At 36.1% G+C, this 72089-nt stretch overlaps 6 protein-coding genes and 1 pseudogene across 6 annotated transcripts; 3 read left to right on the top strand and 4 right to left on the bottom strand.

Moving 5' to 3' along the window:
• Positions 1-78: 78 nt before the first annotated feature.
• On the top strand, positions 79-4588 carry LOC124842771 (AP2-like ethylene-responsive transcription factor TOE3). Its single transcript, XM_088097493.1, has 9 exons — positions 79-295; positions 494-1135; positions 1622-1647; positions 1766-1796; positions 1890-1977; positions 2059-2207; positions 2970-3073; positions 3172-3302; positions 4166-4588. The coding sequence occupies exons 2-9, from the start codon at positions 624-626 to the stop codon at positions 4364-4366; spliced, it is 1242 nt and encodes a 413-aa protein (XP_087953619.1). The 5' UTR covers positions 79-295; positions 494-623; the 3' UTR covers positions 4367-4588.
• A 4946-nt stretch (positions 4589-9534) lies between these two features.
• Positions 9535-10944, top strand: LOC124842778 (akuammiline synthase 1-like). Its single transcript, XM_047319341.2, has one exon. It carries the CDS (start codon positions 9572-9574, stop codon positions 10877-10879), a length of 1308 nt encoding a protein of 435 aa, XP_047175297.1. The 5' UTR covers positions 9535-9571; the 3' UTR covers positions 10880-10944.
• A 15732-nt stretch (positions 10945-26676) lies between these two features.
• Positions 26677-37111, top strand: LOC124842772 (sporulation RMD1-like protein, putative (DUF155)). Its single transcript, XM_047319333.2, has 7 exons — positions 26677-27068; positions 28247-28355; positions 29028-29187; positions 31112-31260; positions 31359-31510; positions 36518-36632; positions 36751-37111. Exons 1-7 carry the CDS (start codon positions 26716-26718, stop codon positions 36886-36888), a joined length of 1176 nt encoding a protein of 391 aa, XP_047175289.1. The 5' UTR covers positions 26677-26715; the 3' UTR covers positions 36889-37111.
• Positions 37112-40502: 3391 nt separating this feature from the next.
• LOC124842767 (uncharacterized) lies at positions 40503-49523 on the bottom strand. Its single transcript, XM_047319329.2, has 2 exons — positions 48809-49523; positions 40503-40797 (listed from the first exon to the last, which is right to left on the bottom strand). The coding sequence occupies exons 1-2, from the start codon at positions 49471-49473 to the stop codon at positions 40533-40535; spliced, it is 930 nt and encodes a 309-aa protein (XP_047175285.2). The 5' UTR covers positions 49474-49523; the 3' UTR covers positions 40503-40532.
• Positions 49524-54699: 5176 nt separating this feature from the next.
• LOC124842765 (GCN5-related N-acetyltransferase 8 pseudogene) lies at positions 54700-55659 on the bottom strand (annotated as a pseudogene).
• An 8477-nt stretch (positions 55660-64136) lies between these two features.
• LOC124842769 (uncharacterized) lies at positions 64137-64871 on the bottom strand. Its single transcript, XM_047319331.1, has one exon. The coding sequence runs from the start codon at positions 64869-64871 to the stop codon at positions 64137-64139; it is 735 nt and encodes a 244-aa protein (XP_047175287.1).
• Positions 64872-65997: 1126 nt separating this feature from the next.
• LOC124842774 (lectin DB58-like) lies at positions 65998-67013 on the bottom strand. The gene has a single exon (XM_047319336.2). The coding sequence runs from the start codon at positions 66974-66976 to the stop codon at positions 66134-66136; it is 843 nt and encodes a 280-aa protein (XP_047175292.1). The 5' UTR covers positions 66977-67013; the 3' UTR covers positions 65998-66133.
• Positions 67014-72089: the final 5076 nt, after the last annotated feature.

The following is a 72089-nucleotide window of genomic DNA, read 5'->3' as shown; positions in this document are numbered from 1 at the left end:
CTATTTTATATGCTCTAGAGTTATTCTATATTTAGTATTATTATGTCTTTCCCCTCCTCCTAAGCCCTTTTAGCTCTTTTCAAATCTTATCTTCTTGTCTTTAAGCTGGTTCAAAGCATATTTTTAGCATTTTTTTTTATGTATGGGTAAAACCTTAAATTGAAAGTTAAATATATTCAATATCTTAAATGTAAACAAAAAGCTAATGTTGTGTCTGCTGAGTCTGCCCAAAAGATAAGAGCATGTGCCTCAGTTCTCACAGTTAGCATTTCTTTTCAATATCTTTGCATTTCAGGTAAATCACATCTCTGAGTCAGTCTCGACCGGTTCTTGTGCTTTATTTCCTTTTATGTTGGAACAAGCTCTTGTTCTTTATCCAATCTTCTCTCTCGTATCTTCCAGTAACCTTAATTTCAGTCTTTCTGTTGTTCTGTCAGATACTTTTTTCTACGCTCACCAATTCACTCTTCTATATTCTTCTTTTCCTTTAAAGGGTCCTCTCTCTCGTACCCAGTTTGAGTTTCGTTGTTTGATTTCACTGCACTGGGAAGTACATGAGACTCTTCCAGAAGTGTGAGATTTGAAGACCAGAATCTGGTGAAAGAAGAGAGCTTTTCCGAGACATGGCTATGTTTGATCTCAATGTTGACATCAACCATGCTGATGCAGATTCTGGCTCAAGCTGTGCTCAAAAGGAGGCGAAACTGCAGAGTTTTCCGACTGAAATCTCAGATTCCAGAACCTCCAACTCCTCTGTGTGGAATCCTGCAGATGAAGATTCCTCAAACAATTCCTCTCCCCTGATTTTTGACATACTGAAGAAAGAGAGGGGTGGCTCAGAGTTCAACATGGAGCAAAACATGGCACAGAAGGGAGAGATGGCGACAAGGACCCTTTTCCCCGTGACTTCTTCTGATAAAGGAGGAAGAGTTCCTGATTTCAAATCTGGGTTGTGGGGTAATACTCAATTGTTGAAACCGTCCTTTCCTGAATCTGATGAACAGAATGAACTGAGAACCTTACAGCAGAAGCTACCACATGTGAGGAAAAACAGGAGAGGACCAAGGTCTCGCAGTTCTCAATACCGAGGTGTCACCTTCTACCGCAGGACTGGTAGATGGGAGTCACATATTTGGTATGGTTTATGATGTTGAATTTCTACTCCAAGATGTTACAGTTTCAATATATTTTCCTGATAGATCACAAAAACTGATATGCAGCTATTGGTGGATGTAGTTAAGGTTTTTAAGTTATAATCTATAATTACCAAGGTTTTGAATTGTTGTCACGATTACGATTTTGATCCGATCCATAACATAGTAGAAAGTTGTGAACAATTATTTTTGTTATTGCAGTTATAATTGTGGTAACTGTGTGGTGGCAGAGACCAAAAAAAGCCTTGACATTGCGGCTCCAATTGGTTGTAGAAAGTTGCTTAAAAATTTGTGTGATTATAGTTGATGACATGGTTTCATAAATGTAGTTGCATTTGCCTATAATTTTGTAGCTACCATTGATCGACAACTTAAACCATGAAAGCAGTAATCTTAAATATTGTCCCTGCTGTCATGAACTGTTTGGTGGTCTGGACTAACATAATTGAATATTTGCTCGACTGCAGGGATTGTGGGAAGCAGGTCTATCTGGGTAAGTGGATGTTTGATTTGGTTGATGTTTTTCCTTAGTTGGAAGCTATTTCTGTGGTGATTTATTTTCAAGTATGAGTATTTGGTTCACTGAATTGGCCTAATTTGATGTTTGTTAGGTGGATTTGACACTGCTCAAGCTGCTGCAAGGTAAGAACTGCCCTTTGACCGAGCCAAAACCACTTTTTATGGTTTAGTTATCTGTAACACTTGTTGACAAAATTGATATTGTTATCTGCACAGAGCGTACGATAGGGCTGCTATTAAGTTTCGTGGAATGGATGCTGATATAAACTTTAGTCTGAGAGATTATGAGGAGGATTTGAAGCAGGTATTGAACGAAAAGCATGGTAGGCCATCAGTTTTATTTGAGTTTTCTGTCAGTTTAATTCATGATTTGATTGAGTTGCAGATGAGAGGTTTGAGTAAGGAAGAGTTTGTGCTTGTTCTTCGTCGACAAATCAATGGAATCTCGAGGAGAAACGCAACTTACAAAAGTGCATTAGCTCTTCACAAAGGTGGTCAAGGAGAGCCAAGTATGGGACCATTTCTTAGCAAGACGTGAGAACTTCTATTTCAACCATTATTATAACTTATTCTAATTTTACTCATCTTTTAAACAATGTTTCATGTATCCTTGTTGTTATTTAATTAAAGGCTTAATATATTTATTCATACAAATTTTGAATACAGACACTTAAAAACATATTTAAACTTTAGTTGATTATATTGTTAGTTTCTCATCTTAGTTAATGAAGTTTTATATACAAAATATGTGGAAATTATCAAACACTATTATCCAAAAGTTGTTGTTATATAAAAATGAAGTACAGCTACAATTACTTATTTTATATCCTACCATGATAAGGTTTCATGAATTTGTGTGCCGCTGACAAGGTTATCAAAAAGGAAAGTCTGCAATAGTCGGTTATTGGGATACTGAATTTATTGTCCTTGTATGAATGAAATTGTGTATATTAGTCCTGTTCTCTTGAGTGGATTTGAGGGAATGGATTTGAGGGGATTTGAGAGGATTTGAAAATAATTTTTTTTATCGTTTTTAAGAGCGAATTTGGAGGTAAATAAGAGTGAATTTGAAAATAAAATTTGTGAGAATTAGTATAGAATTGTATTGACATGACATATTAAAAAAAATTATTTTTAAATTCACTCTCATTTACCTCCAAATTTGCTCAAAAAAACGATAAAAAAATTATCTTCAAATCCTCTCAAATCCCCTCAAATCCATTCCCTCAAATCCACTCAAGAGAACAGGAAGAGTTTAATCGAAAAGGGTTCTTCATTTTGTATTGTTTTGTGCAGATTTTATCCCGAGTCTTCCATCAAGTATGATGAAGAAAAAGTGGAGAGCAGTTTTAGAGCTTTTTCCTATAAGGAAAAAATAATTGGAAATTCCAGTATAGCAGGTTTTATATGATGTGTTTAATTTATTTTTCTGCTCTGTTTCTTTTCTATGTGTTCTTGAGAACATTGACTGATGAAACTTGACTTTTAATTTAAGCAGGCACTTGCCATGATCTTGATTTGAGGCTGGGGATTTCTCCATGTTCTAAAAAGTTGAAGAATTGTGATTATGGTGGAGACTATTCCTTTGGATGTGTGGCTTGTAAGATACCCCAGGAGATAGGAACAATGGTACTTCTATTTGCTTTCCTTCTTCTTGCATTATTTTTTTTTAGCAGAAATGATATTTTGAGAAACATACATTCATTTTACACTATCATTCTTTATTTTTATTTATTTTTTTCTTCTAAAATACAAAAGTTTCTTCTTTAATGATTATTTTACTTTTTTAATAAGTATTAAATGAATATAAAATGTTTTATAAAGAGTGTCAAATGAATATAATAAATTTGTACATTTTTAGTGTGTTATACTCACTTGAAAATCAACAATGTATTTGCTATTAATATCTTTTTAAATGTATGTGTTGGGATTAATCAATTTTATGGTGAAATAAATTTTGTTAGTTAAGTACAATACTTAAATTTTAAGTATTTCTAATACAATCTTTATTAAGATATTTTGTTTTATCGAGTATTGAATTTTTTTCTTAAGTTTTTTAAATTTGTTATCTTATTTACCATCTTATTTAATAATTTTATGATTAATATAAAATAATATCATAGTTAATATCAAATTATTAATATGATAATCCATTATTATCTAACACGTTTTTAATAAAAATAATAAAAATAATAAAAATTACTTATCCTTTTGTTTTAGTTTTAATATTATTTTACATTAACCCAAAATCTTTCATTTTTTATCATTAAATAAGTATCATTTGTTAAAAGAAAAATTAAATGAAAAAAGAAACACTCAAGAGTCAATTAAAAATGGTCAATTTTGTAAAATACTTAAAAGATTTAGACATTTCTTTGATTGAAGAATTAGATTGAAAGTTGAAGTTATATTTGATTTGCTATAAGTTTAAAAAGTCTTAGTAAGTGTAGCAAGTAGAATGGGATTTGTAACAGTGATAAATGATGTGTTAGTGTGAGGAGAAGAGCATGGTGGAGAGAATGAGAAGTGTTCCTCTGCAAAAGTTTTGCAGCAATGGCAGCATTGGCTCAAGGGCTTTGCAATCAAATGCAGCATCATCAGGATTCGTCACATATCAATTGTGCCAACACAACTCATCATTAACTCTCCAAGGTTGTGGTGTCACACTAGTAGATCAAATCAAACCACTATAATATCTACCATTTCCTTCTTTCTGCAACATTTTATCAAACAGCATTAATGCATCATAACCACACTCTGTAATATTATATTGCTTTCCTCATATATCATTGTGTTTAATAATGTTGCCAAGCATTCATTGCAATGCAAACCAGTAACTTGTATTCATCATTGTGATTTAGTACACTCTCTTGAACTATGTAAATATTTCTTTATAAAATGCAACTGCTTTGTCACTTCTGCCTTGTTAAGATTATGAGCAATGTCACGTACGTACAATTTTATTATTATAATATGATCGAATGAAATATGTGTATGACTATCCTAAATTCTAGAGAACTAGTTTAGGTCATATACCTTCGTATAGTCCAAGAACCATTCTTCTAATTTAGCTTGTATATGAGATCCTCCTTTTTACTTTTTCATGTAACAATGTTACTTTTTATAAATGTGAAGTATTTAAAGGTTAATTTTATATTATCAAGAGCACCTATTTAATCTATATCAATATATATCATCGCATTTTTGGAATTGGAGTTTATCTTGAACAAAACTCTTTTATAAAAACATCTTTTATGTATTTAAAATTAACCACACCAATAGCATATACAACTATATTTGGTTGGTGTGCGAGAGATACATTAATTTTAGACTTAGGAAAAATATATCAAGGTCTCGTAAAAAATTACATTTATAGTAATAAACATGTGTTTAGTTTATATATTATAGCACTTATATCTGTTTTGGTGATCAACGTAGTAAGGAAACACTCATATTTTAGTTTTAGGACACAACTTATTTCTTTGATGTTTGTGTAAGTGAACATACACACAATCAAAAACTTTGCTTGTTAGTTTACCAATTTTAGGACTTACCACTGCATCATTGAGTGATTTAAGAGGTGTTTTATACTTAAGAGACCTAAACAGTGTTCGCTTGATAAAGTATAATATTTATGTGAGAGCTTCTCCCTAATATATTGTTGGCATGTCACTCTAATTAGTCTAACTTAGATTACCTTTAATAAATGTCAGTTCTTTTGTTTTGTCTAGAGATAAAAAAATATTTGTGCACGTATATTATCTTTAATTTATATTTTATTAAGTTAAATTTAATTAAAATTAAAATTAACTTATATTTTATTATATTTGATTTAATTAAAATTAAAATTTAATTTATATTTTATATTTATTTTGTAATTTTATTTTAAAAATTTATAAAATATCTTTTTTAAAGATTTTAAAATATTTGTGGATATTTTTTAAATGTGTATTGAGTCCGTAACAAGTGAATTTTTTTGTTACAAATCGAATAGCATGTAGATAACCTAATTTATTATCATCTCTAGTTTTTTCACCCATTCTGTTGTGGAGTATTTGGACAAGATTTTTGATGAAAATTTTCTTATATAGTAAAAGGGATTGAAATTTTGATTACAGATATTCTCCTTTTAGGTTTGAAGCATTTTTCAAATATTTTGAAATAGTATTTTATTTTCACTTTTCAACTTCATCAAAGGTACCAAGTCATTCAAGTATAGTTAATAATAAATGTTATAGACTATATTAATCACCTAATATTTTAAACTTAAATGGTCTCCATACATTAAAGTGATAAAGAACTTTTATTTTAAATTAAAAGAAAATAAGGTATTTGACTCTCAAATATCACAATTTAAATTTGAAGTATCAATTTGATTAAATACATTTAAAAATAATTTCTTTATGTAATTAAAAACATATAAACCTTTATATTTTTTATGCCATAACCAAATATCTTATCTTTTTCTCACTTATTAAGATCCTTTTTTGTTGTTAACGCTTGATCAATTTTCTTTGAATATTTTTTAATCAATATTCACAATCCAAACATCTTTCTTGTTTGAATGTCGTTAAAAACATAATAGTCACAGCCAAAAAATTACAACACATAAGATAATTTTGGTTATTTGAGAAACTAGCAATAAGTAATACTTTAGAAAAATTACAACAAGGATATTGTCAAGATTTAGATTGTTTGAAATAGAGACAGTTCATTCTCCAATGTAGTGGATTTACTACGATTAGTGCGAAACTGTTTTTTGTGAGGAATATTTAGGATTTTAATTTATCTAACAACAAAATTCACATTATCAAAACACACCGAGGCAATTGTCCATACATTATTCAAAACAATGAACGTGCTTATTAAAGCCTTACCTTTTGAATCATCACTACCTAGACTTATACCAAATATCATGCTTTTATATCGTCTTACTCATTTTGTAATTATTGGAATAGATGAATTTTTTTTAATTCTTTTTTGATGCCAAACCACTAAGGGTATCCTATGATTTCATAACATCATCCATTGATGTGCCCATCCATATTATTAGCTTCTTGTCATAATAGATGTGGAATCACAAATCATATTTTCTATTTTCGAAGTTGTTGGCGAGACTATCTCTTTCTATATCAAAGCATACCATTATTCTAAATAAGGTGTCACATTGTTTCTCAAGATTTTTCCACGAAGTTGCTCAAAATCCAATCTAGTCAAAAAAATATTTGCAGCCTTAATATTTCAAATGGCTTTTGACATTTGAATAAAAATCTTTCAAAATAAAGATCTTTCATGGTGATGATAAAAATCTCGATCGACTTTTGTTGATAGGGGAGCAATATGAGTGTTGAACCCACTTTCTGATGTGTTTGTTTTTTATGATGACAACACATTGACGGTAACAACACAGATGTTGTCATGCCACTACAGAAATATGTTCTCTGTGATGAAATACATATGTGAATATGAAAATGCTTATTGCTGACAAATGCATATGTTGAAATATTGTTGGTTTTGCATACTACTGCTTATGATGTGTTCATATCTTTGTATGCATACTGTATGTTATGTGTAATGAAAACCACAAGCGCAAAAGCATATCTGCATGACATAATCGATTACAGTTTTGTTGTAATCAGTTAAGGCCATCAGACAACTTATGTTTTGCACTGTGGCAAAACAACAAGTTATGAATCAATTACATTAGTCATTAAATCGATTAAAACTCGTATATTTGCAAATATCGTTTTCAAATGTGCTGTGATGAGTTTTTGAAGAGAAAAAGTTTTCAAATTCTGTTTAAGTGTTAAGCTAAATCGATTACACATTTTATGTAATCAATTAAGTCTCTTATCTTGTGAAAACTGTTTTCAACTTAGTCATAACTGCTATAACGGTCATATTTTTAAATATTTTTGACTAGCATTAAATGCAAATCAATTACATTAATTGTGCACTTGGGTTTTATGTAACCGATTACATTACTAACATAATCAATTACTTTGCATCTGATATGATGAAAATTATAAATTGACGCATTGCTTGTAAATGAAAAAAGACTTTTGATCAATTTTACACTTTGATATCTGATAGTTTTGATATGAGAAAGATTTACAGATTACATAAACGCTCCAAGAATCAAGAAGCGAAGATCTTGAAGAAACTTGAAGGATTCTTGAGAGTAAATTTGAGAGCTTGACTAGTTGATCTTATTCACACTACTGAGATGTATTTGCTGTGATCAGAAAAGGTTTTTGCACTTGTTGATTGTGTTGTGTCCCTGGTCGTGTGCGACAGGAAGAAGAGTGAGAAGCTCTTGGACTTTGAGTGCGGTATCTCAAAGGGTTTCTGCAGTAAGAACGTGTGATTTTGTGTGCGCAGGTGTTTTCGTTTCTATATTTCATTGTGAGTGGGAAAAATGTTTACATTGTGAGAGTGTGTTCACTGTAAAACCTTTGGTGTAATTCTCAAATCATTATACTGAAATATCCTTCAATCTATGGTTGATTGGAAGGGTGACTGGATGTAGACATTAAGACCAAACCAGGATAAAAACCTTGTGTTTGTTCTTCTTTCCCTATCTCTTTTACTTTAAATCTGTATATGCGTTTACTTACATCACAAGAAAGTTTAAAGATCATTCTAACTTTGCAAAAAGATTTGAAAAACATTCATTTTTATATATCACCAATTCACCCCAACTCTTGGTGTTGAGAAACAAGGCTCTTCATTTCTAACAATTAGCACCAGAACTGATTTTCAAAAGTTATTTGAAAAACAAATCGATTACCCTTTTTGTGAAATCGATTATTTGATCCCGTAATGACTTTTTTTTCTCAAACCTTTGGTGAAGGTGCATCTACAAACAAACCACATCTGTTTGCTAGTGAAAACTACCTTTTAGAAAATTAGAATGAGGATCTTTCTTATGCTCGTTTGCTCTTATGTTAATTTGTTGACAACAAGTCTTTCTAGATAAATATTCTTTAGTATTATGATTTGTTGGATCTTTGAGTAATACATGTACTATTTATATGCCCTTTATCTTGTCCTTGAACCACATACATTTAATACATCTATTATCAAAATACAATTAATACAACTATCCAACTATAACAAAGTATGATCTAGTCTTAAACGCATTTAACTATTATCAAAATACAATTTAATAAACTCCATAATTATTACTAAACATCAATCTTATATTTTGCATTTTCCAAACTAACCTAGTTTAAGTTTACCTAAAGATCATGAACACCGAAGATTATTTTCAAAACTCACAATATTACACGAAAAAGAAAGCACTAACTTTTATAATCTTAAACCGAGCCACGTTTTCTTACTTGGCTTACATATATTTGTCTCTGTCATAACAGTCACCTAGCTAATTTACCATAAATTCAGTACATTCAGTACACATAGGTTCTCAAAGTAATCAGAATACAAAAAATAAAGATGTTAGAGAAAGGGACAAACAAACATATCTCTATCAATATCAATACCAATTAATGTGGATTTGCATTGGGTTTGGTACGAAACTTTAAGCGGTCAACGAATTAGGTGAAACCTAAGCTAAGTATGACAAAAAATAGTGAAATGAAAGCTGGCACACAGAGTAATACCATTCAAAAGACTAGAATTAAACCAAAGAGGTCTCACATGTATCATTTATCAACGTGATAGATCTTTTGGCAAAAATTATCCTAACCAGATATAAATGGAATATATGCAACTATTGATCAAAATCATAGGTACTAAGTTTATTAATAAATTAAAATGGTAGCTGCTATGTCAAATACGATGTTCCTTACAAAAATAGACATGGAAATAAAGTTTGTGATATAAAAGGGCCTAACCTAACATGAAAAATGGAATGAAAGAAGAAGAAGAAGAAGAAAATGAGTGGGGAGATGAAGTTTGAGGAGGAGCAGAGAAGATACATAAAACCCTCCATAGCCACACCACCACACCTTCAAACCTTCAAACTCTCTTTACTTGACCAGCTTTTCCCAAACATCCATGGCAACATCACCTTCTTTTACCCTCACACCACCACCCACACACTTCCACACTTCTCCACCAAATCCCAACTCCTTCAAACCTCACTCTCCCAAACCTTGACCCGCTTCTATCCTCTCGCCGGAAACCTCCATGACGCCACCACCCTCCACTGCAACGACGCCGGTGCCCTCTTCATCCAATCCCAGACCAATGTCTCTCTCTCCGACATCCTCAAAGCTCCGAGCTTTAACACCCTCCAATGTCTCATCCCCTCCACCGATAACCAAACCTCAACAAACGCGGCCATGCTCCTCGTACGCTTCACTTCCTTTAGCTGCGGCGGCACCGCCGTAACCATTTCTCTCTCCCACAAAATCGCCGACATTGCAGCCGTCATCGCACTCCTCAAAACCTGGACCGCTGCCTGCGCCGGAGAAACCCCCACGAGGGACCCCGAACTCGCCGCCGGCGCCGCGCTCTTCCCTCCGAGAGAGCTTCCCGCAGTGACGGCATCCGTAAACACCGTGTCGTCGGAGAACTTCACGTCGAGAAGGTTCGTTTTCGAAGCGTCCAAGGTGAAAGCGCTAAAGAAGAGAATAGGAGAAGGTTGCGCGTTCGAACCTTCGAGGGTGGAGGTGGTGTTGGCTCTCATATGGAAATGCGCTCTCTCGGCTTCTCGCCCGGAAACGGCGTCGTTCAAGCATTCGGTTTTGTTCCAAGCGGTGAACCTCCGTCCCCGGATGGAGCCGGCGGTGGCGGACGGAGCCTTGGGGAACTTTGTATGGCCATTCGCGGTGACGGTGGAGGAGGAGGAGCAGTTGGAGTTGCAGTTGATGGTGAAGAGGATGAGGGAGAGTATGAAGGAGTTTGTGGAAAGTAAGGCAAAGAGGTTGAAAGAGGATGGTGGTTTTGGAGTGTTTATGGAGAGTCTGAAGGAGAGAGGTGAAGTTTTGAAGCAGAACAGCGTTGTTTATAAGTGTTCGAGTTGGTGCAAGTTTCCACTGGCTGAGGTTGATTTTGGTTGGGGCGAAGCAGTGTGGGCATGCAGTGTGAATAAGATTGCTAGTAACACCATTGCTTTGATGGATACAAGGGACGGTGGTGTTGAAGCTTTCGTCACTCTCGATCACCAACACATGCTTCTCTTTCAACAACATCACCTTCTTCTACACTACGCTTTGCTTAATCCCTCTGTTATGCTCTGACCTTCTCCATCCATATGTAATATTCTATTTCTCGCTTCAAAATCACAACCTTACATTACCTACAACTTTCGATACTGCATGGCTTTTTGTTTTCAACTAAACCATGAAGATATTTTGTCCCCAAGGATAAGCAACCACTAAAATATTCTCTATTACCGTAAGTTTCACTGCATATTATTAAAATGATTTAGGTAGGAAAACAAAATTTTTCTCACAAGGAAAAAAAATCACTGGATCATGAATTCGTCTCTAGTCTTGTGTGACGTGATGGTCAAAAGGTGGTGTAATTAAGGATGACAACCCACAAAATCATGTGGTTTTCATTTATTTATTTTTAACTTAACGTGGGTTTTATGTTTTTTTATAAAATTCAATTTAATTATGAAACTTTAATTATATTACGGGAAAATTAATTTATATATAATAGTTGGGCTAAAGTGCTTGCAAATTTATACGCATTATCATAGTCATTTTCACAAGAAAAAAACACGTGCATTTATAAGAGAAACAACAACGGTTATTTTTGTCTATAGTCATCAGTTTCTGAACCAAGACATATACGGGTGAGGTAAAAAGGGGTACGATTTTGCTTCGATTCAAACGTAACCGAAGTAGTAGGGTTTTTGCTTTTTTTTTTTTTTTGAATGACCTTTCGCCTCAGTTCCCCTGAACCGAGGCAGTATCTCAGACTCCACTGTCTTGGTTGGGACTTGAACCGAGGCAGTAGAGTGTTTTTTTTTGCTTTTTCGCTAGTCTTTCTGCCTCGGTTGTGACCTTCACCGATGCCATATGGGGGCTTTCTGCCTCGATTATAGTCACAACTGAGGCGTATTCCCCTGTTTTTCTTAAGAATAGATTTGTTTCTGCAACATTCCCAACTACAGAAATAGACCTGTATATATTTAACAACCAGAACAGTCCAGAACAATATAGAACAATCCAGAAGCATATATTTTCAATAAAACTTATATTAAAACATAAATCCATTCAATGTTATCATAAATCTCCTCTCTAATCATTTGTTCAAAAAATCTAGAGATAATAAATAATTTTTGTATTGAATCTCAAACGGGAAACTAAGACTAACTCACAACAACAATATATTCAAGCAAACAAATAACTACATATGCAACATACAATATATTCAACCAAACAATATATTGAAGCAAACAATATATTCAAACAAACAAATAATTACATGTTCATATTAAAAGGAAAAAAATTAAGAATAGGAACTTGGGAGTGTGAAAGCCGGTCAACAATGAAGAATGTCCCTCACCACAAAAATACAATATCTAGACAAAAACAAACAACACATTAATTAGTCTTATGATTCCTAACCTCCTTAAAGTTTATTTTGTCACCATATCAACCAATGCAATACAAACAATTCAAAATATTATTCTCTAATTTTCATATCTTTAATTAAAAAATATAAACCAAAAGTATATTCCCCTAATTCCATATCCCTAATTTCTATATCCCTAATTCAAAAATATCCCTATCTTCAAAATTCTATTCACCTAATTTTAATATCCTTAATTCATATGGCTAAACCATCTATCTCCCCTTGCATGAATTATCATCAACAAACCCTACCATTGTTATTTCCATCAATCTGAAAAGGAACAACAAAAAAACGTGAAGAGAGAAGAACTGTGGTTGCCACAACAAAAGTTGTCGGCCACGTTGACGGATGCCAGAAAACGGTGGAGGTAGCGAAGGGAGGCGCGACGACGGAGGCGACGACGCGAGGGAGGCGAAGGTGTTGCAAGGGAGGCAGAGGCGGAAGCGCAAGCACTGGGACGAAGATCTTGGCAGTAGAGGCACAATGGTGAGGCGCGAGAAAGGGAGGCAGAGGCGCGACGTGAGACGACGAAGGAGAAGACAAAGCACTACGGAGGTGTTCTGGAGAGGAAGCAGAGTTCGCATGAAGAGGAAGAAGAAAGAAAACTGTTCGCGTTTTTAAACATTAGAAAACCATATTACCTTAGTTCATTGTTATCTCTTCGGCAAGTTTACCGTATCATATCAAGTAATAATAAAATGGTAAGACCAAGTATCGTTTTCCAAAGGACTCACGACCTAGACAGTTATGTGATTTCTTGATTAAATTAGACTTGTAAACAAAATAATTGTGTTTGAATTACGGAAAATAAACATGAATGCAAGTTTTGATCAATTGGATGAAAGAAGCCAAAGAGATTGATGTAAAATATGGAATGATGATGTTGTTGGAGTTTTCGACTTATCCTATCCATTCTCATGTATTCATGAATTCATCTTTCTTCATTAATGTTAATGTCACTTTCTAATTTACCTTAAACCCGTGTCTCGGTGAAGAAAGCCTACTCCTAATCACTAGTTTACAATGTCTTGTCTCCCTAGCAATTATTCATGCATTACATTCGCACAGAAGCTTAAAGGCAACCGATCCTCCTATTCCTATGTCTAGGTAATATTGCTTCCGGGAGAATTTCCCCAGTTTTAGATTTACCTATATGTGTCCATATAGATAACATCAATGATCATGCAATTGAATGAGTTAAACAAAGCATGCATATAGTAAAGAGGAAAAACCCTAACAATTAATGAAGGAAAGCATATATAATCAAGAATCAATTCAATACATGAGAGTTTCAAAGGATTACATCGGTTTCCCAACAACAATGGAGGTTTAGTTCACCACAGACATGGTGAAACTAGATGAAAAACAATGAAAGAATGAAAGATAGAACCCTGGAATTTGAAGAAAAGAGCTTCCGCATCCAAAATCTGCCTCCAAGGGGTGAAGGAAGTGTGATTTCGCCTCTTTTTGTCCAAAGATACCAACCCTAGGTTGACTAAACTCTTATATAGTTTATTAAAAATTACAGAAAATAGGCCCAAGCCCAATTAAATAGCGCTCAACGACACTTTTTCCGCTCAGCGGTAAGTACGGCTCTTCAAGATGATGCTCAACTGCAGTTTTAGCCCTCAGTGGTGACTGTGGTGCTTCAGAACGCCGCTTAGCAGTAAAAGTTGCGCTGAGCTGTGAATGCGTATCTTCTTTTGTGCACTTTTACTTCCTTTCCTAAGTCCAGCTCCTTACTACTTCAAATTCTTTCATCTAATTCATCTTAATTTCTGCCAAAACAAGGAAAACCAAGCATAAAACCCACCCAACTCTCTTATTTCCAAAACTTAAGTAAAAACATGATTCCAAGCTAGTTTCTAAGTCTTAAAGGTTGTTTTTTAATACCAAAATTAAGTATAAAAATAATGGTTTTCCAACCGTTATCATTCATCTACTTACCCGAAGCAATAACTCACTATACGCCTCGATTCGCATATAAACCGAGGCATAAGCACCAGCATTGATTCCCACACAACCGATGCAATACCAACTCAGATTAATGAATTTGAACATCCAATTTTTTTGCAAAGGGATTTGGTAGCCTATTTTGACTCGGTTCTCTAACGAATCGAGGAAGTATTAGTTGACAAAACGTATTTAGAACGTTCAAGTGCTGAGGTTGCAGATCTGGTAGAGGCTATTGCCTTGGTTCTCTGACAAACCGAAGCATAGCCCTTTTTAAAAAGGTTTGTCAGATAAAAAGTCTGACTTGCAGAAGAGAGAGGGGATCTAACACCAGCCTAATCTCGAAGAGAATCAATACACGAAACTACATATCCGATGATCTATATGCCCAGACGTGAACGACAACTTTCAGTGAGTGTTATATGCCTCTGTTGCCCCCACAACCGAAGCAATACCCTATTTTCAAAAGTTTGTCAGGTTAAAAGTCTGACTTGGGGAAGAGAGAGGAGATTTCTGTAGAGTTATATGTCTCGCTTCTCCCTACAACCGAGGTAGTATCATCCTTACACTTCAGTTTCCTTTCAACCGAGACATATAAGTTCGCAATAATTACGAATGTGCCACAATGTTTTGATATGCTTGGGTTTTACTGAAACTGAAGCATATAAGGCGCATTAAAATCCCAATTTTTTACTAGTGAGAAATGGAACTTTGGAAAAAATTTGATATTGATGGAAGTGATTTTGATAATTTTATTCGCCGTTGTAATTTGAATAACACTATAATTTTGAGTCCTGTTAGCATTATACAGGCAGGTTTGGTAAACCGAAGAATAAATGAAACCATTCCCATACAACAACTTTTGAATGACATAGCCAAAACAAGTTTTGATCATGACTTCACATCCAGTGCTTGGTTATGGGTAAAAAAAATTCATTAACATCTATGGTAAGTACACTACTTTGAAATTCGTCTATATATGCATGCAAAATACATGATTTGGGAAATATTATTGAAATACTACTTTCATTTCCAGGATTGTTGGTTAAACATGAGATTGAGCATATCTCAACCCTTGATTCGTTGAAAGGAACATATGTAGTGACGTAGTTTCGATGTGTTGTTAAAGCTTGTGAACATAACGGACGAACTAGGTGACATGAAAATAACATAACCCTTGATTCGTTGATGTATATTGTTAATGGGTTTATGGAAATGTTAAGTTACTTTGACTAAGAATTTTAACTCATTTTATGGAAAATGTATCTCTTTACAGATCCAACAAGGACTATAAAATCAAGTGTTCACTACAAGGCCATTGATCAGCCTCAAATAGCTCCAAACTTGAAAGTTGGAGCTATGATAATCCTAAAAGATGTAACATTTTTTTTTAAAAAAAGTTACTTGTCCACGTTATATTCCCACATAAGTATATCATATAAAGCATTAATGTGTGAACAAGTTGTAAATTTTGCACCAAAAAGCGGAACATACTACCTAAACATAACACTTAACAAGGTTGTTAAGGTAAAATTTACAACTATTATGAATTGTGGTTTTTTACTTTTTTCTTAACTTTTTTTGAACACTTTCAGTGATAGTTTAGGTATGTGTAGGTGTTTGGAACTGATATTAGTTGCACAACTGATGACCTAGTACGTCTATCACTGTCACTTGTTACTAACAAGCCTCTAACACGTACCGTTGATGACATCCTTAGAAAATTCATTCCACTGGTTGACAACAATGACAAATCTAAAGGTAGTGGATCAAACAAGAACATTGATTATGGAAAATTTTGAGGACTTTGAAAATTTTCTGTTTTCTATTTAAGATTTATGATTATTGTTAGTGTGGAATATTATTCATCTTTACATAGATGTGTTTTGTAGTTTCATTGTTAAGTACTAAAGTTAGCTTCATGGATCTGTTGTTGTATTAACTAGTTATGTATTGTATGTTATGTTGTATGTTCTATATCATGTTGTTTTGATATAAAAAAACTTGAAAATATGGTGTAGTAATTGGTTATACCTTCAACATTGTGTGGTTAGTTATTAAACTTGTTCTGTACAACTCACGAAATGCTTAATATGGATATAAGGGGTCATCCAATCTTGCACTTCAATAAGACTTAAACCATATCACAGCCAAGTACAATGACTAAAGCAATTAATTATTAGCAACCTGCACATATCAAACACATATTAAACTGAAAATCACCAGAACTAGCTAGCATTATCACATGAAGATAGATTTCCAAGCAATTATTGGTGTAATAATTGGTTATGTAGTCAGTGTTATTTGGTTATTTGTTCATTTAGTTATGTACAATTGACAAAATGCTTAAGATGAATATCAATGGTCAGATTAGTTAGTGCTGTAAGTGGTTATTTGACGGAGGTCATACCCAAATTCAATTAATGTGCAATTAGAAATACAGTTCTCAACACCCAATTTTGTCTAGGTAAGTAAATGAATTAAAAATAAAGAATAAGAGAATAATAATTAATGGTGGGTAAAGAAAAAGGGAAGAAGAGAATAATAAAATAATTTTCCTTAAAAAAATGTAACTTAAATGCACGACACATAACTAGAAAATATTTTTGAAATATTAGTTTAATATGGTAATAATTTGAATCAATATTATGCCAATAATTATAAGCAATAATTAAAATAATATATTGATATAATTTGCTGCGTCAGTTTCTTTTAAAGAGAAAAATATGATTTTAAAAATTGACAAAATTTTCTTACAATAATTATATCCAATATCTTGAATATTATTTGATTTGTTTTTCATAGAACCAAGACAACTTCTTTCCCTATTTTGTTAATTGTCAATTAATTCAAAATTAAGATAAGATTACCATAATATTACAATGTGTGTATATAAATACGCACCTTGTCATAGAGAAGGGGACGAAAAAAAATAGAGAGATGCATAAATAATACAAATAGAAAGAGAGAAATAGAGTATAGAGGAAAATAGGTTCTCACACATAAGGGTTCTGTCAACGGCAACCACCAAAAAGAACTAGGAGAGTACCAAAAGCTAAAAAGGTATGTCGCCACTACACCATTATTTTTCTCCTTTTATTGTACTTTGAAGATTTTCTAAAAGGTATTAGTGTTTACTAGACAAATAACATTTTTTTTTTAAAAATCATAAAATAAAGGGTACGGGTCGGCCTATGGCCGGTTTCTTTCTTTTTCCCACCATTCTTAAAATAAAAAAACTAAAAATATTTAAAACCAAAAAATGTCAATTTTGTCAAACTAAACCTTTTTGTACTAGGACTACGTGATCCATGATTTTCCATCATGAATGAAGATACGTAGGAGTAAGGTCAATCCTTGTCGGGTTCACTTTTCAAAAATCTAAAATAATCCATAATAATTTTCAAACAAGCTCACAAACCTTTTTCTAGATAAAGAACTACGTGATCCCTGATTTTCCATTATAAATGGATATACGTAGGAGCAAGATCAATCCTTGTCGGGTTCATAAAACAAAATATTTTTTTGTTTCTTAATAGTTTCTTTATATTATTATTTTTTAGGGAAAATTAAATATTTTGAAAAACCACGTCAACTTTATACATTTAGTTAAAGGTACTACTTTCGGGTAGGCGCGGTAGGGTGTTAATACTTCCTTACGCATAATCGATTCCCGAACTTAAAATCTAGTTTTTGTAGACCACGCTTTTATTTTATGGTTTTTCATAGTTTTTCAAAATAAATTATGGTGGTGAGTCCCAAAATTTTTGCTTTAAACTCGTTTGCTTTTCAGTTCGTCGTCCCGTCGCAATCCTAGTTGCAACAAATGACGACTCCACTAGGGATGCTAGAGAATAAAGTCTAGCTAATTCAATGTGCAAATTGATGTGGTTTCTCTTTATTTATTTTTCCCTTTATCTATCTATATTATTGCTCTTTATTCATTTTGATAACTTATTTATTCTTTTTTATTATTATTGGAATAATTATTACTGTTCATATCATGAGTGGGACCCTTTACCTGGGTCTGAGTCTAACATAGAATTAGAGGGGTACCTAATGAATCACTATTTTGTACTATTCGTTTAAGTTTTCGCACTAAATTGTGTATAATTCTCCATTATTGTCTCATTTTCACTATTTGGGCCTAATTAGACTATTAATTCTTATTTTAATTAATTTAAATTATTTGGGCCTAATTATTCCAATTATTATTTGCAGGACAAGCAATGTTAGAAAGGTAGAGAAAGAGCGTTTGAACCTATTGCATAGAACCGAACGGTCTAAGCTTTGTTGCACCGAACGATCTGAGCTTTGTTGCATCGAACGGTCTGAGAACGGTTACACCGAACGGTTTGCGTAGGTCTGCACCGAACGGTCTAAGAATGAACGAGCCTGCAAAGCACTATTGAACCGAACGGCAAAACCTTAAATCACCGAACGGTCCGATGAAGTGACCAGAGAAAGAAAATATGACAGTTTTGGAATCATATTCTGGGACTAAAAGAGTGTTGCCACGTCATTTACCAATTTCCACATCAACATTAGATTTTAATTTAATTTCCTTTTAGTTTAGGTTTGGGCTCATTTTTTGCCATCTTTTTTAGAAGCCCATTAGAAGGGCAAAATTGTAATTTGAGGTCTATAAAAGCACAAAAAACCATCCGTATGAGATTGCATATATAATGTTTAAACCTTAAGACATTGGACGTACCTTAAAAACACAAAAAAATAAGAAACAAAAACCAGGGACAACTTATTGCATTTGTACTTTGTTTTTCTTCTAAATTAAGAGTTTAAAAAACAAAACGATCGTGATTTAATATGTAAACATGTTTCTTTATTAAAAAGTTATCATTCTTTATAACCTATTTTGAGTCTTAAAAATAAAAAAAATTCTTTTAACTTCCCTTAAACAAATCAGGTTGACATAATTCATCAATAAAATAATTTTTTGGGTATGAAAAAGAAAGAAATGTTTTTGCAAAAAAAGAATCAAAATTTCAAAACACAAAAGGAGAAAATGAAAATGACAAACTCTTTTTTTGAAGATTTTCATTCACTGTAATAAGAACAGTTTTTAAGCCTATTAGGCCTAGTTGTCATACATAATTTTCTTCAAATTCAATTTCCTGAAAACAACAAACGAGTGCGAAAAGAGGAAAATATATGGTAAAACATTTCTCAAAAAAGTTTTATCATTTTCATTTCACCAAAAAAACATAGAAAAGGAAATCATTACATTTTGAGTATTTTATTATCATACGTTTTTTTATCAAATATTTTAAATAACTAATAGCATTTTCTGTGTTTGATATGTGTGTGCGCATTGCTTGAAAACACTCACTCTCCAGACTTCCCCCAAAAGAAAAAAGAGATTGGCTCTAACAAACACTAACACTACCCATAATAATAAACACAAATCCTTATACCAAAGCATTTTGGTCTTGCCAAAGTTATTCTCGCTTGTGCTATTTGGAAACTCCCTAACTAGCCAAAAGCTTGCAAAAGAAAATCAAACCAATTGGGGCAATCCTTTTTCGGTAAATCCTTTCCATACTCATTCCCTATCTTGAACAAAACCCATGCCTAAAACTGGGGCAACTTTGACATTCATGGATCCATATCTCCATACTTTTTCCAAACACCAACATCTTTTTGGTATGTCGTATCTCATATTGATATTCACATATTACAATTCCTTTTTGGCATATGAAGAATGACACACCAATGTGGCTATCCTAGTGTCCTTTAACTCCTTTTAAATATTTACCATTTTTAACTTTCGAATTCAAGCATGCACATACTAATGTTTCAAAAGAAAATTTCAAGCACTGTTTTGAATATCCGACTCAAAAACTTTTGACATCCATTGTTTTAAAAAAAATGTAAGACATACATGAATTTGATGATTTAAAAGAAACAAAATTAACTCCGCAAAAATAAAGTAATAAAAAATCAATCAAAGGTTAAAAAAATCAAAACACCTAGTTGCATACTATTGCATCATGGACAAATTATCTGCATAAATAACTATCATGTATATCTTCGTCAACAAGATATTTATGAATAGTTATCAAACCTTTTTCATTCAAAAATACAAAAAGATCAACATGCATCGAGGTTTCCTCTTTCAAGTTAGTCAGGTCTTTCTATATCGGTCTTCTACCAAGCAATGGTCGAAACGAGGTTTTTCATTATAGGTCCATACATTCATGCATTCAGCATCATGCATGCATCATCATAGGTGTCCAAAGAAGAAAGCATAACCAACGTCCAAAAGGAAATCAGTTCAAAAGAAAGACATCAGTGAAGAAATTAAGAACTTGAAAAAAAGAAAAAAAAAAGAGGTGAACAACGATCTCACACGGATTCTCACCCATACATCGGTACATCAATAAAATTCAAAGAGGGAAGTCCAAAGCTATAAGAAGATAAAAAAAAGTCCATTTTTCATCTTGACACTAAAGCCCAATTTTCACACACATGAATGGACACTCAATGGCTAGAAAGATGCTGAGAACGAGTTACTTTTGGTTAACCATGGAACGAGATTATTGCGTGCATGTAAGAAAGTGTGAAAAATGCCAAAAGTATGCAGATAATATCAATGTGCCACGCATAAACCTAAATGTGTTGTCGGCACCTTGGCCATTTTCAATGTGGGTTATAGAACCCAAAGCAACAAATGGACATCGCTTTATACTAGTCGTAGTTGACTATTTTACCAAATGGGTAGAAGTTGCCTCCTATGCCAATATCATAGAAAGGTAGTAACGAAATTCATAAAAAGAGAGTTGATTTGCCGATACGAGATCCCTAACAAGATTAAAACCAATAATGCCACAAACCTGAACAATCGAATGATGAAAGAGTTGTGCGAAGAGTTTAAAATTCGACATTATAATTCCTCACCTTACCGTCCAAAGATGAATGAGGCAGTTGAGGTGGCTAATAAGAATATCAAGAAGATCAATTCAAAAGATATATATATACATTACTGTAATGCCAGGAAATTTCAACATCCATAAGGAAATTCACGAGGTTCTTGCGCCTCTCCAGAGAAATTTACGAGGTTCTTGCGTCTCTCCAGGAAATTTACAAGGTTTTTGCGCCTCTCCAGGAAATTTTCGAGGTTCTTGCGCCTCTCCAGAGAAACTTACGAGGTTCTTGCACCTTTCCAAGAAATTCACGAGGTTCTTGTGCCTCTTTAGGAAATTTACGAGGTTCTTGCGCCTTTCGAGGAAATTTACGAGGTTCTTGCGCCTCTCCAGGAAATTTACGAGGTTCTTGCACCTCTCCAGGAAATTTACGAGGTTATTGCATCTCTCCAGAAAAATTTACGAGGTTCTTGCGCCTCTCCAAAAAAAAATTACGAGCTGTTTGCGCCTCTCCAGAAAAATTTACGAGGTTCTTGGGCCTCTCCAGAGAAAACTTATGAGGTTTTTATGCCTCTCCAGAAAATTTACGAGGTTTTTGCGCCTCTCCAGCAAAATTCGCGGTGTTCATACACCTTTCCAGCGAAGTTCATATGGCTCTTAAGCAAAGTTCACAAGGTTGCTACACTCTCTATTAGGTACACTTCGAGGTAATCTTTGTCCTTCTCTTTAGACCCAAATGAAATTAATGTCTTTATCTTTATTTGACTTTTACTATGATAACACAGAAACTATAAGGTTCATGTTATGTAGCAAAATCTAAATAAAGAGGGCAGTTGTCAACACCTAATTTCGTCTGGATAAGTAAATGAATTAAAAATAAAAAAGAAGAAAATAATAATTAATGGTGCGTAAAGAAAAACGGAATAAGAGAATATTAAAATAATTTTCCTTAAAAAAATGTAACTTTAATGCAAGGCACATAACTAGAAAATATTTTTAAAATATTAGTTTAATATGGTAATAATTTGAATCAATATTATGTCAATAATTATAAATAATAATTAAAATAATATATTGATACAATTTGTTGCGTCAATTTCTTGTAAAGAGAAAATATGATTTTAAAAATGGACAAAATTTTCTAACAATAATTATAACCAATGTCTTGAATATTATTTGATTTGTTTTTCTTGGAACCAAGACCACTTTATTTTGTTAATTGTCAATTAATTCACAAATAAGGCAAAATTATCATAATATTACAATGTGTGTATATAAATACGCACACTGTCATTAAAAATGGGACAAAAAAAAATAGTGAGAGATGTAGAAATAATAGAAATAGAAAGAGAGAAATATTGTATAGAGGAAAATAAGTTCTCACACATAAGGGATCTGTCAACGACAACCACCAAGGAAGAATTATGGGAGTACCAAAAGCTAAAAAGATATGTCGCCTCTACACTATTCTTTTCTCTTTTTATTGTACTTTGAAGTTTTTTCTAAAAGGTATTATTTTTTACTACACACAAATAACGTTTTTTTTAAAATCATAAAATAAAGGGTACGTGTCGGCCTATGACCTGTTTCTTTCTTTTCCCCAACGTTCTTAAAATAAAAAAAAACACAAAATATTTAAAACCAAAAAATGTCAATTTTATTAAACTAAACATTTTTTTACCAGAACTACGTGATTCCTGATTTTCCATCATGAATGGAGATACGTAGGAGCAAGGTCAATCCTTATCAGGTTCACTTTTCAAAAATCCAAAATAATCCTTAATAATTTTCAAACAAACTCACAAACCTTTTTCTAGATGAAGAACTACGTGATCCTTGATTTTTCATTATAAATGGATATACGTAGGAGCAAGGTCAATCTTTGTCAGGTTTATAAAACAAAAAATATTTTTGTTTCTTAATAGTTTCTTTATATTATTATTTTTTAGGGAAAATTAAATATTTTGAAAAATTACGTCAACTTTATACATTTAATTAAGGCTTAATACCAATTTTGGTCCCATTTTTTGTCAGCTTTATTCGAAATGGTCCTAATTTTTTTTTCTGTTCAATGTTGTCCTAAAGAATGTAATTTATGTTCAATTTAGTCATTTTTGCAGACGGCGTTTAAATCGTTAACGACGCACCTACCAGCACTTGGCGCCACGCGTGCATCCAACAACAACCACTACGGAACCCATTATCGCGAATCAAATGAACCCAAAAACGAAAAAATAAATTCATGGAAAAACAAAGAAGAACCCTCATCTCCAACAAAGAAGAACCCTCATTCCAAGTTCAAAAACCCTAATATTCTCAATCTGAACCCTCATCCCCCACTTCGCAAAACCCAAAACCCAGACTTGTAGGGAAGAATAGAATCCCTAACCACTCGCAAAATAGAGAAGAACCAAGAATTCCCTAAATCAATTTTGAAACGATCATCATATATTCTAATTTAAAAAATCCAAATAACACAATAAAAAGCCCCAAATCACAACCCTCAAATCGCTTGAGAATGGTGGGCTTCTTAGATCACGACTACATCGGAGATTGAACCTTCGCAGAGGCGCCGCCGCTGCAACCCTCACCGCGCCGCGAGAAAGGAGTTCGCTCTCGTTTCTGCGAAACTCCGACAAACTCACTATTATCAATTGGACCATCGCAAGCTTCAATTTTTCTCTAGCGGCGTAGGCGTAAGGAAGTCTTTCCTCCTTGCATTCAGAAACCCTAATTTTTTGGGTGGGGAAGGGGCTACCACGTGGCAAGGCAGGTCAACAGTTAAATGACATGACATTCACTTATTGCACAGCGGACAGTGTGCCATTAACGATTTAAACTCTGTTTGCAAAAAGGACTAAATTGAACATAAATTACATTCTTTAGGACAACATTGAACAAAAAAAAAATTAGGACCATTTAGAATAAAGCTGACAAAAATTGGGACCAAAATTGGTATTAAGCCTTTAATTAAAGGTACTACTTTTGGGCAGGCGCGGTAGGGTGCTAATATCTTCCTTACGTGTAACCAATTCTCGAACCTAAAATCTAGTTTTCGTAGACCACGCTTTTATTTAATGGTTTTCCAGAGTTTTTCCAAAATAAATTATGATGGCGACTCCCAAAATCTTTTCTTTACACCCGTTTGCTTTACAGTTCGCGGTGCCGTCACGATTCTGGTTGCGACAAAGGGAGTTACTCCTAGGTTGTCTCTCAAGGTATTGTTTATCCTTTCAGCTACCTTATTTTTCTATAGAGTATGAAGAACAATATAGTTCCTCATAATGCCTTATGCAAAAATGTGAAAATCTTTAGTGCAAAATTCTAATTCATTGTCTAAAACACTTAGCCTTCTTAATGGGCTAATTAAATGTTAGAGTTCACCGATGTTAGAAATGATTGAAATCTTTAAACTTATGATTCATTGTGAATACCCAAGTTATCGTTCATAGTTATTAGTGACAGGGAAGAAGTACCTCATGCCTTCTAATGAAGGATGACTTAAGGGACAAATCCCAACATTAAAAATGAACATTATTCAAAGTGTCCTTCATGCTATGTATTGCTTTTAAGAACAATCTTTTATGTTGCTTATTGTAGACAAAATGCCCACACCCACAAAACTATAAAACCTTCGTCTAAGGGTTACTCAATAACCATGCTTGCACAAAACTCTTATCCCTATCTCACTTAAACACATATGCCACAAAACATTATCATACAAATGAAAGACAAATGTTTTGGTGCTACTAGTGAACCTTCTAATATCTGATTCTATTTTAGCATGCAATATGTAGCGAGATATTTGGTAGATGTATTTGTTCATTTATAAATACTTAAGTATTGCTCCTTTGGTGAAATGAACAAAGGTTGAAAGTTAACCGATTACTAGAACAGGAGTATACACCTTAGTTCTAGTAATTGGTTCATGCTATGACTTTTGTTTTTGTTGTTATAAAACAACTTCTTTTAAAGGATCTGTACTATAATGATTGGGGTGTCACTTTGATGATTTTGAGTGCTTTGGAGCACTTTCAAATATATTTTCAAACTTTCCCTTGGACCTATTAGAATATTCTTTCTGATGTTTGGATGCTCTAGGGATGCTTTTAGCAGCAACCTTTTCAAGTTCAAGTTGTAGTTGTCTTTTTGGAGAGAAGTAATGATACAATGACACAATTTTACATTAATTTAACATACAATATAAGCGTAAAATAATCATAAAAGAATAAATTTTTGTCTTTTTTCAGGAAAAAAGAGTAAAAAGTAAGAAAGGATAGCATCAAATGAATGTAAAAATTTATGTATGTTAAAGTATCATTTTTCTTGGAGAAGTAAGATCTAATATTTTAATAGATGGTTAAACATTATGCTTTTGTCTTCTTTCTTATGTCTACTTCGCCATGAACTTTGTTTGTTTATTTAAAATTATACCAAGAGATTTAAACATATTTTCATTTAGGTGAGGAGGTGACAATTTTCTTTGGACATGATCATCAAGCTTTTTTATGCCCCATTTAGGGTTTTTCTCAAAAGTTAAACTTTATAGAATCCATACTTTCTAATAAGAGACAATATAACCACATACATTTTTAAGTAAGATACTTAGTGTTGATATTGAAATTAATAAATTACCAACTTTACTTAAATTTGACTTGACTTAAAATTGAATCCAATTTGGATCAACATGACTTAAATATGTCTTAAATTAGTCTAATAAGAATCTAAACTAACTTAGTTTGACTTTATCACCATATGATCTAATTATTTATAGACTTCACAAAGCTCAATTTTGCATTACTTAAAAAGTTTAATCAAACTTTGTTAGATGAATTATGTACTTAAGCTTTATTTAGTCTAATCTTCCATGAGTTAAATTGATTTAGATTCACATTCATTTTAAATTTTCAAAATCTAATAAATTATCAAATTTATATCAAATTTTATACTTAAAAGAATTAGATTTAAAACTTTAAAATATAAATTTAAGAGATAAATCAATTAAAATAATTGATTCGGATAACTATCAATCGAATTTAAAATTTTAGACTTGTCCATTCCTACTATTTTTGTATTAAACTATATAATTTTTTTTAACTTAACTGAAAAAATTACAAAAATAATAAATTTATAATATGTAAGAAAAATCTTAAATAAAAAATTTATAAAATTAAACTATTTTTTTAACAATCATTTTTGAGTGATTGTATTTTAAAATTGAACTATTTTTTTACTTTTTAAATATTGTTTTAACTGTTTTTTAATAGAAAAATGTTTCTTTAACAATATTTTTTTACAACATCCACGTGATCCGTTTCAAATATCTTTTAAATATGAATTCAAACATACCAATATATTAGACAAAAAGTTGTTATAAAAAATTTATAAACATATTAAAATCCTTTTTAATATATTTAAGTGGCCGTTTTTCTGAGTTAATATTCTTTAAAACTAAAACAACTATTTATAATAAAAAGTACTTATAAAAGTAGAAAAATATTTTTATTATACAAGCTATTTATTTTTATTTATAATTATAATTTTATTATTTTTTACTATCATACAAAAAAAATTGAACAGAAATAATAAATAAAAAACACATGAGGGTTAGTTGAAGATGTGTTAGCGTCGTTCTGTCTGCACCGAAATCGAAGATGTGGCGCACCTTCGACAGCACCACCCTGAGAGCCTTGCGCCACAGTTCCTTCCTCTTCTCCTCTTCTTCTTCTTCACTCACCACCATTTGTTGCTCCTCTTCGTTCACCACTCTCGCCACAATCGTCACCCATCCTCACTCTCAATCTTTTACTCCAACATCCCGCGTTTCCTTCACCCACTCGCGCCACTTCGCCGCCCCCGCTCCACGCTGCATTTCGTCGCACCCCACCCTCGACTGGAACGACGCCGTTTCCTGCTCCGAGGTCGACGCGGAAAGCCGTGATGACGGAACCGTCGACCAAGATACCAAGCCTTGTATTCCCGTCCGAGCCTTCTTCTTCTCTACTAGGTATTTACCATTCCCCTCTCTTCATCTTCTTTTACTCCAATCATTTCCCAAATTCATTAGTATGATTCGTTACTAATTCGCTTATATTTTATTTTTCGTGTAATTTGAAGTTGAGAAACAATGTGAATGTGTAGGTAGAGCGTGGAGGACTGGTTAATTGGTCTGGGTCCTTCATAGTTGCAATATTGGTTATCATTATTGTTATTGTTATTACTAGAGAAAAAAATGCTAGTCCCTTTAGACTCAAATCTAAGAAAAAAGAGGCGATGATTGGTGGACTTTTATATAAATAAATTTCGATTCCCTAAACTGTATTTTATTTATTGTATGAAAACAAGCATTGTAAATGAACTTTACTGCTATTTTTATTAATGTGATAGTTAGTTATTAATTTTGCTTATAATTATTTAGTCTTGAGCAAGAATGGAGTTTTAACTGTCATTCAATTGCAAACCTAAGATGGACTTTACTCTAGCTACCTTAAAGTCATATCAACAGTGATGTGTAATTGTGGCAATATATTTGCATTACCTATGCATAATCAAATTTCAGGGACCAAAAACATAGTCAAGTTAAAAAAGATAGTTGGCTGCATCGATATGTTCCTGCAGTGGCTTCAGAATGACTGCAATTGTTTGAGTCTTGATTAGTTCTTTAGGTTAATTCAATGGGTTATCATTTTAGACTATAATAATGTGCCCCACCCTTCTCATTCACAAATGTAGTTCTGAATTTTGTAATATGTAGTAACCATAAGTGACTTCATTCTTGAATAAATTTGGCATTTATTTCTTAAATGTGAAAATTATGCCTTCAGTGCTCCAGGACAATGGTCATTGTTAATTCTCACGAACTATGCTTGAAGAGTTGTAGTTGTAGTTAAATCACTACTCTGGATATCAAGGTTGTCTGCCTCTCAAGAAGTATGATCTTGTGTGTGTTCTTCTAATTTTGTTGTTATTAGAAAACTATCATTTATTTTTGTGATAAATGGGTAACTAAGAATGTCTTCTCCAGTTATTTGTTAAATTCATGAACTGTTAGGACAGAGTAATCTTGCAGATTTTTCAAGTAGGATAACTTAATGTTGCTACCTGCTTGACAGCTTGTTGTTGTTTCATACTATATATGTATATCAATATTGATTTATTTTGTCTCTTTCATTTCTTTGAATTTAGTGTTGATTTAAAAAGCTTGGTGGAACAGAACAAACCAAACTTTGTGCCGCCATCATCACGGATGACTAATTATATAGTTCTTAAGTTTGGTGATATATGTCATTTGAAGGTATGTGGCTCTTGTGTTTTTGTTGTGTCCATTTTGTATTAATTGTTTACCCATGTTCTGCCTTATTTTCCTTGTTTATAATTTATCATTATTGGAGGTATGGTATCTAGTATCTAGGTAATACATATCCTGTATGTTAGGAATAATAAGTATTTGAGGATATAATTCCAGAAAAGTTTACAAGTTTTGAGGCAATGATTCAGAGTATTTAATGCACACAAGTGCTTTTCAATTTGCTTTGATTTTACTTGATGGAAAGATAAATGGTGAAATTGTGACCTCAACTACTATTGACCGACTATTGTTTATTTTTTCTTGTCTTTAATGTTTATACCCTTTCATATGAAAAACATCATGAGACTAGACTCATGCCAGTTGAGTATTATTCAAATCCCTCTACAATGAGTTCAGGATAGAATTTGAAATTGGAGAAACCATCTTTGTTCTAACATATTGCTATGATTTTTGTGAATACTGACAATACATGTTTACATTGTATTAAGTCAAATTGATTGCACTTCTTTGTATCCCTTTTCCAATTATAGATCACTGTTCTTATGTTACAAAGTATTCATGCTCGGGAGGATCAAGTGTTTTGTGTTCCTTCTAAACTGTTTTATTAACATTTGAAGTCATAAGATCAATGATAGTAACTGCAAACTACCTTTTTAGGGTTCGGGTTCTTTCTTGAGTGGAAGCAATGGCTGTTACATGGTGGTTTTTCAGTATGGTTCCATTGTATTGTTTAATGTTGCTGAGCACGAGGTAGATGACTATTTGAAAATTGTTAAGAAGCATGCATCTGGTCTGCTTCCAGAAATGAGAAAGGATGGTGAGTTCTGATATCCAATTTGTATTTGCTTTTAAAATTTAAAATATAATGCATAGATTTTGATCTGTGTTATCAATTGTGGAATATCAAAAATGGCAGAAAGTCAAAAAGCTACCACGTGAAGTGCCAAAAATGTTGCATGTAGCAAAGCAGTTGTAATACAACACGCGCATGTATCAGATGAGAACCGTTACATTTTGTGAATTGAAAACTATAAATATAGGCCATTAGATCATATTTATATGGTCAATATTGAAAGAAAATGCACATATCTTATTTTAAGTGGTCATGTAACCATTAACTAACTTTTAAGGTTGATCACCCATGTATGTTTATATGGTCTAGATATGTAGTTCTTATTAGAAAGTGGCTTTTAAGCCTAACTCAACCCCACAAAACCGGCTTGTATGGTGAGGTTTGCACCCCAATTATATATTATAATTTGGCTTTATCTCTAGTCGATGTGAGACTTCCAACACACCCCTTTCACGCTGAGGTATAGACATCTCGAGTGTGAGAGTAAAATTAATGGGTGGTCCGATAATGGCCTGACAACGGGTGGAACAAAAGCCCACATAGATCTCACTAGGTAAGGCTCCAACCATGACTCTGATACCATGCTAAGAAGTGGGCTTTAAGCCTAACTCAACCCCACAAAACTGGCTTGTAAGGTGAGGTTTGCACCTACTTATATATTATAATGGGTGATCCGATATCGCTAGGATAAACTCTAACCATAGCTCTGATACCATGCTAAGAAGTGGACTTTAAGCCTAACTCAACCTCACAAAACCGGCTTGTAAGGTGAGATTTGCACCTACTTATATATTATAATTTGGTTTTATCGCTAGTCGATGTGGGACTTCCAACAATTCTCATTTCTCACAATAAGAAAAGTTTTCATTGGTTTGTCTCCTATACACACACACATATATATGTATGTATGTATGTATGTATGTATGTATGTACATATATATATATATATACATATATATATATATATATATGTATGTATGTATGTATGTATGTATGTATGTATATATGTATGTATGTATATATATGTATGTATGTATGTATGTATGTATATATGTATGTATGTATATATATGTATGTATGTATGGTAATGAAAATATGACTTTTATTACAAGGGAGCATGGTAATTGAATCAAGATACAAATGATGTATCTGAGAGGCTATTTTTTGAATTGTGAATCGTATTATTGGTAAATTCTATATATATATATATATATATATATATATATGTATATATGTGTGTGTATGTATGGTAACGAAAATATGACTTTTAGTACAAGGGAGCATGGTAGTTGAATCAAGATACAAATGATGTATATGAGAGGCTATTTTTTGAACTGTGAATCATAATATAGGTAAATTCTATATATATATATATATATATATATATATATATGTATGTATGTATGTATGTATGTATGTATGTATGTATGTATGTATGTATGTATGGTAACGAAAACATGACTTTTTTTATTACAAGGGAGCATGATAGTTTAATCAAGATACAAATGATGTATATGAGAGGCTATTTTTTGAATTGTGAATTGTAATATTGGTACATTCTATTTAACACTATCGCATGCCTTAAGTTTAGTCCCTTTTTTCTTGACATTTGTTGGAAAAGCATGTAGACTCTGGCCATATTTTGCTGTGTTGTAGCTTGGAATTTGTGATCCATGAACTGGTGGATATTCAAGCAGTATTTTTTTGTACACATGAGAAAATCAACTATTATCATAGTGTATATTACTGGGTCATTGAAATTATTATTCATTCAGACACACTATTGCCTTGTTTTTATTACATTTTTCTTTTATTTATGTTTCTATTGTCTTGCTGAATGCTTTTATAAAATTTAACTTTTATTCTGTTTTGCCTTTTGAGATTTTAGAGTATGAAGTTAGAGAAAAACCATCTTTAAGCACATGGATGCAAGGTGGGCTAGATTACATAATGTTACAATACTTGAACATTGATGGAATTCGAACTATTGGTAGTGTTCTAGGTCAAAGTATTGCTCTTGATTACTATGGTCGACAGGTATGTTCTTCATCTTGTCAGGATTTTTTGATACCTTATTATACTGGTGATATTCCACTAAAGGTCTACTTAACAGCTCCCTTCTGCTTTTATTCTAGGTTGATGGAATGGTTGCAGAATTTACTGACATAAACCGTGAGATGGAAGCAACTGGAAAATTTAAAATGCAAAGGAAGAAACTTTTCCAGTTGGTGGGCAAGGCAAATTCAAATCTTGCTGATGTCATTCTAAAGCTTGGACTATTTGAGAGGTAATAATCCTATATGGTAACAAATTTTGCAGGTCAATTTTAGTTTCCAAAGTTGAAAAGTAAAATTTTACTTGTGATACTAGTTGCTATTTATTTTGGAAGACTAATTTAGTTTCAATATCAAAATCTTAAATGGCAATCTAATGAATGAAACAGTTGGATCTAAAGAGGGTAGGTATATGAAACCTTAAACCCACAAAGGGAAGGCTGTTTTCAAGATTTGAGTATTATTTCTATGTCACAAGACAACAACCTTGTCATTGCACAAGGTTTTCCCTCTCGAATGTATGTTGAATAGAGCAAAAGTTAATGGGTACATTAAATATTACTGCATGATACATTGCACAAATGTGATGATGTCTTAACCAAGGCCCTCTGTCCTGCTTGATTTTCTGCTCTTTGACCAAAGCTCAAAGTAGTGGACACGTGTGCCCCTCACTCTTCAATTGCTTTGGGGCAAATATTGGAGTATAGTTTTACTTGATTTAATTTAATTTCTCTTGTACAGTAGTAGGTTGTTATTTTTCCACTTGACAGCTGTCACCTGTAAATAACTTAGAGTTAGAGATTAGAGATTCCATCCTATGACCTATATAAACCTTTTGTAATTGGGTTTGAGTTCGTTTCTTCATAATTACGAAACTCTATATTCTCTCTTTAAAACTCTACATTTGACCACAGTAATAAATATCTTAGAATTTGAATAATTACAAAACTAACTTACCAAGTGAGAACTTCCCAAGCTTATAAGTGCTACAAAGAAATCTCTAGTCAATTTGAGATTTCAAGCTAAAAGCTGTCATCTCAAATCAATGGCTGCATTATACTGCACTTGGTCTTTGGTCAGCCCTCTAATAAGTAATTTTTTTCAAGCAATAACAATTAATTCTAGTAGGGTCGAAATTAAAGTGGGCCAGAGGTGACCACAATTCTAATAGTGCAAATTCAAGAATCCCCTAAAAGTTCTTGTATCTTCCCACATCATAACTTGTCCTTGTCATCTTGCAGCTGTGGCTGTCTTTTATTGGTGGAGATATTGTGTCTTCCAATAATTTTCTCTTGCTTATACAAAGCAAAAACAAAGTTGCAGCAAGTTTATTGTTAAAGGAGCTGAAGTGAATTGTTATGAGAAAAGATTAAGTACAAGGCTTAACTTGTGTGAACGAGTTAGTGAGTTTCCTTGTGGAGACACCAAATTGCTGATGGGAAACATGCTAATATCATACAGAATACTTTTCCTGATTATCACGTTGAAGTAAGGTAACCCTTCTTTTTCTGTGGGGGGAGGTTATTGTTAGTCTTATTAAAAAATTATATTCTTGAAGGAAAAGGAGAGCTTGTAAGTATTCTGTAATAACAAAATAAAGAGAAGGTTATTAGCATTAATTGGGAACAAAGTCTGTCTCTGAGTGTTATGTTATGGAAATTAGAGAGGCAAGATCCATGACTATTGAGAGGGAAGGATTCCCAGAGTCCTGCCTGTTACTGCATCATGCTTTTTGCTTCACCACTGTAGCAATTCTTCTCTTTCACATTCGTAGTTTGTTTGCTTCTGAGGATGGAATATAAAGGAGGGAAGAAAAGAGACTAAAGGCATGAAAAAGAGAAAAATGAAAAATAGATAAATGAGGTGAGGAGGGTGCACTGAGCATTTTGCACTACAGTGGAAAGAAAGGCACATGAAGTTGGATAATTGATTGTGTTACGTGCCGCCTCAAAGACCCTTTGTCTGTATTATTTCAGCAATTGTCAACTCTGAACACAAACATCAGCTTAAAGGAAATCTCTTCCTTGCACACATGGTATTTCCTATCACAACAACTAAAACTACTTATTTCAACATCCTACAAGATAAGATAGCCCGTACGATTTAACTACCTTTACTTTTAAATTCCTTTCTATAATACACTTTTCAAACCTTCTCAGTTCTTCCCTTCCTAATATTATGTCATGAATATTTTACTAATATTAAATTTATATAATTGATTATGCTGTAAATTTTATGTTTTTTTATTATAATAATAATAAATAATTAAAAAATAATATTAAAATAAAAAATAAAAAATAAAAGAAAATGAAATTATGAATTATAAACAACTATTTTTCACTTTTTCATTTCCACTCTTTATCACTTAACTTAAAAACCTCACTTTTCACCCTTGTTCCCCTTTCCTTTTCCATCCACTCACATTCGATCATCCCATCCAAACAAAGCATTAAGGAAATTTTCCTTGCAATAAAGATTCACCCTTTTCAGTTCTTTTAACCAATTGCTTTCACATTCATCTTCTATTATGGACACAGAAGGTCTAGTGCAACATCAAGTACTTTTAAAGACAGCTGGAATCAGTTCATCTTTTAAATCATCCACAACTAAAGGAAGCATACGTCAAAGGAGCTATGGTAGAGAACTCTAGATTGAAGGCTTCTTTTGACCTTGGCTTGTAAATCTAAGAGCATCATTGTCACTCTCTCCTATGCCTCTGGGGTTATACGTTACAAAATCAAACAGATTATCTTTATTCAACTGAAAACATAAAAATCCGGTCCAGTGGAATATCAAATAGAACTTTAAGAGAAGCAGAAGGTGGAATTCAGTTATAGAGCAAAGTGTTGATAGAGAATTGAGGAGAGAGACTCAGAGAGAAGTTTGTTACCTCTTGCATAAAAACCCCTCATGTCGCGAAGTGCTCCAATTTATTGCTTTTCCTTGTGACTCTTTTGCTACTCAACCCCACAAAATATGGATCCATTCCACTTGGTGATTTTGTGTAACTAACTTGATGCAAGGGTATTGTTATGTTTTTCATGTTACCCATTGTTAGTTATATTCTCTTTATTTTATCTTTATCTTTTAGTTTTAGTTAATTTGTTATTGTTTCTTATTTTTATTTTGGGTTTAGTCCATATTTCTTCTATTATAAATAGACTATCTTATGTGTATATTCAACAAGGGAGATTAATCTCATACATAGTTTTTATTATATTCAACATGGTATCTAGAGTCAGGTTCTGTTGAGAATTTTTTTTGTCGCTTGTGCCACTACACCTGCCACTGTTGGCGGCAACACCATCTACCGTTGCCACTGCCAGAGTTCTAGTTTCAACTAGCAACTACACGGTTTTGATCATATCAACTAGGCGATCACCGTGCCTTCAACGACGCCTTCATTGGAGCTCCTATGCGCTCTCAACGCCTTTTGAAGTTGTGGATCTACTGTCTTTTCTGCCCTGTGTGGTAGCATCCCTCGTTTCCTCTCTGGCAGTGATTCAGAGAGTCGAGGTCACTCTTTTTCCTTTTTCAGTTCTTCATAGTGTCTTTTTCACTGTTGACCACTGTCTGCTGCCTCTATCCATTATTGTTCCCTATGGGTGGAGTCTGTTTCTAGGTGCTTTGATGACTAAAGGAGACTATTCTTTTGAAGAGCTAGATCTTCCACCTTCGCTGTCTATCATTCGCACACTGTCATTTTTGCTGTTCACTGTAAGGGAGATTTTGTTTCTATGTTGTCCAATCTAGTCCTTGTAGTCTATCTCTGTCAGCCACTACAAGCCACTATTCGTTACTGATGGCAATCTAATCCCATCAGTTTTTCGTTGTCTGTCACTGATGGTCGTTGTCCACTACTAATGATAATCTTCTTTGTCAAAGTCATCACAGTTGAAGTTTTGCGATAGTCCACTGCTGTCCAATATTATTCTCCACAGCTGCTATTAGTTGTTCGTTGACCTCTGTTCACACTCTTTCTCAATTGGATGTTAATAATGCATTTCTCAATTGCAAGAAGAGATTTATATAGAGCAACCTCCCAAATTTGTTGCTTAGGTGGAGCCTTCTGAGTTGGTATTTCGTCTTCTATGTCGTCTTCGCAAATCATTAACAATTTAGTGTCACTCGAATGCAAAAGTAGATATTTTCACTAAGTCTTTATTGATTATATTAGTAACAAGTTTGATACATACGATTTGTATGGACCAGCTTAAGAGGGAGTGTTAGATATATTATCTTTTTCTTTTATCTTTAGTTAGTTTGCTATTATTCCATATTTCTTCTATTATAAATAGAGTATCTTATGTGTATATTCAACACAACAGATATTAATCTCATACATAATTTTCACTATATTCAACACCCATCATACACAATGCTGCTCTCCTTATTTGTGAAGGTGACACAAAAGAAGCCTGTTAATGGAAACTAGGACCGCATAAAGCTTATTTCCCAATGCGTCATGTTTCTCACTGATTTTAAGAAAAGAAATATATTTCCGCGTAGTCCTGCTTTCAGCTATTTGTGGTGTATACTATAGTGTATTTGGTGAATGTTGGGTTTGTCGTTGGAAATGTTTTGTGCATCACGAATGAGTTCAGTTGAACTGTTTAAATATTGTATTTGGTAGATTACTCAGGGCTTTAAATAGTGCTATAATGCCGTAGCCGCTCGCTCCTTCCTGCTACAAGAGTTGCCATAGTGGGGCAGTTTAGTGTAGCAGCACCAGAGTGGTGCTATGTTGATTCCGAAAACGTCCTATAAACAGGAAAATTATGGGTTTTATCGGGGGCCTACTTTTGGTATTTTAATTTTCAAAAGGAAATTAAAGTTGTGGTTGTAGTAGTATAGGGGAACTACTTTTTATTTTTTATTGTGAATGTGATTAGTTGAGTAATTTTTCTAAATAGCAGTTATCCGGCTTTAGTGTTTTTTGGGCTGGTTGCTACGCCCGTCTGGGATTTGAAACATTGATTTATATATTATATTACTGTTGGAATGCAGAACTATTAACGATTCTGATCACAGCATAGCTTATTTATAAATCGTATCCATTGATGCATTCTTTTTTAATTTTCATATATTATTCCAAATATAAATTGCAGAAGTAAATTAAAAAGCTTACCCAAGGTAAACAGAAATTGCCGTGTTTGTGATATTGTACCTGAAGATAGTAAAATTTCAAATCTTAGGAACTTTCTATTTATCTTATTATAAAATATAAATGTTTTTTGCAGATCAGACATTGCTTGGAAAGATGCCAAATATGCTCAGATATGGGAATATCTCAGAGATGAATTTGAATTAACTCAGAGATTTGCAAGTCTTGATTTCAAGTTGAAATTTGTGGAGGTATAACTTCTGGACAACAATTTGTTGTTTGATTCTCTATCCCTACTTTCCGTTGACATTATTTTCCCCTTTTATTTATATGTTTGCATTTTAACTATATCCTCTTTTGATTTTGCAGCATAACATCCGTTTTCTGCAAGAAATTCTTCAAAATAGGAAATCCGATTTCCTCGAGTGGCTCATAATTGCACTGATTGGTGCTGAAATTCTTTTGTCTCTCTATGACATTGTTCAACGGTCTGGCATGAAATTTTAGCATCACTTCTTTTCTGGTCGCATGTAAGCTTAGCATGCCTTTGAGGGCTGTAGGATACTAGTTGTTGGCTTTACTCAGTTTTTAGATATTGGTGGCTCATGCTATATAAAACATTCTGTCTCTTGTAAATAACAATTTGAAATTCTAAACTCAGTTCTTTACTGTAGTCAATTGTATAACTTCACGTGTGGAATAATATCACTCACTGATTAATGTGCCTGTATGTCTGTTGTAACATAATTTTGTTTGTTGCAATCATTCATTTATTCTTTTCAATCATGATAATTCAGGAAGTTGCCAATTTTTATGATCTATTCATGTTATTATAGCAAATGAATCTCTTTCAGTCCAGAACGGTAAAGTAAGGCGCATATTTATAAAATATTTTTTCGTACTTTTTATTAAATTATGCATCATTAACTTATTAATTATAGTAATAGTCATAGTTGTGTTCAAAATAATAATGGTCTGATATGCACACGAATTTGAAGACAGTTTCTTCCTACATCTTTATAAATTATTTTTTCAATTTGTCTTTTTAATATTATACAATTTGTAAGTTATTTTTTAACTTTGGATCTTGCAAATCCGAAAACTAAAGATGACCGAGATAATGAGAAGCAAGAAGAAACCGAGCTAGGAACGTCTGAGTACAGGTTAAAATAGATTGCCCCAAAACTTGAAATATTAACTTTCCACCAAACAACTTAAATTGAATTATTTTTATTATTATTTATTTTAAATAAAGGCTAGAAAACACAGAATTACATTAATATGAAAGTAAAAATACAAGATAATAATGAGGGACAATATTACTACTTTGCGTGAAGCATAAGCCTAAGCAACACAAAACAGCATATATTAATTCATCTTAAATGTTGTGTTATTTGTAGTAGTAAATGTGTTCATAAATTATCTTTAACTACTTGCTCATTTAGGTGATGTAACTTTTAAACTATGATTACATTCTTATAAAATGCTTAGCTACATTTTATCAATTAAACTAAAATTAAGTTTTCTTTTTACAAATACTCGTGTTTTAAAAATACACACACTACATCGTCTTTTGATTTTAAAAGTAGTCAAGGATTCAAATTGTTGAATATAGTGAAAAACTATATATGAGATTAATCTCCCTTTGTGTTAAACATACACATAGGATCCTCTATTTATAATAGAAGAAATATGAGCTAAGCCCAAAATACAAATAAGAAATAATAACAAACTAACTAAAGATAAAAGATAAATATAAAATAAAGATAATATATCTAACACTCCTCTCAAGCTGGTGCATACAAATCGTATGTACCAAGCTTGTTACTAATATAATCCATAAAGACTTAGTGAAAATGTCTACTTCTGCACTCGAGTGACCCAAATTTCTAATGATTTGCAAGACGACATAGAAGACGAAATACCAACCTAGAAGACTCCCCCTGAGTAAAAAATATGGGAGGTTGCTCCATATAAATCTATTCTTGCAAATCGTCGTTAAGGAATGCTACTAGTGGATAAAGAGGTAATTGTTGGAGAGCCACCACGACTATAATAAATTAACAAGAACCATCTTTTCTATGAAAAAAAAAACATATATGGATGAGTACATTGCATTGATTTATGCTTCAAACTTGATTTATGATTACATTGGATTGATTTATACTTCTAAGAAGTTGATTTATGATTCCATTGAATGTACTTATGTTTTAATATAATTTTCATTCAAAATATACATTTCTAGATTATTCTGGACTATTCTGGCTGTAAATATATATGCAGGTATGTTTCTGTAGTTGGAAATGTAGCAGAAATATACCTCATTTTAAAAAAAAAACAGGGGAATATGCCTCGGTTGAGGTCATAACTGAGGTAGAAAAGCCCCCTATGGCCTGGGTTAAGGTCACAACAGATGCAAAAAGGTTGGCGGATGAAAAAAAAACAAAAATGGGCTCTACTGCCTCGATTATGGTTTCAACCGAGGCAATAGAAGGGGACATACTGCCTCGGTTCAGAAGGAATCGAGGCATAAAGTCCTACAAAAAAAAAACCCAAAACATTTACTGCTTCGGTTAAGGCTAAACCGAGGCCAAATCGTCTCCTTACTGCTTCGGTTAAAGCTGAACCGAGGCCAAATCTTCTCCTTTTATGCCTTGGTTAGACTTTTGTCTCTCCTGGATAAGCCTCGGTTCGGGAACCGCTGCCTATGGGCAAAAATAACCGCTGTCGTTTCCCCTGACTGCACTAGTGTGAGAAAAGAGAGATCATAAGAGATAACATCGGAAGAAGCCATAGATGAACAGAGAGAAACTATAAAAATCAAACATTCTCTAATTAAGGCACTTGAAAAAAGGAAAAAGAGCAACCTCGATACTCTGAATAGCTGCCTTAGAGGAGACGAGACGTGCAACAACACACGATGATCTTGAAAATGGAAAACAAGCGACCTCGACGCTTTGAATTACTACTAAACATGACACCATATTCGACGAAAAAGGGAGCAAATCCATAACTTCAAAAGGTGTTGAGAACGCGTAGGAGCTCCGATGAAGGCGTCGTTAATGACATGGTGGTCGCATAGTCGAGACGATCAAAACCATGTGATCGTCGACCAAAACTAAAACTTCGGTAATGGCAGCGGTAGACGACGACGCCGCTGACAACCATAGATGGCGCCGCCACTGGCAATGACGAATGTAGTGGTAGAGGCACTAGAAACTTTTTCCTCAAAAAAACCTTAGGCTCTAGATACCATGTTGAATATAGTGAAAACTATATATGGGATTAATCTCTCTTTGTGTTAAATATACACATAGAGTCCTCTATTTATAATAGAAGAAATATGGGCTAAGCACAAAATACAAATAAGAAATAATAACAAACTAACTAGAGATAAAAGATAAATATAAGATAAATATAATATATCTAACACAAATCAAGGAATAACCATTGATACCAAGGAAATACATTACTATAGTTGATGTATTCCCAACTATGTTCATATCCCAAACTTTGTCTATCACACACAAGGAGAAAATAAATTATTTTTACAGAAAAGAAATTTATGTAAAAGAACTTTGAAGAACAACAACAAAAGTGAATGGTAGTATAACTGTGTAACATGCTAGATATATGAATTGTTGAGGGAGATTCACCATAGAGACTTAACATTAATGATACATTAGTCAATTTGAATTTAGAGATTAATATTAATTTTTAATCAAAATCCTTAAGAAAATAAATTTATAAATTTTCTCAAATTATTCAACTTTATCATTTTTATTAAATGTGAAACTTAATCACACTTAGATTTCCAATATCACTAAAAGAGATAATGAACATAAAATTCAATAAGGCTTACCATATATTGTGCTTGTTTAAGGGTAGATAAGTAGTTTAGCACAGCGCTAACATGACACATATAAGCATGCATATTATCAATGGTTAAAATCATGTCATAAACAACATTCAAGACGTCCAAACACTATTAAAATTGAATAAAGTAAGAAGAAGTTCATCAAAAGATAATATAAAATAGATTAAACAGACAGTTGTTGAAGATGTTCTTCCAAAAGTAGCTATGTTCTACAGAAAAACCTTAGCAGTGTAGCCTTGGAACATAAAAGAAAGACATATGAGGAAATAGATGATCAAGAAAATTGGGTAGCCGAAGATGGTGACGGTGCTTGAAAAGTGAGTGATGATTTTTCCTTTGGCGATTTGTTACCTTTGCGAAGATATTTTCTAGCCCAAGCATGCTTCCCATTGATGGAGAGCTTCACTTTATTTGTGCTCTCAAGCAAATAATCAACCATATGAACTGCCTTAGATCGAATCACCACACGAGCATACAATGGTTGATCAGGCGGAACCACCTCTTGCATATACAGTTCTTCAACTATGTCACCATATCTTCTATTTGTAACAGCAAAAAAGTTAAAAACAAAACAAATAAAGATCATACAACAATTATATATATGCTTGAATATAGCTTTTCTTACTCTGTTTCATGACTTTTGGTTTCATCTGTTCATGAGTTTGTCCTTTGCTTTTTGTATTTTATATTACATGTCATCTTTTATAAGGAAGTATGAACTTATGTCCATTAAACATAATCAATCAGATAAATTATACAAATTTAGTCAAGCCTAGAACAATCCCAAGCATTTTGGGAGAACGTTTCTATTTAAGTAAAACATTAAGCATTTGACATTAAAAGAATCTTTGAATCTATCTTGCACCTTCTCTTTTGTCTTACTAAAGAAATCTTGAGACAACGTTTGTTTGTCTTTTTTCTAATGGTTACAAGAGGGTCATTAATAACAATTTTAAACAATTACAAAATTGGATAGAAAAAATATATTTCTTTCTCCTAAATTTTCCTTCTCTCTCACTACTTTTTTTCTTCTTAAAATTGGTTATAATTGTTAATTACTTAATATTTCATTAAGGTTAGTTAATTTTTTTTTATTATAGATGATGATAAAATAATGTTCCAGGAGAATGTGTTTTATATTTTTCTGTTCCATTTAATACTATCTATAACTCTAATGTTATAGAAAAGAGACATCAATGATTTAACGTTGGATAATTTATATTTGGGTTAAATATGTTTTTAGTCCCTAAACTATGAAGCGAATTTGTTTTTAGTCCCTCTTTCAAAATAAGACATTTTAGTCCTTCTATTTAAAAAAAAACGTTAATTTTTTATCCTCCCGGAAGGACCAAAAATTAAGGTTTTCTTAAAGGAGGAGGACTAAAATGTACCTTACTTTGAAAGAGGGACTAAAAGCAAATTCGCTTGATAGTTTAAGGACTAAAAACATATTTAACCCTTTATATTTTTATGATTTTGGATATATTTATTTATTTGGAGTTTAAGTTTTAAAATGAATATATTAAATTGACTTTGAAATTATGTAAAGTTTATTTGGGTGATATTAAAAATTATCATTTAGTGTTTTTGTTATTCATGTATATTAATATAATATTTTATAAGTATTATTTTGTATATATTAATTTATGTTATGGTTATTATATTTATATTAATATGACAACTTTTTGTCATGGTTATTTTGGTAATTTGGAATTCATTTGTAGTTTTCATATTAAATTAGATTGAGGGAAAAAATTAAAAGGCTATAATTTTTCATATCAACCTAGCTGTAATAAACCATCGTTAGATTATTATTATTTTTTTGTTGTGTAATTTTATTTGTTGCACAAAAACCTCCCAACATACTTTAACATGTTATATACTGTAGATTGGTAATAAAAATTAATTTTTTTACATCTTAAATAAAGTCTATATAATTCCTAATCAAGTTTTTTATAAGTATCTACACTAGATAAAGCATTTTCAAGGATCAACCAAATATATAAGACTACAAAAGTTTACCTAGATTGAACTCAAGGTATTAAATTAAGTGCACACTCTTTCTCTATTTATGCATTAAAATGTTCATATTCAAAGGAAGTGCAATAAACTAATTGCAAATTGGAGAATATAATGCAAGAAGTTGGGATCTTGTCACTGACTATCTTTGACTAATTCATCATTAAATTAACCATTTCTCAATTCAAGACTAATATTAATTTGTTATATTATATATTTTTTTCATACAGATTATAAAATGCTTGATTATATCACAAATACTTAGATATGGTTAAGAGAGGAGTTTCTCAAATTCTTCCCCCTTGAAGAAGAAAGTATGGTAAAATATTTTTTTTTATGAACTTATTAATATTCTTTCTTAAGGAATTAGGATGTTAGATTAGGTTGGAATCTATGCAAATTTAATGTTAGATAAGTTTTAGATTGATTATAAGGGTTAATTTGATTTTAGTTTTAAAACTGGACAAATTTGAAAATGTGCCACTGTTTTAATTGATTAAGCATATCACTTAATCAATTAAATATATGAACAAATTTTAATCACTTAAAATAAAAACATAATCGATTAAAATTGGTCTAAAACACACCAAACTCTTGTTTTTTGTTTTAATGAATTAAGAAAATATCTTAATCGATTAAAAGAGTGTGTAGAGCTTAATCGATTATGAAAATAACATAATCAAGCAAACGCATGAGTGTTGTGTCTAGGTACGAAGAACATTTTATTTTTGAACAAATTGAAGCAAGAACATGTCCAGAGTTGTCTTGGAGCAATCTTGGAGGCATCAACTAATGTTTGTAGAAATTCAAGGTCTCTAAAGCTTCAAGGAAGGAAGAGTGATCAATCAAAGGATCTACAATGTCTACTGTTGTGAAATCAGCACTTGTTGGTGTACCAGGTTCTATAATTCTTGTGTAATCTTTGTATTAGTCTTAGCTAGGTAAGCAAAACTCGTAGAGAGTGTGTGTATAGTCTCTCTAGATTGGATATTTTGTGTATTTGAGTGTGGTGAGAATACATTGAGAGAATCTTGTATTCTTGATTGTTAAAGACTAGTGAATTCCCTTCAACTCATGTTGGGGGATGACTATATCTATCAGTCGAACCAGTATAAATTTGTTGTGTTCTTTTGTTTTTGTTAGAATATTTATCCTATTTATCATGATTATATTGTGTCTAGGGTTACCCTATTTATCATGATTATATTGTGTCTAAGGTTACCCTATTATCATGATTATATTGTGGCTAGGGTTACCCTATTTATCATGATTATATTGTGTCTAAGGTTACCTTATTTATCATGATTATATTGTGTATAGGGTTACCTTATTTATCATGATATATTGTGTTTAATAAGGTTACCCTAACTATCATGTACTCTTGTATCAATTTATTTTTCCTCAATAATTATTTTACAGTTTCAATCTCAAGTGTTTTGTTTCTATATATTTCTTTGTTTGTCAATTCTTTTTTGAAAACAACATCAAACACTTACAGTTTTTTTTAAAGAATACTAAATTCTGTTTCCAATCTATTTCATTCATTTTTCTTTCATTTCTAATAGAGTGTGGTGTAATTCAAACCTCTCATCAAAATTTCAGTTTTTTTGTTATGTAGTTACTGTTTTATCAATAACTGTGTTTGCTTGTATATAAACTTTGTTTTTCTCATTCATAGTAATGCAATTCTATTCACTCATCCTGTTTCATATTATTCTCTTCTTCTATCTCCTGTTCTCTGTTCTATTAGTGGTATCCAGAGCGTAGGTTGCAGAAACTTGGGGTGTGCGTTTTCAACCTTTTCTCACAGTGACATTGTGGAGGCTGAAGGGTGTGGTTGAGACGGTTAAACGTGATCAAGAAGAATCTTCTTGGACAAGAAAGAGAAGGTGTCATGGCTGATATCCCTGCTGCAAGCTTCCCTGTCCTCACAGACAAAAACTAGAGTAGATGGAGTGCACAGATGAAAGTCTTGTTCCGTTATGAAGGCGTCAGTGCAATTATGGAAGAAAGGGGTATGGGTCTGGTCTTGATGATGACACAGAGGAGCAGAAGGAGGAGCTTAGGAGGAAATATGATAAGGTCCTGTTTATCATTCATCAATGCGTGGATGATGTGCATTTTGAGAAGATTCAGAATGCAGCCACAACGAGAGAGGCTTGGGGTATACTGGTAAGATGCCATGCCGAAGGAGATAAAATAAGAAAAGCGAAGTTACAAACGTTGAGAAGGCAGTATGAGCATATGCAAATGGATGAAGGAGAAAAAGTAAGTGAGTATTTCAATAAAGTGCTGTCAATTTCAAATCAAATAAAAGCTACGGTTAAACTATTACTGATCTCATGGTAATAGAGAAGATAATGAGATCATTGCCCTAGAAGTTTGATCACATTGTGGTATTAATCGAAGAGTCAAGGGATCTTGACAAATTAAAGATAGAAGAACTCCAAAATTCGTTGGAGGCACACGAGATGAGGATGCGCGAAAGGATTCCTACCAAACCTGATGAGCAGGCTTTGAAAGTGTAACATTACAAGAACGAAGAGAGAAAGAAGTTTAAGAAGTGGAAAGGGAAACCAGGAAAAGGAAAATGGAGGAAAGAAAATAATAATACAGAAGAACAACAAGAAAAGAATGAGTCTGTTGAAGGCAAAGTGAAATTTGATAGGCAACAGAAGAAGAAAGATAGAAGAAACGTTGAGTGTTTCAATTGTCACAAGATGGGACACTTTGCGTATGAGTGTTTTTCAGGAAAAGGAAAGCATGAGAAGAAGAAGGAGTATCATAATAAGGAAGCTCATCTTGCACAAGAGGATTCTGATTCTGAGCCTTTGACGCTGATGGTAATGACCTCTACTGAGTGCTCCGATCCAACGAACAACATCTGGTAGTTGGACTCTGGTTGCTCAAACCATATGACATGTAATAGAAGGTGGCTGGTGAATTTTGGCGAAACCAAGAAGAGCAAAGTTAAGTTTGCAGATGACAGCACATTGATGATTGAAGGAATGGGTGATGTAATCATCAACGGGAAAAATAGTTCACAAGCTATAATCTCCAGTGTACTATTTGTTCCTACGATGAAGTGTAATCTTCTTAGCATTGGACAGTTGGTCGAAAGAGGATACACTATAATCATGGGAAACAGTGATAGGGTGGAGTTGTTCGACAGAAATAAGAAACTGATCTTGACAAGCAAGATCTCTAGAAACAGAACCTTTCAAGTCAGTTTGTAGGCAGTCGAAAGTATGCAATGTTTGGTTACTATAAAGAAAGAAGAAAGCTGGTTGTGGCATTTGCGTTTTGGACATTTGAATTTCAGAGATCTGCAGAGGCTTGGTGAAAAAGGTATGGTATCAGGTATACCAAACATTTCTTTGCCAGATAATGCCTGTGAGTCGTGTTTGACAGGCAAGCAAACCAGGAAATCGTTCCAGTCTCGGTCGAGAAAGAGATCAAAGGAGTGCCTTGAAGTGTTACACTCTGATGTCTGTGGTCCAATTGAGATTCCCTCCTTGGCAGGCAATAGATATTTCCTCTCATTTGTTGATGAACACAACAGAATGATGTGGGTATTTTTGATCAATGCAAAGAGTGAAGTCTTGGAGATATTCAAGAAATTCAAGGCAGGTGCAGAAAAGGAGAGTGGGAAGGTGCTAAAAGTTCTCAAAACTGACGGAGGAGGAGAATATACTTCGTTGGCATTTGGAGAATTCTGTCAAAGTGAAGGGATCAAACACGAGGTGATTGCACCTTACACGCCTCAGCATAATGGTCTGGTGGAGAGAAGAAATCGTACTGTGATGAACATGGTTAGGTCTCTCATCAAGGAGAGGAGATGCCACGGAGGTTCTGGGCTGAAGCTGTCTCGACAGTTGTTTACATTCTTAACAGGTGTCCCACTAAATGAGTTGAAGGCAAGGTGCCCTGGGAGATATGGACTGGAATGTAGCCATCTGTAAGTCATCTCCGTGTGTTTGGCTCGCTAGCATACGCACACGTAGCGGAGCAGAAGCGAACTAAACTAGAAGATAGAGGAGAACCTATGGTGTTCATGGGATATCACGATACAAGAGCATACAAATTGTATGATCCAATAAGGCAAAGGATGGTGCTGAATAGAGATGCAATTGTTTTGGAAAATGAACGCTGGGACTGGAGTCAAATGCAGTCCAGCATGAAGAAAACTTTGGTGCATGGACTAACAAATGAGTCTGCACTAGAAGGAGCCGAGAAGATACCTGATGACAACCGTGACTTAAACGAAACATCTCAGACATCTCAGAGACCCAGGAGACAAATGATGAGGCCACCTAGATTTTCTGAATATGAGATGTATTCAGATGCAGGAATTGGTGAAGAAGGAGAGCTATACTTCACATGGCTCTAATGGCTGGAGCAGAACTGGTTGATGTAGACGAAGCTTTGAAGAAATCGGTGTGGAGGAATGCAATGATGGAAGAGCTCAGATCAATCAAGAAAAATAACATGTGGAGGTTAGTAGATCTTCCACCGGGAAAGCGGTGTATTAGTGTTAAATGGGTTTTCAACAGAAAACTGAACCCAGATGGCACCATCTCAAAGTATAAGGAAAGACTCGTGGCTAGAGGCTTTCTGCAAAAGAAAGGAATTGATTTTGATGAAGTCTTCGCTCTTGTGGCCCGATTAGAAACCATTCGTCTGGTTATTGCTGTTGCATGTCCTAGAAGATGGAAGATGTTCCAACTGGATGTGAAATCAGTGTTTCTTCATGGATCATTAGAGGAAGAAGTATATGTTCACCAACCCCCTGGATTTAAACTGTGTACAAACAGATTGTGGGTTCATTACGATTCTTGTGTAACAGCAGACCGGAACTAATGTTTTGTGTTGGCTTGGTAAGCAGGTTCATGAATAAACCCAAGAAGAGTCATATGGTTGTTGCAAAACGCATCTTGAGGTACATTAAAGGTACAACATATGTGGGAATTTTGTTTCCTTTTGGCATGAAGGAGGACGGGTTGGAGTTGATAGGCTATTATGACTCGGATTATGGGGGAGATGCAATTGAACGGAAAAGCACTTCTGGATACATCTTCTTTCTGAATAAGGGACCTATCTCATGGTGTTCGAAAAAACAAACTATAGTGGTATTGTCAAGTTGCGAGGCAGAGTATATAGCAGGTTGTTATGCTACTTGTCAAGGTATTTGGCTCAAGGAGGTGCTGGCAGAGTTGAAGATAGTAAGTGAAAGTTCTGTGAAGCTAAGAATGGACAATACATCTGCTATCAATCTGGCAAAGAACCCTATAAGTCATGGGAGGAGTAAACACATCGAAATAAAATATCATTTTTTTGAGAGATATTGTAAATAGAGGGAGAATTGAACTTTCACATTGCAGAAGTGAAGAACAATGGGATGATTTGTTTACCAAAGCGCTGGTTGGTGTTAGGTTTGAGTTTCTAAAGAAATGAGTTGGTGTTGTCTCACTTAATTAGTTGAATTAAGGGAGAATAATAGAGTGTGGTGTAATTCAAACCTCTCATTAAAATTTCAGTTTTCTATTATATATGCAGTCTTTTATCAGTAAATGTGTTTGCTTGTATATAAACTTTGTTTTTCTCATTCACATTAATGCAATATTATTCTCTTCTTCTATCTCCTGTTATCTGTTCTATTAATTTCTTGAGACTTAGATATAGTGGTTTTCCATTATAGATATCATATTTTATTAACTTTTATAATACTTTAACATAGATGATATATTAGATTTTTTACCCAATTTATTAGATATTATAGGGTTTTCGCCAATTCATTAATAATTAGTAGATAGTATACTCTTTTTTTTCAACATATTAAAATGATATTTTTATTTCATTTACATTGGATTTTAAGTTGTCCATTATCTTACGTCATGACAATAAACTTGTTTTACAAATAATTTTTATTTTACTCAAATTGTCTGAAACCATTCATTAATAAATTTTTGTTTGTTAACTGTGATTTCCTAACTCTACTTTAACACAGGTTAAGGATATAATCATAAAACAAAATAAATATTATTAATAAAAATATTGAAATGTCAATGGTTGAAGCAAGTACCATTTTTCAACTATTATACTAACGTACTGAGCCTTACACATACCAAGACAATTACATACATAATTAACAGTATTCTCATTCAAATTGTTAAACAATATAAATAATTTCAATGTGAACTTAAAACACCATTTAATATATCAAAAAAATTTAACATAATTAATTAAAATGATTATATATATTCACTTTTCAAAATTTAATATATACCCTAAAACCTAAACTTTTAAACTATAATTCTCAATTTTAAATATAATTAAATTAGAATAAATAAATTTCACTTTCACGATAAAAGTTTAGAAATAAAAACATATTTAATCTCAATATAATTCTTTCCGAAATAATGCTCATCAATTTAAAGTTCCAAAAGCAATCCAAAGTTAAATAACTAAAACACACGAGTGAATCTAAACGAAATATATGTATAATTTTTAGAGTAAGCAGAAGTTGTGTACCTTGAAAAGAAAGCTCGAAGTTCATTTTCAGAAATAGGGTAGCCCTTAGAGAATGTCATGAAGATAATCCTATCATCAATAGCCACCTCCTGTGTTTGATCACTGCCTGTAGAAGTAATACTAGTTTGATTCATCATGGCAACAAGCTCATTGAAATGTTGATTTGAAACATCATAACTCTGCATAGGAAGGTAGGCATTGACATTAGCATTGGCATTGCTCTCCCATTGTGGTGGTGCTGCTAATGCAGCAGGCACTGGAGCATGATACACCACATGTTTCACATAAGGACTTCCTCCATAGATATTTCCAAATTCCATCTTCTGTTCCCTCACGCCCTTCATATACTGCACTTCTTTCACTATGTCTTCGAAGGCTCTCAAACAAACGTTGTTCAGCAACTTGGTCACTGCTCCTATGATGACCACACGGTTATGATAGAAGTATTGGAAGGATGTGGAATGGTGCAAGATGCTTCTGATCAAAGGCAAGTTCTCATCATTGAAAGCAGCATCATCATAAGGGAAATGGGAGCTCTCAATGCACTTCAAAACCAACATGACCTCATCTGCAAGGCTATTAAGCATGGGGTCTGACCATTGGAGCAAGTTCTTCACCATGCACATGTCCTTGCACTGTTTTTCAAGCCACATGAAGAAGGCCATGACATGTGTGGAGTGGCTGGTGTCACGACCAAGCCCCACCACCAAACGGCTGAACAGAAGACGATCGATGTTGTGGAAGCTAAGGAACTCTTCTCTGCTAACACTGACATTGCTACCTAGGTCTTCGCATGGCAGGAAACACGCCATTGCTTTGTGATATGATGAACCAAACAAATGAAAACTAGATTGTATATAGGAAGGTGTTTGATGTATGAAATTTTTTTAATGTAATGAATTAATTAATCTCCTTTCTTTCTCTTTATTTATTTATTTAATACCTTATCAATGTATAAAGATAATATCTTAATGCAATTTCTTGATATACACCAGAATGATGTTTGTGTCTAGAAGCATGATGGAACTACATATATAATGATTAAATTCTTTCCTAAACGTATGTATATTAATTGATTATTTAACAAGTTATAATTCAATTAATAATTTAGATTCATTCATTTATTAAATGCATTAAAATTTTTAATTTTCATATAATTAATATTTTTATTTAAATATAGAATATTGTAAGTCATTTTCCATGTTATTGTTATTTCATTTATTACTTTCTTTCTCCACATTAACATTTCAACTATGCGTTTAATTATAATTATATTAATTGCATTAAATAAATTATGGTTAAAATACATTTTTATTTCTCATATTATGTCAACATATTTTAATTGCATTTAATAATATGGTTTCAATACTATTGTGGTATTTTATTTTTAGCATTTAATCACTTTTTTTTTTCCTTTGAAGTGCATGTAATACCAAATAGTGCTTATCTCGATCGGTTAGTACCCTAAATGATATTATAACTTGGTTTAGGATGACTTGCATCAATTTAATATATGTAAATAAAAATTAATTAATTAAATTCAACGAAAATTAAAAAAAAAAAACAATCAAAATTGTTAGTGGTTCTAGTACTGGATTTGTGATTTACACATCCAATAACCCAAATTGAATAATTATGTTATTTTTCTTTTGTTTTCAATTATTATGCATGAAGTTAATGTTTTTGAAGGATTGAGTACTATCTTTAATATCCTAACGTCTTTGAGAGTTCTCTGTGTCAATCCTCTTTTCGTTACTCTTTCATTCGTCTTGTTCCGTCCAGTTAATTATCTGCAAAGATACTCCAAAGTTGAATTAAGTTTTTGGTTAAATGTAATAAATTCATATGGTTTATAAGTGTTTAATAAAAACTCTATTTACGGTATTTTTGTGGGTTTTTACCTTTTTAAGAGATTTAATTACTGTCCAGTGATGCTCTAATCTTGATCACTGGCTATGATAATCCATCCATGAGTTAATCGCATAGTCCTAATATTTGAGGAACCAAGGTTTACTCAAACATTACCAGATTGGTTCTTGTAATATCTGATCGGTATGTACTATTGTATGGTTATATAATTTTTACAGGCTTTGCTATTATATGTTAGCCGACTAGAATAAGAAAAGGTTAATATTTTTTGTGAAAAAAATTATGCGAATGTTTTCACAACTGTATATTTTTATTGAAATATATAGGTTTAATCATTCAGGAGGTCCCTATTTTCGAGGAGAATTTCAATTTTGTCCTGTTCTTTTTCGATTTCTCAATTGGGTCCTAATTCTATGAAAATTGCAACAATTGGATCCCTACCGTTAAATTGGACTCAATGGCATTAGTGTGTGATTGACGTGGCACGCTAAGTCGGTTACTTAATTGAGGTGGCTGACACATTACAGAAGAAAGTATATTTTTTTTTATTACTTTTCATTTTAAAAGTTGCCTTACGTTTTTATTTCCTTTTGATTACTTTTCATTTTAAAAGTTTATCTACGTTATATTTCTTTCCTTTTATTTATTTTTCAATTCAATCAAAACAAAACACAGAAAACAAGAACAAAACGCAGGTCTTCTTCTTCAGACTCAACCCAAAATCAGAAACCCCAAAATCCCTAAAACGAAATCCTAATGCAGTGCCATGTGCGGCCACGAGAATGCCAACTAACAGAGACTTTCGCCGCCGGAGAGCGAACCCAGATGTCGCAGTAAAATCAGCCCGCTGCAAAAGAGAGCTAGCTAATTGGCGTTCATGTCCACCATTAGGAGTCCACAGAGATCCTTTGAACTTGTATGATGCAAGCCCAGAAACAGGTAAAGACATTCTATGGACATTATCCGTCTCTGTAGGATGTGGTTTCTGAGACTGTCTTCCTTGTGAACCTGAAACAAAACAAGAAGGCATTTTTCAATAAATCAATTGCTGCAAATTAGAAAATGAAACATGATTCATTTGCGGCATCTAACAACACTTTCAAAACAAGACATAAAAGTACCACACCTTTCAAAATTTTGAAAAATATCTTTCCCTGCAATTAAAATTGATAAAATCATAGAAACGAAGCAATAAAATGATTTGCGGCGGTATGATTAATATGTATAAAGGAGAACATAAAAAAAGAAAGAAAAAAAAAACACATTTAACAGATGGTAACACATAAACCATTTATAAAATTGTATCATGTGCATCAATATACATCCTGTCCAATGCATGAGGAGATTCTAAAATAACATTTTTGTATCATGTATAAAGAAAGGTTCCAAATAACATTCAATTTTAGAACCTCTCGTTATGTTATGGGATGGATGCATACACACACCCTCTAAAGACCTTAACCAGAACCAAAAGGGGAAGGAGAATGGTGCCTCCCTATATTGTCAAGCCTCTTTATAAAACAGGAAAGGAGAGAAAACCCTCTAATGCTAGGGTTTGTACGAGGAGTAAAAAACAAGAATTGGGAGAATTTCTGATAAGGGTTCGTCAGACTAAAAAAATGCCCCCTCGTGAAATAGGAGGTGGAAAAATGCAGTGGATGGGAAGAAGACGTTGGGGGAGGCGTTGAATTCGGCGACAACGTCGAAGGTGTAGTCTCTCCTCCAACTACATCAATGACCTCAACCTTGATTCTTCATTATTTTGATTTTTGATATTTCTTGATCTCGGACAACACACCGTTTTGTGTATTCGTACGGGGAAAACTTCCAAAATCTTAAATTTCTCTAAATAACCTTCTACTAGTTCTGGAATCTACTCAAATGCACATCATTAATCAACGTCAATTAAAAACACTTACTCCGGCGTGCCACGTCAATTAAGAAAGAGACTCCAGCGTGCCACGTCAACCACACACACTAACACCGTTGGGTCCAATTTAACGGTAGGGACCCAATTGTTGCAATTTTCATAAAATTAGGACCCAATTGAGAAACCGAAAAAGAAAAGAACGAAATTGAGATTCTCCTCGAAAAATAGGGACCTCCTGAATTATTAAACCAAATATATATAAGAATGGAACTCGACGTATACTTCAAAACATTTTGCATTTTCACTAGTAAAAAAACTGCTTTTTAACTCGCGTTATATGCTTCGGTTTAGGTGCAACCGAAGTCTATTAAAATGCGGTGGCATTTTTGCAATTTAAGCCAACTTATACGCCTCGGTTCAAAATCAACCGAAGCATATAAGTCATATTACCTCGGTTAAAGTAATGACCGAAGCCTAAAAGCCCACCTGCCCCCTGACAGTCTCTGAATTTTTTTTTTTTTTTTTTAAGAACTATAGGCCTCGGTCAGGTGTAGAACCGAGACCTATACGCGTTTATGGCTTCGGGCGAGCAGAGGACCGAGACCTATTCATTTTCCAGATCTCATTTTTTAAGAACAGTGCCTCGCTCTCCCTGCCTCACTCTCCCTGCCTCGCTCCCTCACTCTCCCTCCCTCTCACTCGTTCTCCCTCACTCTCCCTCCCTCTCACCCGTTCTGCCTCACTCTCCCTCCCTCTCCCTCGCTCTCCCTCCTCCCTTGCTCTCTCGCTCCGTCAATCTCTCACGCCCTCGCTCTCGCTCCGTCAATCTATCACGCCCTCGCTCTCGCTCCGCCACTCCCTCGCTCTCACTCCGCCACTCCCTCGCTCTCACTCCGCCACTCCCTCGCTCTCGCTCCGCCGCTCCCTCGCTCTCGCTCCGCCGCTCCCTCGCTCTCGCTCCGCCGCTCCCTCGCCCTCGCTCCGCCGCTCCCTCGCCCTCGCTCCGTCGTGCCTCCCACCCCGCAACCCCAACCCCACCACCAATCGCCACCCAACCGGACGCGATCTCACTCCACCAGCTGACGCGATCTCAGATCTAGTGTTTTTCGTGGACCGCCTGGTGCGGCCCGTGCCAGTGGTGGAGCCGCTGGCCTAGCACCCGTTCAGCCCCCTTCCGAGCCCTCAATCACCGTGGATGAAGCCGTTGTGGGACCGTCCGGCTTCGCTTCGAAGGCTGGGTTCTACCAATTGAAAAGGTGATTTCTTTGTACTGGAAATGGTACTGGAAATGGGGGAGAAGGAAGGAGCTGGGAAATGGGGGCCGATGGCAGCGTCAAATGAGGATTTTCTTTCATTTTTGTTATACTGGTTTTATCTGTTCTTAGATGTATCCTTACTCTGATTTATGGTTTTATCTGCTCTGTGATGCTGTGATGTATCTTATTCTGATTTTTGGAGTTGGTTTCTGTTTTGGAATTATAGCTGCTTGAGTTCGAATTCTGCATTGAAACATGGCTTCTGTGTTAAAGGATTGAGGAAAGACCAGAAAATGATTCAGGACCGAAAAGGATTGAGACATGGATTCTGAAATTTTTTTTTGTTGAATTTTTTAAGATACTAACTCGGTTCAAAAGATAACCGAGACAAAAATCAATCTCTTTTTGACCCGGTTTAGAACCGAGACATTAAACGGAACTTTTCTACCTCGCCTCTATATGCACCGGTTGTAAAACCGGTGCGTATAAACGAATTTAACCGATGCAATTTCTATTATCTGTACTAGTGTTTTAAAAGATATATGTTTTCAAAGATCAAAATGTATCACTGTAAGAAAATTTGAATTTGTCTATTAACAATCGAGGATATGATATTTGTCGGCAATTGTGATGTACGAAAATTATCAATTGATTTTTGTCCTTTGGTAATGCTACATCAGTTGGTGATTTATTCAAGGATTAGTTTATGAGTAAATTACCGACGCTTAACCTGTTAGTAATTCTTGAAAGTTAATAATGAAATAATTTCTCTATAAAATTTTCCACGGACAACATCTTTAGACAACGTTCTATTTTTAAAAACTGAAATTTTAAATTTCTAATTGTTTTCGATTTTAAAAAATTTGTACTTTTATACTAATACAAGTAATTCCATATTAATTTGCATCATCATTAAAATAAGAAGTACCAACATTTTACTAACTTAGATAATCCTTATTCATCTCTTGAGATATAATAACATATAATTATATATCTGAGAAGAGATCATAATAAACACACAATACATGGTTTGTTACATAATTCATGAATCGTGCTTGAAGCATGGATACGTGAAAGTGATAGCATTTGAGCAACTTTTGGAATGAGAAATTGAGGAACAGTTTTCAGTGAGCGTGTCCAGAAGCTTGAAGAGCCTTCCCAGTCAATCTGAAAAACTTGTATTCCTCCACAATCTCAGCACCCATGTCTTCGTAAAACCTAAGGGCATCAACATTCCAATCAAGCACAACCCAGTCTACCCTTCCGTACTTCATTTTTACTGCTTCCTTTGCCACTGCACTAAACAACATTTTCCCAAACCCCATTCTCCTGTAACACTCCCTCACGTACAAGTTCTCCACGTAAAACCCTGGTTTTCCCAGAAAAGTTGAATAATTTGGAAAAAACATCACATAACCTACAACAGTAACGTCATCCATGCTCTTGAACGTGTCGCGCTCGGGGTCCTCAAAGGGGAGCCTCAGATTCACGACTTCAGTCAGGGGTTTGAAGAAAGGGTTGGAATCAAAGGTTGAAACAGGGAAGAGGGTGGGCGAAGCTTCTAGAAGCAAGATGGTGAAGGAGTGGAAGGGTTGGACGGTGGGGGAGAAGAGGGTGGCAGACAGGGAGGACTCGGTGGCGGAGAAGAGGTGGGTCAGACGTTCGAAGACGGCCATTTGGTGGATGAGTTTGTGGATGTGGGGAATATCGGATGGGGTGGCCAGGCGGATCCGCGTGAAGAGTTGGTGGCCCAACGGGGTGGTTTCCGGTGTCGGAGTCTGCGGCGCTGCCGGGGCCATTGATCTTGATTCGGAGCAATGTAAAATGGTGATGTTTTAATTTAGGTGTGTGTGCATGTATGGACTAATATAAGACCGTGAATAGACATGTTCAACCCCATTGTTCAAATTTGGTGTCGTAGTGGGCGGCGCTGCCATGGCCAATTGGTGAGTGTACGGGACTGATATAAGACAATAAACATGGACACGTGATACTGTACAAACTTCCAATTTTTCATTCAATACTCTTTTGAGACCAATGAAATAATATTTTTACTTTAAAATATAAAAGAAATTAGGACGAGTCAACTAAAAAAGAATAAATATTAATTTTTTATTAGGTCTTGGATAGCTATAAGAAAAATACAAAAGGATAAAATAATAAAATATTTGTTTTAATTAAGAAAATTGTTAAATTTAAACTAATGATCATTTAAAAGATAAAAATGATTAGTTAATTACACTGCAACAAGAAGTTAGATAAGTGATTCCAAAAGAATCCAATTTATAGGAATAAAAATTGATGCTAACAATAGATTAGCATATGCTTTTCATAGACCAAAAATCCATCCTCCTCCAACTCTTGGAAGTTATGGCGTTTTGTGTTGGCTTAGGAGACCAACTAACTATCAAAGTGACGTGAACGGAAAATTAATTATTAGACATAAGTACAATAATAACACTAATTTGAACCCAAACTAATGACGGAAACAATAGGAATACACTTGGATGTCCTAAGTGGATTTCACATGTCTTCACAGTAACATGTTGAAGGAAGATCCAATCTTCAATTCTCTTGAAAATAATGTGGAAGAAGTTTCAACCTTCACACTTTTCACAGTTTTGTCATCCAATGTACATTATTTAGGAGCTTCTAGAGCATTCTTGAATCTCCTGTAATATTTTATAATTTTCTAAAATTTTACAAGTTACTTTGCTTTGAAATTTGTTTTTCTACTCTTTCTATTCTCTCCCCAGTAAACAATTTGTGGAATTTATTATTTAATTGTCTTTCTTGTTTTTTTAGTCATGCTTGTTCAAAGAGTTCTTGAGAAGTTTCATGATCTTTAAGGGTTTCTCTTCCTCTTTGATTTGTGTTTCAGTATGGATGTGGAAACCGAGATACGAACCTAACAAATCTCAACTACTCCTTCCTGTGATGTCGTTACTGTGATATCTCTCTTTCTTCGCTATGCTCTCTGATGGGAAAATGGGCTGGGTACCTGCAAAGGCACTCCGAAGCTTAAGTCAGAAAAGGGATGTCCTGAATCTTTTCAGTTCAAAGTGATCTAGAAGAAGAATAATTTCTCTCTCTTAATTTCTCTAAAGGGAAAAACGTACGTTTTTTCTCATGTGATCTTCATATTTAAAACAGTAAAATAAACCGTTTACCTGAAAATCCGGCCAGATACCGGAGTGGATTACCTGGAAGTTGTAACGATTAGATCGTGTTTGATACTGAGTCAGTTATTCCCGTGATTCGTGGTATTTGACTAATATTCGTAACTGTTTATTTTTATCTGCTAAACCGTTTGGTTGTCGTGCGAGCGCTATATGTCGCGACATCACTGGTTGTCGATCGCCAAGTGGTCGACATCAACATGTAACTGCTATGATGTTAAAAAGCGTTCGACATACGACATACCTACGATCGTAAGAAGGTTCGACAAATGGTCTTTCGGGTTATTTGTCGACCGTTGGTGGAATCAGGTATACTACGGTACATGCCCCCCGAGTCCGAGTAAACGAGCGCAGTATTTGCTTGCAAGTTTACTAAAGGACGTTGAGTGGTGATTTAATGGGGAAATGATACGCACCGTTTTGACATTAGAATTTTTAGAGTTTTCCCGCTTTTTTGGGGAAGCGAAGAGACATGAAAAGGCAGCCGTTGGATTAAAACTGATCCTACGGCGCATGACGGTTAACCTTCCTTCCTTCTTCAGCACGAATCAGAAAGAGGCTTTTCACTTTTGCTGAAGAATAGAAGTTGGTATTGTGTGCTGTGAGTGAAATCCTCTCTTCAACGCTACCGCTTACGCTGCCACAAGAATTTGCCAGGTAACCCTTAAACCTTCCTTCGTCTTAGTGCGTTTACTGCTGATAATGGAAGAAAAGGGGGATAACGCCGGTAGCGATATACCGGGGCCGTCGTCAACGGCGGAACGCCCTGATATCACCATTGTGCTTTGTGGTGATGATGCATTTGTGTATGGGAACGTGTGTGGTGACGGTCCAGAGGGGTGTGTAACGTCTCCGGTTTGCGATGATGGTTACGCCTAGGCGGCGCGTGAAGTGAAAGAGCTTAGGAGTTTGTTTGGGAGTAGGGCAGTGTTAGTAAATTGGATTGAGAATAGCTGTATTTTGAGAACCCTAGGGTACCAAACGTGTGTGAGATTAGTAGCCTGACGGGAAGATGAGAAGGTGTGCCATGGGAGGGGGAGTGCTTCCAGTGACTTCTTTTATTGTTATGCTTCCCCGTTTTATGACTTGTACCTGAGATTACCTTTCACAATCTTCCAAATGGATGTGTTACGGATCCTAAATGTCGCGCCCAGTCAACTGCATCCCAACAGTTGGGGGTATGTGCAGGCGTTTGCCGTGTTATGTCGGGCGTTAGGAATTAGGCCGACTGTAGGATTATTTTTGTACTTTTTTAGATGTCGACCGATCGCGAAGAAGGGGTGGGTATCGTTAATTTCTGAGTCGGGTAATGCACTACTAGAGCTTTACCTGCAGTATTATAGGGGCTTTAAAGAAAAATTCTTTAAAGTGTCCATCCCTGATGTTGGGCGGAGGTACTTTTTCGATGGTGAGGGGAGCCCCAAATTCCCATTGTACTGGACGCAGGATCCGCTGAGGTTCACCTCTTGGCCCGAAGATAAGATGACGATTGAAGAGTTAGAGGCTCTGAATGTGTTGACATCATTGCCACGCCCCTTTTCTTCCCGTCAGCTTATAAACTGCCTTGAGTTCGATGACGCTGATTCGAGGGTGTTTGGTATGTGTCTTTGCTTGTTATTTTTATCTGTTGCTTTGTTGTTGTTGACTGTTCTGGGTTGACCTTTGTTTCGCAGAGATAATGGGGAGAAAGGGAAGTGGCCGAAATTGGTTCTAAGCCATCGACAACGAGGGCTGAAGGTGACCTTCCAGGATCATCCTCCAAACGTATGCAAGGACAACAGCGTACGCAAGTGCAACCAACCGGTCCAGTGGTGATGTCGGTCTCGACTGATGAGACAACGGCCGCCGAAGAGCAGCCCTTGGTACGAAAAAGGAAAGGGAAAGTGGTCGACACTAGCGGCGCTGTGTCAAAGAAGAGGAAGGATACTGTAGATGAGACAGCGCGTCCCCTCCCTCTCGGCGTATGGGATCCCTCCTTCACCTTGAGCCATAAGGTCGATCTCAATCTGGATAACTCGGAGAAGAGGGTGGTGGAGAGCATGATTGAGCAACAAATGGCCGACGCCCTGTTGGAAATGACGACTCGATCACAGATGTTAGCCTGGCATATTGCATATGCCTCCGACAGAGGTGTTCTGCGGGTTGAATTGGACAAGGCGCGGACTTAGCTGAAAGAGCTTACTGAGGCTCATGCCGTTTGCGATTCAAAGCAGAAACGGTCAGAGCAACTATTGAGAGAGGCTGAAGTGCTGTTGAACGACGCTCGGGATGCCGGCTTGACTTTGAGGAAGGAGCGCGATCAACTGTCGAGCGAGCTAGAACGGGCCAAGAAGACAGGGGCGGAGGTGACCAAAGAGAGGGATGACTTGCGGGCGGAAGCAAGGGAGGACAAGGAGCTGATAGAAGAACTGAAGGAGGCGGTAATGATTGAACATACCAGGGGGTTCCGGAAGGCTCTGAGGCAAGTCGGACACTTGCTCGAGGTGTCGACCGAGGGAGTGGAGTTTGACGTTCAGAAGGACGTGTATGAGGGTCAATTGAAACCTCTTAACGAAATTCCTGAAGATGCCTTCATGGACGCGGAAGAGGATGAAGAGGCGGTTGCCAACAATGAGCGTGATGAAGCGGTCGCCGTGGACGAACCGGCCGTGGAGACTGTCGGAGATGCTGCTGGCGACACGCCTAACATTGTAATAGATTAGGATTTGTTGAACTTTGGAATGTTAAACTTGGGTTTGTTGAACTTTTAAATGTTAAACTTGGATTTGTTGAACTTTCCCTGTAACGATTTGCGTGTTTGAATAGTCGTCTGAATGAACGAATGTCGAAGACGATGATCGACTACGAAGATCATATCTTAGGTGTCGATGTCGAGTGTGTTAATAGCACCGTGTGCGACCGTCGAGGGTGTGCGTCGAGTAGGAGAATACTGGGTGTGCCAGGGTGAACATCTAACAAAGGGGGTGCGTCCCAAGCGGACTGGGTGTTCAAGGGAGAACATCCAGCAGTGGGAGTGTATCCCGAATGGACTGGGTGTTCAAGGGAGAACAGCTACCAGTGGGAGTGTATCCCGAATGGACTGGGTGTTCAAGGGAGAACAGCTACCAGTTGGAGTATTTCCAAGTCGTTCGGAAGTGGACGTGCCTGGGGCGATTGACGACGACCCTGGGACTCGACATGCGAGAAATTATATATGAAATGAAATGATAATAACAATGAAATATACTTCTTATTTGAAACTGAAATGAATAATGTGTCAGCAAAAGATGAATGCTAACTAAAATAATATTTAAGATGAGTAGCATTCCACGTGTTAGGAACGGGCTGTCCGTTGAGGAGTTGGAGGCGGTATGCACCATTCGCCATGTCCTCGACGATGCGAAATGGGTCTTCCCAGTTGGCAGCTAGTTTGCCGCGCGCTCAATTCTTCCTAGCCTCTCCCCGGTTTTGCCACACCAGATCGCCGCTTTTGAACGCTCTGGGTTTGACCTTGGTGTTGTAACGACGAGATAGCATTCGCTTTTGTGCCTCTGCGCGGACGGTAGCGACCTCTCGACGCTCAGGAAGGATGTCGAGATTCACCCGTATCTGTTCTTCATTAAGCATCATATCAGTGATATTCCGTCTTAACGAGGGTTCGTCGACCTCGATTGGGAGCATGGCATCAGTGCCATAAGTCAGGTTGAATGGTGTGTCCCCTGTGGATCCGTGTGGAGTGCACATGTACGCCCACAAGACCTCTGGTAGCTCTTCTACCCATAAACCTTTGGCTTCGCCGAGTCGCTTCTTTAACTCAGTAAGTATGGCTTTGTTTGCGGCCTCGGCTTGGCCGTTCGTTTGAGGGTGCTCGACCGAGGAGGTGACATGTTTGATGCCCAAACTGCTGAGGAATTCCTCCAGTTTGCGCTCGACGAACTGGCGACCGTTGTCAGTAATGATCTTCTGTGGTAGACCGAATCGACAGATCAGGCGCCAGATGAACTTCTGTACTCGTTGAGCGCTGATGACGGACAACGGTTCGGCTTCTATCCATTTTGTGAAATAGTCGACCGCCACGAGAAGGAACTTGTTCTGTGCTTTGGCAAGGGGTAAAGGTCCAACTATGTCGAGGCCCCATTGAGCGAACGGCTAGGGAGAAATGATACCATGCAAGTCTTCGGGAGGTGCGTGGATGTCGTGACCGTGGGCCTGACAGGAAATACACTTCTTGACGAACGTCTCACAATCTTGGTCGAGCGTGGGCCAGTAATATCCTGCGCGGAGTATGCGTGCTCTGAGCGTCCGCTTACCCGAATGAAATCCGCATATCCCGGTGTGCAGCTCGCGCAAGACGTAGTCGGCTTCATCCTCTGATATGCATTTCAATAGAGGAGTACTATGGCCGCGGCGGTATAGGTCGTCGCCTATGCATAAGAAACGTGCAATGCGTTTTGAATCAGTCAGAGTAATGCTCTCTCCTTGTTCCTGTTTCACCATGAGATCTTTGATCTTTTGTCGCCAGTCTGTTGCCGGTGTTGACACATTGGTGGCGAAAACTTCCACGACTGGGTGGTCGAGCGTCACCTTGATGATTGAGGATAACTGTGCTCTCTCCTTAGAGTGAGTTAACTTAGACAAGAGATCTGCTCTTGCGTTTTGCTCCCTGGGTACATGGACGATGCTAACCTCGGCGAAGTTTTGAAGTAGGGTCTGAGCTTTGTGGAAATAGCGCAGTAACTGATTATCCTTAACCTGATATGTTCCGTTCACGTGGCCGACCACCAACTTTGAATCCATCTGACACTCTAGATGAGCGACCGTGAACTCTTTGGCCAAGGATAGACCAACAATCAAGGCTTCGTACTCGGCCTGGTTGTTGCTGGCAGGAAACTTGAATGTGATGGCTTGCTCTATGACTAAACCATCTGGTCCTTCTAGGACAACCCCGGCTCCTCCCCCCCTTTTGTCTTAGGATCCATCCACGTTGAGGAGCCACTTTGGTGTCGAGTCATCAGGTGCGAGTATTAATTCAGCTGCAAAATCCGCCAAATGCTGACCCTTAATGGACCCCCGAGGCTTATAACGTAATCCAAACTCGGACAGCTCTACTGACCAAGAAACCATCTGTCCTGCTAAGTCGGGCTTGCGGAGGATCTTGGCGATCGGGTGATCGGTACGGACTACTACTTGGTGGCTCTGGAAATACGGTCGGAGTCGACGCGAAGCTGTGAGTAGGGCCAGCGCGATTTTCTCAATTCAAGAATATCTTTCTTCCGCCCCCTGCAGCGTACGGCTGATGAAGTATATTAACTTGAGGGAGGGTGCTTCTTGTATTAAGGCAGCACTGACGGCTTGGTGGGATGTTGCGATATACAGCTGTAAGTCGGACCCAGCGTCCGGTCTAGCCATAATTGGAGGGCTAGTGAGAATGTGCTTGACAGTGCTGAATGCTGTTTCACAATCATCATCCCAGTGTCGTGTGGTGCCCTTCTTCATGTTCTTGAGGATGGGCTTGATGTGTTCGGCTAGCTTTGGAATGAAGCGAGAGAGGGCTGTGAGCCTACCAACTAGACGTTGTACCTCCCTGAGAGTTGTTAGGGCTGTCATGTCGAGTACTGCTTTGCAATTATCTGGGTTGGCTTCGATGCCTCGACGAGTAAGCATGAAACCCAAAAACTTACCCGTAGGGACTCCGAAGGTACACTTGGAAGGGTTAAGGCGCATGCTGTACCTTCTGATTTGGCCAAACACCTCCTGTAAATCTTGTAAATGTTGCTCTATAGAATGGCTCCGAATGACCATGTCGTCGACGTAAACATCCATGCATCGGCCCATCTGACGATGGAAAACTTTATCCATGAGGCGTTGGTATGTAGCCCCGGCATTCTTCAAACCGAACGGCATTACTTCATAACAATAATTGACGCGCTCGGTAATGAAAGCTGTCTTACTTTGATCAGGTGTGTACATGGGGATTGGGTTGTAGCCCGAGTATGCGTCGAGGAAGCTGAGTACAACATGGCCGGAAGCCCCATCTACCAACCAATCGATGCTAGGCAAGGGATATGAATCTTTAGGGCACGCTTTGTTGAGGTCGGTGAAGTCGACACACATTCTCCACTGGCCGTTCGACTTCTTGACCATGACTACGTTCGACAACCACGTAGTGTAATTTAACTCTCGGATGAACTGGGCGTTCATCAACTTCTCGACCTCGACCTGAATGGCCTTGCGCTTCTCTTCTCCGAACCGTCGCTTTTTTTGCGCGACGGGGCGTGCCTCTCTAAAGATGGACAACTTATGGGCCATGACTCCGGGGTGGATTCCTGGCATATCGGAGGCCGTCCACGCGAACAAATCCGCGTTGGTTCGGAGCATACGTCCCAGATCCTGTTCATCCTTCAAAGCGAGGTCCCCGCCAATGGTTGTGGTTTTGGACGGGTCCGTTGCCAATGAAAGGAATTTGACATCGCCTTGTGGATGAAGACGTTCGTCAATGTTAGTGCGGGGGTCCAAGTTGACCGCCGCTATTTCAACTCCTCTCGCCCTTTTGGTTGGTACAAAAGGGGTGACTTTAAGCCCGACAACATAACATTGTCGAGCCTTTCGCTGATCCGCTCTCACGGTGCAAATAGTGCCACTCTCCGTGGGAAACTTCATGGCCAGGTGAGGGGTGGACACAATGGCTCCAAATGCATTCAAACAAGGTCGTCCTAACAAGGCGTTGTATGATGTATTGGCCTCGACCAACAGAAAGCGGATTCTAAGTTCCGGGGCCTCCCGACCCGTTCCAAGACGCGTTCGTAGGTCGAGGTACCCCTGGGTGTCGACTCTTTCCCCTGAAAATCCTACAATTTGCTCGTTGAAAGGGGCAATGAGGTCCTCGGATAGATCCATCTTTTTGAAGGTGGACCAATATAGGATGTTGACCGAACTCCCTTGATCGACGAGTACCTTGCTGACGTCGTATCGAGCTATTTCGGCCGTGATGACCATAGGGTCATCGTGATCAGGGTCGGGCGCATGGAAATCTGCATTGGTGAAGGTAATATCAGGAATCGACCGAGGCTGTCGATCCACCATGTGTACCGACTTTAACTGTCTTAGATGACGTTTCCTGGCGGAGGATGACACTCCCCCCCGGCGAAACCACCCGATATGGTGTCGATTCAACCTCAGACTGAACGTTCTCTCTCCATCCGTCGGGGTTGGCTGCGCGATCGCCTGCGGCGTCGGTCATCCCTGGCAGGCGATCGCTCGGGGCTCCGTCTGGAGGGATCCTTACGGTGAGGAGTTGTGGCTCTGGTGGAGATTTTGTCCTTAACGTAGTTCTGGAGGTATCCTGCTCGGATGAGTCGCTCCAGCTCGTCCTTCACCATATTGCATTCTTCCGTGTCATGCCCATGGTTCATGTGGAGGCGGCAGGCCTTGCTGCTGTCCGCGTTCTTTGGAGTAGCTCTTCGTCGCACAGTTAAGAGTTCGGCGTGCAAAGCCTCCTCGAGCACCTTTGCTCTCGGTGCGTTAAGGGTCGCGTAGCGATCGTACTTAGACGTCCACCCTGACTCTTTTCGGGGCGGTCGGTCTGATTTATAGTCGTTGGTCGATCGCTTTGCGGTTCTCTTTACATCGTGATTGGGGTTATCCTGCTGCTGCTTTTTCCTAGAATTCCGGAGATCTTCGATGCGGATGAACTTTGCAATTGTGGATTGCAGTTCTTCCATAGATGCTGGCGGGTCAGCATATAACTGTTCCGCGAAATACCCTGGCCTTAAGCACGAAGGTAGATTGCTGATGATGAAGGTGTGATTGATATCTTTCACACGTCGGGCCGTCTCGTTGTACCGTTGCATGAAAGCCTTCAGGGTTTCATCCTTCTCCTGCTTAGTATTCACAAGCTCGGCAGCAGTCATCTCCGGTCTTCTGTTGGTCGCGTACTATTTTCGGAATAAAGTTTCGATTGTCGCGAAACAATCTACGGAATTTCGTGGAAGAGTGTGGAACCACTCCAAGGCCTCATCCTTAAGGGATAAGGAGAAAGCTCTGCAAATGACGGGGTCGTTGTCTGTGTAGAACGCCATGGCGTCTATAAAGTTACGCAGGTGGTTGTCGGGATCGGCGGAGCCATCGTAGCGTTCTAACGCTGGGGGAGGTTTATCTGGCATATGCGCTTGCATGATGGCCTCCGTGAATGGGAGCAGGTTGGAGAGGCGTATGGAAGTAGGCCCCCTCCTCCCCCCGCCAAAAGGGTCAGACAGTCCTCCATGGTGGCTCCCTTTATTATTGTCATGCCGATTTGAGGCTGACAATTCTGGCGGTGGGTGTTGCACCCTCAGTGCCGCCAGCTCCTCCGCCTGCTTGCGCTGGAGTTCTTGCTGTTCCCTTATAGTTTGTGCTTGTGCCTCGATCTGTGTCTGCAGCTGCTGGATCAAATTGTGAGTGTTGAAGTCTTCCATAGCTCCGGTGGTCGTCGTTGGGATATCAAATCTCGGGCCCCACGGTGGGCGCCAAAATGTTTCAGTATGGATGTGGAAACCGAGATACGAACCTAACAAATCTCAACTGCTCCTTCCTGTGATGCCGTTACTGTGATATCTCTCTTCCTTCGCTATGCTCTCTGATGGGAAAATGGGCTGGGTACCTGCAAAGGCACTCTGACGCTCAAGTCAGAAAAGGGATGTCCTGAATCTTTTCAGTTCAAAGTGATCTAGAAGAAGAATAATTTCTCTCTCTTAATTTCTCTAAAGGGAAAAACGTACGTTTTTTCTCATGTGATCTTCATATTTAAAACAGTAAAATAAACCGTTTACCTGAAAATCCAGCCAGATACCGGAGTGGATTACCTGGAAGTTGTAACGATTAGATCGTGTTTGATACTGAGTCAGTTATTCCCGTGATTCGTGGTATTTGACTAATATTTGTAACTGTTTATTCGTGATTCGTGATTAGTGTGTATGATGTTTATATTAAAGGTGAAATTCAATCTGTTTTATATATATGTTGTTTTTCAGTCCGGATTATTAGGATGATAAAAAAACGTAGAGTAAAAGGCACGATCTTATTAACTTCTGTGACAGAAAACAGTTATTAGCAAGAAACAACGACGACCCGACGACCCGGAAGAGTGTCAGTGCATGCAATGTTTTACTGTCACAGTGAAGCACGACTATGGAGTCTAGATGAACTTGTTGAGGACGAATTTGGCGAGATCTATACCTCCAGTGGTGATGCCATCTGAAAGCTTGGAAGCAAAAGACCAAGAGAGCACGTCGTGGGTTTCGGTTGACCCGTCAAGCAACCCTGTGGTGGCAGAGAACCCAATGCTCACCCACTGCGGAAGAACGCTCTTCAGGTCCACTCTCTCAGACACGATGTAGCTCGCTCTCCGAGAAGGGTGAACTAGAGAGGCCACCAAGAGCTGCGTCGAGGCGTCGTACGTGATCAGAATCTCCGCGTTTTGCCCGTTCGCCAAACCCCACGACGCCCATCTGATAGACTCGATGGAGTTCACGTCGATGCCAATGTGACGGGGTTCCGGGTCCCACTTAGGGTTCGAGTAGGTGTCGAACTCCACAGCCACAGTCTGGGCGGAGCTGTCGTAGGTGGCGTTGTCGAAAAGACCCAGATAACCGGCGTTGGATTTGGGCTCAGACCCGACGGGTACGAGAGCAAATGCAAGCCCATCGGCGGTGCTTGACTTGTTGGGAGCGAAGATTTTGAAAGTGAAGGAGGTGGCGAAGCTGGCGACGCTGCCAGTGGTGCTGTCCCAGATTTGGATGGGGGCGGAGTAGAAGGCGCGGCCCAGAGATGCCGGCGTGGGTTTGCCGTTGCCTTTAACTTTGGTTAATCGTAATTGGCCGGCGGATGAGACGGTGGCGTCACCTTGGAGGATAAGGTTGGATGAGTCGAAGGATTGGAAGTTGAAGGAGAAGACGTTGGTTGAGTTTGCATGGGTGAGAAGCACCAGGAAGAGGGCTACGGAGAGAGAGAGGATAATGGAGAAGTTGGAGGAAGCCATGGCTGTAAGGTCTTACAGTGATGGATGTTGATGATGTATAAGGATGAGTCTGTGTTGTGTATTTATAGGCTTTTGCACCAAAGTAGGCAAATATGCCTTCTTTATTACCAAAATAGGCAAAATTTGACCGAAAATGAAGTCGTGGGGGGCCAAAACGACTTCAAAAGAAGAAGTCGTGCCCCCCTGCACGACTTCACACTGTTCATAGGTACAGTGTTGAAGTCGTGCATCCCAAAAACGACTTCTGGATCCTGTAATCGATTACATTGATTTGGTAATCGATTACAGAGTGTTGAAACTTTCTGAAAGAATCGCGCGCCCGGGCGCGGACGATCTGTATGTGGACGAGCGTTCACTGAAAATGGACGAGCGTCCACTTCTCCTGCCGAGCGTCCAGTGAGCGCATCTCGACGAGCGTCCTCTTAGCTAGATGGACGAACGTCCTCTTAGCTTTCTGGACGAGCGTTCTCTCTGCCTGGCTGGACGAGCGTCCTCTTCTGCCTGGCTGGACGAGCGTCCTATTCTGCCTGGACGAGCGTCCGCTTCTGCCTGGACGAGCGTCTCTTCCGCCTTGCACCAAAAGTGGACGCTCGGCAGGAGAAGTGGACGCTCGTCCATTTGCATTGAACGCTCGTCCATTTTCAGTCTTGCAGGGGTCAGGATTTCAACATTGTGTAATCGATTACCAAAAAATGGTAATCGATTACAGGACCCAGAAGTCGTTTTTGGGGTGCACGACTTCAACACTGTTGCTATGAACAGTGTGAAGTCGTGCAGGAGGGGCACGACTTCTTCATTTGAAGTCGTTTGGGCCCCTCACGACTTCCCCATTTTCGTAATATGGTTTGAATTTGCCCATTTTGGTAATATTAGAGGCATATTTGCCTACTTTGGTGCAAAAGCCGTATTTATAGAACAAAAACAGGACTCTGTCTCCAGATTCACACTATTCAAACACTTTCAAACCACTCATACATTGTCTCCTGCTTTCTTATTAAATTACACACGTGTTTTGGAATTTTATATTTTATTGCTTATTTATTTTTATATGTTAAAAAATGCATGCTTTTCTAGTTAACTTAAAATTATATATGATTTTATTGTTAGATAACATCGTCATTTTTTCATGTTATCACCTACGACCACTATTCATTGTTATTCAGTTATTTGTCGTTTTAAGCAACATAACTTGAATGTCCGATTACGTGCTTAAACAACTAAATTCTCGAAATAGATTTGTAATAATATTTCTCTTCCTCAAACCATCGCTTAATTAACGGTTTGAACTTTCAATATCAATCCATCAAAAAATTAAGTCAATTAGATCAAAATTTAAAACCATCAATTTAAACCAAAATCACATCAATTTAAAAAAAAAAATCCAACTAATTTAGTTCTCTAAATGTAGTGAAACTTAACATTTAACATTAACATTCATAATAAATAATTAATCCACATAAAAGTTACACTTGAAAAAAAAAAAGTCTTTCACGAATACTTTATCAACTTAACTAAATCAATAACAGTTATCTAACCTAGGATTTACCATGATACATTTCACTCTTCAAAGCTGAACACTAAGAAGAAATAGAAGAATGAAGAAGAATGAATATTTTTTATGGCAAAATCTTAGTAACGACTTTGAGAGTTCTCATTGACCGTGTTAGATATATTATCTTTATTTTATATTTATCTTTTATCTTTAGTTAGTTTGTTATTATTTCTTATTTATATTTTGGGCTTGACCCATATTCTTCTATTATAAATAGATGACCTTATGTGTATATTCAACATAAGGGAGATTAATCCTATACATATTTTCTCACTATATTAAACATGGTATCTAGAGCTTGGTTCTTTTGAGGAAAAAGTTTATGGTGCCTCTGTTACTACATCTGTCACTGCCGGCAGTGGCGTCATCTACTATTGGCACTGGCGCCGTCGTCTACCGCTATTGTCTACTGCTACCACTGTCAGAGTTCAAGTTTCGATCGACGATCACATGGTTTTGATCATCTCCGTCATGCAGCCACCATGTCATTAACGACACCTTCATCGAAGCTCTTACACTCTCAGCATCTTTTGAAGTTATGAATTTGCTCCCTTTCTGTCATGCATGATGTCGTGTCTAGTAGTAATTCAGAGCGTCGAGGTCGCATTCATCGTGTGTTGTTGCACGTCCCATCTCTTCTTAGGCAGATATTCAGAGCATCAAGGGTTCTCTTTTTGCTTTTTCAGTTGCCTTGATTGGAGAATCTTGGATTTTCAAAGTTTCTCTCTCCTATTAATCCATGACTTCTTCCACTATTGTCTCTTCTGACCTCTCTTTTGTCAATATTGTGTTTGACTCGTCCATATATGCTTTTTTGCCATGGAAAAGATGGTTTTTGTTATTTTATTTATAGTTGTGGTGGCTCTCCAACAATTACCTCTTTATCCACTGGTGGCATTCCTCAAGGGTGATTTGTAAGAAGAGATTTACATGGAGCAACCTCCCAGATTTGTTGCTCAGGGGGAGTCTTCTAGGTTGATATTTCGTCTTCTATGTCATCTTGCAAATCATTAGCAATTTGGTGTCACTCGAGTGCAAAAGTAGATATTTTCACTAAGTCTTTATGGATTATATTAGTAACAAGCTTGGTATATACGACTTGTATGCACCAACTTGAGAGAGAGTGTTAGATATATTATCTTTATTTTATATTTATTTTTTATCTTTAGTTTGTTTGTTATTATTTCTTATTTATATTTTGGGCTTGGCCCATATTTCTTCTATTATAAATAGATGACCCTATGTATATATTCAATACAAGGGAGATTAATCTCATACATATTTTTTCACTATATTCAACATATCAAAATGAGTTCTTGAAAAATATTAGTTGTATTTATAGGATCAACATAGATAATTAGTCTATATTTTTATTGAAATAATACTTACCTATAACATAATAATAATATTGATAACAATAATGATAAAAAATAATATAATAATAAATTGTTGAAATTAGTTATGATATATTGATATGATCTAAATAGATATTAATTTGACTATTCAATAATAAAAATGTTTAATAGCCTTATTGAGTTGTATTCTTTAATATGTCCATTGAGTAAGATAGAATAACCATGTTATATGACAAAAAAAAAACAAAGAATTTTAGATTTGAAAAATAAAATTATTCAAATCAAAATTTGATTTGTTTTAATTGATTGAAACTTTATTACCTTTTAACAGTAAAAAAAGAAAATTTGTAAGGCCTTATAAAAATATAACCAGTAAGTGTGCACACGTGGCAACATAGGATAGGTTGGGCAAAATTAGTAAAGTAAAAACCCACATCTAAGTTGTGCTTCAGAAGAACGTTTCCCCTTTTCTTTCAAGCACTCTCTCTTTTCTTCCTTGCCTTGCCACTCTCTCTATTCCAACTCCAAAATCTAACCGTTTGTTTCCCGAATTGAAGCTACCTAGACCTTCAGGACTCCAAGAGCTACGTTTCTACCGATTGATTTTCTGTTTTCTCCAAACGATAAGCAAACCCCCTTTCTCGTGTGCCCTAGGGTTGTAAGCATGCGATTGAACTGTTGCATGCAACCCATTTCGTTTTCTTCCATAATCTAGCTTCTATTTGGTTCTAAGATTCGTTTTCCATCATCAATTGATGATTTATAGGTGATTCTAACATTTTGGGAGTGCAAGCAAGTGGTCTAAGGTTCCTACTTGAGCTTGGTTGTCTACATTAGAGGTAAGGGGAGCTAGTTCTGCTCTTGATTTTACTGTGTGGAGTGAATGCATTATAAAATTTGTAGTGGTATGTCGTGGAAGCATGGACTTGGTTCTAGTTAAACTTGAAATGCATGTATGGAAGTGTGTGTTATGTGAATTTGGTGATTGATGGCTATAAACTGTTTGGAATGACTTAGAATGATGGAATTGTGTATGTTGGAACTGTTTTGGCATGAAAACTTTGTGTTAGTGCTGTTAGAAAGGAAATCAAGTGTCTTAGGGTCAATTTTAGGCCATTTTAGAGGAAGTGAAGTAGTGATTTTGAGCAAATGAGGTATGCAGCGTTATTGGACTGTTGAGACAGTTTTATCCACTGTATTGTGACTTGTTTGAGTCACTAAATTGGTCAAAATTAGTGCAAAGAGGTAAGATCGGGTTTTGGGTCTCTAAGTTGGAAAAAAAATTGGTGTTTTAGAGTTAGAAAGGAAGTGTGGTGGTCAAATTTAGAGTTAGGCATTCTTGGTGATCCTAGTCAGTTTAGGTAACTTAGTTAGGTCATGTGTAACTTAGTAGGCATGTTTAAATGGTTAAAAACCAACTCCAAGTTGTAGAAGTTCACCAAAATGATTAGAATTGGTAAAAGGGAGTTAGAGTTGCTCAATTATGCAGAAAAATCTGTAGAATTTAGCTTCCTCTGCAGACAAAATTCGCTTAGTGCACAGGGGGGGCTTGCTGAGCGAATTATGCGTGACAGATTGAGTGTTTTCGGTGTTTTTGATGTTTTGGGAGTTCCGGACATCCGTTTCGGACGTTCTTTAGTTTGTTCTGGGGGTTTTTGACCCTTCCGGAGTCATTGGTGAGGGTCTCCAAGCTGTTTGAATTACTTAAGTATTGATAATTAAAAGTCCTAAAGAAATTTGTGTTAATAAGTGAGGGTTTTGTGAAAGTATGTAATGTATGAGTTGTTTTATGACATGGTTGATGTTGTATGATGGTGTATGGGTTTGGTATAAGACAATATAGTAAGAATGCACTTGAATGACTATGAAATTTTATGTTTGATGAATCAAAGTGGTTTATGAGGTACATTATTGATCCAAGAGGAATATCATGTGATTTAAAGTGGTCGGATTGAATATGAAATTAAGATCTCTCGGTGGGATCAATTAGTGTATTGAATGAATGTGAGAGGCTTCCATATGGGGGTTTATCCCTAACACTCCAACGGTCTTTCATTCTCACTTAGAGAGGATTGACGCGTGTGGTGGGAGTAGTGGGAGGTCCTAGGGTAGGCGCTATCACTGAAGGTCTATTCCGCGGTAACGGACTAGCCTTGTGTATGGTCGGGTGGAACCCCTCGGCAATGGCTTTGCAAAGCAGTAGGGA

This window comes from Vigna umbellata, chromosome 8, assembly GCF_029865625.1.
Source record: "Vigna umbellata cultivar VRB3 chromosome 8, Vumbellata_1.0, whole genome shotgun sequence".
Taxonomy (NCBI): domain Eukaryota; kingdom Viridiplantae; phylum Streptophyta; class Magnoliopsida; order Fabales; family Fabaceae; genus Vigna; species Vigna umbellata.
This window is presented reverse-complemented; position numbering and strand designations above follow the sequence as displayed.

What these genes read in the sequence shown, in the direction of transcription:
- LOC124842767 (XM_047319329.2), bottom strand. Translation starts at nt 49,473, where the DNA reads ATGGCCTTCTTCATGTGGCTTGAAAAACAGTGCAAGGACATGTGCATG. An exon ending in CTTCGAGCTTTCTTTTCAAG is followed by an intron (nt 40,798 to 48,808) that starts GTACACAACTTC and finishes TGTTACAAATAG; the next exon opens with AAGATATGGTGACATAGTTG.
- LOC124842769 (XM_047319331.1), bottom strand. Translation starts at nt 64,871, where the DNA reads ATGACTGCTGCCGAGCTTGTGAATACTAAGCAGGAGAAGGATGAAACC.
- LOC124842774 (XM_047319336.2), bottom strand. Translation starts at nt 66,976, where the DNA reads ATGGCTTCCTCCAACTTCTCCATTATCCTCTCTCTCTCCGTAGCCCTC.
- LOC124842772 (XM_047319333.2), top strand. Translation starts at nt 26,716, where the DNA reads ATGTGGCGCACCTTCGACAGCACCACCCTGAGAGCCTTGCGCCACAGT. An exon ending in GTGATATATGTCATTTGAAG is followed by an intron (nt 28,356 to 29,027) that starts GTATGTGGCTCT and finishes CTACCTTTTTAG; the next exon opens with GGTTCGGGTTCTTTCTTGAG. An exon ending in TCAAGTTGAAATTTGTGGAG is followed by an intron (nt 36,633 to 36,750) that starts GTATAACTTCTG and finishes TTGATTTTGCAG; the next exon opens with CATAACATCCGTTTTCTGCA.
- LOC124842778 (XM_047319341.2), top strand. Translation starts at nt 9,572, where the DNA reads ATGAGTGGGGAGATGAAGTTTGAGGAGGAGCAGAGAAGATACATAAAA.
- LOC124842771 (XM_088097493.1), top strand. Translation starts at nt 624, where the DNA reads ATGGCTATGTTTGATCTCAATGTTGACATCAACCATGCTGATGCAGAT. An exon ending in TGGGAAGCAGGTCTATCTGG is followed by an intron (nt 1,648 to 1,765) that starts GTAAGTGGATGT and finishes GATGTTTGTTAG; the next exon opens with GTGGATTTGACACTGCTCAA. An exon ending in GGACCATTTCTTAGCAAGAC is followed by an intron (nt 2,208 to 2,969) that starts GTGAGAACTTCT and finishes TGTTTTGTGCAG; the next exon opens with ATTTTATCCCGAGTCTTCCA.